Source organism: Erpetoichthys calabaricus, chromosome 11 (assembly GCF_900747795.2).
Source record: "Erpetoichthys calabaricus chromosome 11, fErpCal1.3, whole genome shotgun sequence".
In the NCBI taxonomy this organism is placed as follows: Eukaryota; Metazoa; Chordata; class Cladistia; order Polypteriformes; family Polypteridae; genus Erpetoichthys; species Erpetoichthys calabaricus.
Genome location: NC_041404.2, coordinates 116,083,705 through 116,155,793, shown reverse-complemented (window position 1 = coordinate 116,155,793; position 72,089 = coordinate 116,083,705). Strand labels below are relative to the sequence as shown.

The 72,089-nt window shown below is 40.3% G+C and overlaps 2 protein-coding genes across 4 annotated transcripts in view; one reads left to right on the top strand and one right to left on the bottom strand.

Moving 5' to 3' along the window:
- Positions 1-17,286, top strand: part of pdlim7 (PDZ and LIM domain 7) — a 265,260-nt gene extending 247,974 nt beyond the window's left edge. For all 3 annotated transcript variants that reach the window (XM_051934153.1, XM_051934152.1, XM_051934154.1), the window contains exons 8-11: positions 5,132-5,312; positions 8,768-8,888; positions 9,630-9,745; positions 15,702-17,286. In XM_051934153.1, coding sequence (XP_051790113.1) covers positions 5,132-5,312; positions 8,768-8,888; positions 9,630-9,745; positions 15,702-15,788 — 505 coding nt within the window. In that variant the 3' untranslated portion in view covers positions 15,789-17,286. The remainder of the gene's footprint in view (positions 1-5,131; positions 5,313-8,767; positions 8,889-9,629; positions 9,746-15,701) is intronic.
- A 2,978-nt stretch (positions 17,287-20,264) lies between these two features.
- On the bottom strand, positions 20,265-65,466 carry LOC114642856 (lysophosphatidic acid receptor 6-like). Its single transcript, XM_028791615.2, has 2 exons — positions 65,257-65,466; positions 20,265-21,387 (listed from the first exon to the last, which is right to left on the bottom strand). The coding sequence occupies exon 2, from the start codon at positions 21,375-21,377 to the stop codon at positions 20,337-20,339; it is 1,041 nt and encodes a 346-aa protein (XP_028647448.1). The 5' UTR covers positions 21,378-21,387; positions 65,257-65,466; the 3' UTR covers positions 20,265-20,336.
- Positions 65,467-72,089: the final 6,623 nt, after the last annotated feature.

Sequence of the window (72,089 nt, the reverse complement as noted above, 5' to 3'; positions counted from 1 at the left end):
TTTCTTTTTCTTCCCCATTTGTCTGTGTCCGCCTATTAAACTCTTCAATTTATTTATTTTTACAATTTTTAAGTTTTAGTCCGTTGGCCATGCTCTCTTTCTCAGGAGTGGGGGTTGATTTGTTTTCAATCCTATTTTTTTTTGTAAAAATTGATCTATTTATATGGAATGATTACAATAAAATCAATAAAATTAAAAAAGTGAATAGGGAAAAGATAATGAGATCAAGGGATAGTAGTTACCATTGAATTCTCCCTTCTGTTTGATGTTAATAAGAAGATAAAACCAAATTTAATTTTTTTGTTTTGTTTTGGATGTAAAAATGTTTAGTGAAGTACTAAGCATATATTTTTGCCGACACCACAAGTAGTGATAATACAGAAAGAAGTGAAATGTGGTTTCATGGATTAAATTATTGCTTGTCTCCTCAATTTGGTAGTGAAAATATATAAAATTTGTAGAACTGAGTTAAATTGTTTCATAAAATATTCTCTCTTTTAACTATCTGTTTAACTATTTAATATATTTCAAATGGTTCACCAACAAATGCGCGATAGACAAATGCGCCCCGACAAAACCGCGACCGACAAATGCGCGCCAACAAACCTGCGAACTGATTTTCGACAAATGCACACCGACAAAATCGCGAAAATCAAAATCTGTGTATCAACAAGCTGTGGAAATCCTATTGACTGTGCTGACCCACTAATATGTAGCCAGGTATCATGTAATATATAGCAAAATGTTTTATTTCTCATATCTCATAATATTGACATCTAAATTAAGTTTTACAAACCATATTTAAGTAGAACTTTTTATGCTTTTATACTACTAACTAGTCATTTAGCCCGTTACAATAACGGGCGCTAGAACAGTAGTGCATAAACATTAGTAGGAACAGTCTATATTAAATGGCAAGGGACTTTGACCTCATTCTTTTTGTTGGTCGTATTTTTCTTTCTTTCAGTCTTTCTTTTGTTGATGTTTACTTGCTGAGCTGACCGTTCTTCGTGGGCTGCCGCCTTGTATTGTGTGTCTTTAATTTTCTGTGACAGTAATACTGTCTTGTACAGCTCTATTCAATAAGGGCGTGCACAAAAAGGCGAGCTTCAAAAGAGCGACCTCAATTGAGCGCGGCGAATAAAGGCTTTTGAGGCTCGTCTTTTTGTGCGCGCCCTTATTGAAGGATGCCTGTGAGCGCCCTTATTGAAGGATACCGTCTTGTACGTCCACTGGCTTGTACGTCCGTAATATACCTTTAATTTTCTCTGGCAGTAATACAGGCATGCGCGTCGGTAAAATGCCTTTAATTTCTTCTGACAGTAATACTGGCTTGTAAGTGCTGTAATATGCGTCACTGTATTGTGTACCTTTAATTTCCTCTCGCAGTAATACTGGTTTGTATTTCCATAAAACGCCTCTAACTTTCTCTGACAGTAATATCGCGCATCGCACCGTGCCCCACGCATGCACACTTCACACACGGACACCTGGACGCACACAGGGATTTTATTAAAGAGGATTATTGCGCATTTGTCGGCGCGATTTTGACGTCAAGATTTTGTTGGTGCACATTTGTCCATCGCGCATTTGTCGGGTCAGTATTTCAAACTAAAGAATTTATTTTTGAATCTTTTTTTCCAATGTAGCATACATTGCAGAAACTGTATTTCTCCTTTGTGTTAACAATAGTGATATAAAGTCATCAATGTGTGCTTATTTTTCATGTGGCATTTTCATGCACTGTGAGCTAGATAGGTCATAATCAGTTTTTCACTTTTCACACTATCTAGTGAGTAAGAAGCTGTTGTTCTCTGATAGCTGCCTATGTTTGCTATGTTTATATCAAGACCTTGAATGGACAATAGTATTTTAGTAATTATTTACAAACCATTTAGTATATTAATGCATTGGGAGAAAACAAATATGTCTCCTGTCACCCATCAGGCCTGAAGCACTCCCTGGACATAACATTATACATAGGAGATGAGTTTACAAGTCTATAATAGCTTTCATTTTAGCATCTTTATGGTAAAGAGTAATTGATTGAATTTGTTGTAGTCCTTTGACAGTAATGGAGTTTTTTTCCTAATTATTTCTCACAAAAATAATTGTGGTTAATAATTAATTTAGCTTTTTTCCCTTTTCTACTAGTATTTGATGTAATGCTTAATTGAAGGGGGTAATATCAAGGGAAAGTGCCTAGAAAGCATAGACTAGTTTACTTGCCTGGGAAGTGTGACAGCTGTAGATAGTGATTGCACATCTATGCAAAGCAGGAACTACCTTCCAAGAAAGTACACAAATCGGGAAGTCACAAGTAATTGGTCTTAATACCAACCTCAGAACATGGAACTAGCTAAATGTGTGTCATCAGTGATGTCTAACCCATCTCAACCACATTAAAAAAATAAAGAAGTATTAAAAAGGGACAACTTCAGGGGTGCAGCATATAATCACAGAAAAGAGGCTTAAGATGATGGGACATATCTTAAGTCACTCCAAAAAACCATCACTTTATACAGCCGTGAGATGAATAACAGAAGGAGGAGAAAAAGTGAAGAGCAGACCAAAAAAAAAACCTAAAAGAACTTTCCAAGTTTAATCAAGTAACATTAGGCTAGGGCCTGTTTGTTTGGCAGTTGTAGTAGGACAGGTAGCAAAAGTTGATTGTCACAAGTGAAAAGATGTAATAACTAATACATTTAAAATCGTAGGTTACAATTAATAAAGCAATTAAACTTAGTCTAACAACAACTTAACCAACAATATAAAATATCACAGAGCAAAGTTTTTTCCAATCAATTAGACAGATATTCACAGAATTAAGTTGAAGTGTCTACTTTGTATTTATCAAAAGATTTTAAAAAGTAATAGCAATACGGTACTAGCAAGTTTTTGGTAGAGGATTATGTGAATTGTTCCATAAAAGTTGGAATGCGGTGTAAAATGTGAATAAAAACAGAATGCAATCAATTGCAAATCCCATAAACCCATAATTTATTCACAGTAGAACATAGAAAATATATCAAATGTTGAAAGTGAGACATTTTACTATTTCTTGAAAATTTTTAGCTAATTTTGAATTTGATGGCAACTACATGTCTCAAAAAAGTTGGGATGGGGGAAACAAAAGGCTGGAAAAGTAAGTGGTACTAAAAAGAAACAGCTGGAGGAGCATTTTGCAACTAATTAGGTGAATTGGCAACAGGTCAGTAACATGATTGGATATGAAAAGAGCATCTTACAGAGGCTGGGTCTCTCAGAAGTAAAGATGGGCAGAGGTTCACCAATCTGCAAAAACACTGCATCTACAAATTGTGGAACAATTTCATAATAATGTTCCTCAACATAAAATTGCAAAGACTTTAAATATCTCATCATCTGCAGTACGTAATATCATCAAAAGATTCCAAGAATCTGGAGAAATGTCTATGCGCAAGTAACAAGGACGAAAATCAATATTGTACGCCTGTGATCTTTGGGCCCTCAGGCAGCACTGCATTAAAAACAGGCATGATTCTGTCATGGAAATTACTGAATCGGAGCAGGAACACTTCCAGAAATCATTGTCTGTGAACATAGTTGGGCATGCCATCCAAAAATGCAGGTTAAAGCTTTATCATACAAAGAGGAAGCCATATATGAACATGATCCAGAAATTCTGCCTTCTTCTCTTAGCCAAAGCTCATTTAAAATGGGCAGAGACAAAGTGGAAAATGGTTCTTTGTCTGTGGTCAGACACATTGAAGATGGACGCCGCATCCTCCGGACTAAAGAGGTGAAGGGCCATCTGAATTTGTTATCAGCATCTCAGTTCAAAAGCCTGTATCTGCGGTATTATGTGGGTGCATTAGTGCCCATGGAATTGGCAGCTTGCACATCTGGAAAGGCACCATCAATGCTGAAAGGTACTGCATATAAAGGTTTTAGAGCAACATATGATCCCATCCAGACAGCTCTTTTTTCAGGGAAGACCTTGCATATTTCAGCAAGATGATGCTAAACTGCATACTGCCTCTATTACATTAGCATGGCTTTTTAGTAGATGAGTCTCTGTGCTGAACTGGCTGGCCTGCAGTCCAGACCATTCACCAATCGAATACATTTGGCGCTTCATGAAATGAAAAATACGACAAAAGACTACCCAGAACTGTTGAGCAGCTAGCATGCTATATCATACAAGAGTGGCACAACATTCCTTTCCCAAAAGTCCAGCAAATGGTCTCCTCAATTCCCAAATTTTTATTGACTGTTGGGATGCTACACAGTGTTCAACATGGCCCTGTCCCATATTTTTGAGACGTGTTGCTGCCATAAAATTCAAAATTGCCTTATTCTTTTCATAAAATGGTGCATTTTCTCACTTACAACATTTGATATATTTTCTGTATTCAATTGTGAATAAAGTATAGGTTTATGAGATTTGCAAATCATTGCATTCTGTTTTTATTTACATTTTACTCCGCGTCCCAGCTCTTTTGGAATTGAGGTTGTACATTCCAGTGCTCACATTCCATTGTACAGCATAGTACTTCACACATCTACAAATGTATTACTTAACTCAAACTCTTGCTTTTATTTGAAAATTAAGATGAATATTAAAAAAATAACTATTAAATAATACAATAATAATAATGATCTTGGAATAGAATGACTGCTTTTGATTACATGACTACCTGTGTTACCCCCACTGCTCATTCAATTATATACCTATTAAAACAAGTAATCAGTAGCATTTTAGAACATGATGTTTTTAAAATTAAATATCTGGAAATAATAAATGTAAAGATAAAGTAGTGAAACTGGTTGATTTTGTCATATACCGTTCATTCTGTCTTTAAAAAGAACTGAATTTAAAGAGTAATCTTGGCAAGAAATTGCATATGCTAGTAAAGAAACTCAGGTTCTCTCAATGCTGGATTACACCTGCTGCAAAGTCAAATTTATACACTTTTAGCTTTATTGCCCTCTCAGTAAACAATAAGTATACAACATAAAATGGAATCCTGTCTGCTTGTTGCTACATTCTGAGATTCTCTCCATATTTATGTGTAGTCACAATGGCTATTAGTTTCTTTGTGCTTAGCCCTGAGTCAATTTATATTATTTTCCTCTTACATTTATGTAGGGGTCGTTATCTGGTAGCTTTAGGTCGTTCATGGCATCCAGAAGAGTTCACCTGCTGCCAGTGTAAAGCTGTTTTGGAGGAAGGCGGATTCTTTGAGGAGAGAGGTTCTATCTACTGCACCAAATGTTATGATAGTCGCTATGCACCCAACTGTGCTAAATGCAAGAAGATAATCACAGGAGTAAGTATTTCTGAATATTTCTGCATACGCAGTATGAGATAAAATAATGTAAACAAATTAATAAAAATGTGAAATATGAAGAGACAAAAACATTTTACACTACTCATACACCACAAATACACTTTTGCTTTTTAACCAGCCATTGAAAGCTAGTGTTAATTCATTTGATAAATAAAAATGATAATATACCTTTGTTATCAATGCCAACAAAGGAAAAATTAAAGTGAAAATATTTCTTTGAAAATACAAAGTTAGAGTCAACAAGCTACTTCTGTTTTTTAATAATTGTATTGCTTTTTTTCTGCATTATGTTCTGTTTCCATTATTTGTTAAAGTTATTGTCTTTACCCATTGGTGGCTGAGGGTTATGGGGAGTTTTGTTTGAACAGTTTGATACTTTTTTAGTGAGTTTAATGAGGGTTAGTACTATTTAACCATTTTACCTAACGAAAGACGAAATGTGTATTTTATGTATATTTTTTCTTTTAATAACAAAAAAGGATAAAAAAGGCAAAGAAACTATTAATGGCAGCAACATTTTGTGTCCCCTAAAAACTGAAGACAACTGTGTTATCCAAGTTAGACACATTCAGTGATGTTTAAAAAATTAAAAATACAATGAAAGTTAACACCACACAAAAATAAAACATCCATCAATTTTCCTAACCCAGTTATCCAGGGCAGGGTCATGGGGAATCTGAGGCCTATCTCAGAGATTATTGGGCGCAAGGCAAGATCAACAGCTTTACAGGGCAGCAGTCCATCACAGGGTAAAATAAAAGATTGGAAATTCAAATATTTTGATTGGTTAAAGGCTCATGAAAGCTTTTTTTGTTTGTTTTAAGCATTAGATTAGCAATAGTATATTCCCCCCTCAATCTACTTATGCAGATTGACTAGAAATCACATTTGATTAAATAAAATAGACACCTCACCATGTTATGTATAAACTTCATGCCATGCTCACTTGTACTAATGAGCTGAAAGTCCTCTGTAATGTGCAGTACATCAAAGTTATTTTTGGTATTGTTTGTGCCTGCTATATCAAGCATATTGCTTACTATGTGACATAGAAACAAGAAACACAGTCAGGCCATCATGCTATCCATTCAAGTACAACCCCATACAGGTACAGTGCATCCGGAAAGTATTCACAGTGCATTGCTTTTTCCACATTTTGTTATGTTACAGCCTTATTCCAAAATGGATTAAATTCATTTTTTTCCTCAGAATTCTACACACAACACCCCATAATGGCAACGTGAAAAAAGTTTACTTGAGATTTTTGCAAATTTATTAAAAATAAAAAAAATTGAGAAAGCACATGTACATAACTATTCACAGCCTTTGCCATGAAGCTCAAAATTGAGCTCAGGTGCATCCTGTTTCCCCTGATCATCCTTGAGATGTTTCTGCAGCTTAATTGGAGTCCACCTGTGGTAAATTCAGTTGATTGGACATGATTTGGAAAGGCACACACCTGTCTATATAAGGTCCCACAGTTGACAGTTCATGTCAGAGCACAAACCAAGCATGAAGTCAAAGGAATTGTCTGTAGACCTCCGGGACAGGATTGTCTCGAGGCACAAATCTGGGGAAGGTTACAGAAAAATGTTCTGCTGCTTTGAAGGTCCAAATGAGTACAGTGGCCTCCATCATCCGTAAGTGGAAGAAGTTCGAAACCACCAGGACTCTTCCTAGAGCTGGCCAGCCATCTAAATTGAGCGATCGGGGGAGAAAGGCCTTAGTCAAGGAAGTGACCAAGAACCCGATGGTCACTCTGTCAGAGTTCCAGAGGTCCTCTGTGGAGAGAGGAGAACCTTCCAGAAGGAGAACCATCTCTGCAGCAATCCACCAATCAGGCCTGTATGGTAGAGTGGCCAGACAGAAGCCACTCGTAAGTAAAAGGCATATGACAGCCCGCCTGGAGTTTGGCACAAGGCACCTGAAGGACTCTCAGACCATGAGAAAGAAAATTCTCTGGTCTGATGAGACAAAGATTGAACTCTTTGGTGTGAATGCCAGGCGTCACGTTTGGAGGAAACCAGGCACCGCTCATCACCAGGCCAATACCATCCCTACAGTGAAGCATGGTGGTGGCAGCATCATGCTGTGGGGATGTTTTTCAGCGGCAGGGACTGGGAGACTAGTCAGGATAAAGGGAAAGATGACTGCAGCAATGTACAGAGACATACTGGATGAAAACCTGCTCCAGAGCGCTCTTGACCGCAGACTGGGGCGACAGTTCATCTTTCAGCAGGACAACGACCCTAAGCACACAGCCAAGATATCAAAGGAGTGGCTTCAGGACAACTCTGTGAATGTCCTTGAGTGGCCCAGCCAGAGCCCAGACTTGAATCCGATTGAACATCTCTGGAGAGATCTTAAAATGGCATTAAAATGACACTTCCCATCCAACCTGATTGAGCTTGAGAGGTGCTGCAAAGAGGAATAGGCGAAACTGGCCAAGGATAGGTGTGCCAAGCTTGTGGCATCATATTCAAAAAGACTTGAGGCAGTAATTGCTGCCAAAGGTGCATCGACAAAGTATTGAGCAAAGGCTGTGAATACTTATGTACATGTGATTTCTCAGTTTTTTTATTTTTAATAAATTTGCAAAGACCTCAAGTAAACTTTTTTCACGTTGTCATTATGGGGTGTTGTGTGTAGAATTCTGAGGAAAAAAATGAATTTAATCCATTTTGGAATAAGGCTGTAACATAACAAAACGTGGAAAAAGTGATGCGCTGTGAATACTTTCCGGATGCACTGTATATAGATTTTTACAATTAGTAATGTATAGTTTTCATTCTAATAATGTTTAAATACAGTAAGTTCTTGTACAAAGCCAAAGGTGAGTCTAGGCTTCAGCTAAAAAAGAAAGACTTTATGTGTTTGTTTTAGCTTTAGATCTTCAACAAACCCCTAATTTGCCTTGCATCATCATTTTGCACTGCGGTACAAAATTTGTGTCCCCAGAAGAAACACTACCTAGTGTGTTTCCATTCTGAGCTGCACGTATTCTTTATAAATTCTTGAAGGGTGGGGTGGAGGTAAAATGGTTAGTGCTGTGTTTTCTTTTGTGAGTCCAGATACCTGAGCTTCAAGTCTTGGCTCAGTCAAAAATGTATTTCACACATTATCTTTTTTATGTTTGCATGGGTTTCCTTCTGCCTGCCAAATACATAATTAATGGCCTGAAAAGCCACACTGAATGCGTACGTGAGTGAGTTCTATTATGGTTAACATTTCAACTTTTATTGGTTCCATTTTTATGGTCAGTGCCATATATGCTTTCACTACCCAGAAAATAATGGAATAAGAAAGGATCAGTAAATGATATGTGGATGGATATTTTTTTTTTAATATAATCTATTTTCATCAACATATGTGTTGTTCCTCAACATATGTGGCCATGCTACATTCATGAAGCAAATTCTGTTATTGTTTTCCAGGAAATCATGCATGCTTTGAAGATGACTTGGCATGTTCAATGTTTTGTATGTGCTGCATGCAAAACTCCGATAAGAAATGATGCTTTCTATATGGAGGAAGGAGAACCATATTGTGAGAAAGGTATGCATATGTATGTTAGCACAGTAACATATGTACCGTATATATTAAAACTTTCTGACTTTACAAATGGTTAAATATTTTCTTTTTGATATCTGAGGTCCTTGTGTGTTGATGTGTGCTTCTAAATAGTACAGATATGTTATATTTCTTGTAGTACATATCAGTGGTTTCTTAAGCAGAGTGTCTTGCATATCTGACCCTTCTACACATTAGAAAGTGAAATGTAAAAACTGTGTGTAAAATCTTGACTACTGTTAGCTAATAATAAATCACTTCATAAAAGTTACAATGAAACCAACAGCCTTCTTTCAGATTAAATGTAGAGTGTGTGTTATATAGCTTTAGAGAACCAGTAAAAATGTGTAACGGAATTGAAGTTGGTATTTTTAAAAATGCAAACAAACATAGAAACAAGAACTGAACAATCTCTAAAGTGGCAGAGGAGCAAGTTGAGATTAGAAAAAACACCAAAATATATTTTCAAATAATCCTTCAAGATCTGGACAGTCTTTACCAATTGCAAACATAATTACCCATATACAACTACAAAAGCACAAACCACCAATTAAATATATTTGGTTACTTGGGTCATTTTTTTTTATAAGGTAATGTTTTCCATTACTTAAAACAATCTAAGCCTACACTGTGGTTTACTTTGGGACTTAGTTGAATTTCATCTCTTTCTTTCAAAATGATATTGCACATAAATGTTTAAACTTTGTGGTGTTAATTCTTTTACAGACTATGAGAAGATGTTTGGCACAAAATGTCATGGCTGTGACTTCAAGATAGATGCTGGTGACCGTTTCCTGGAGGCTTTGGACTACAGTTGGCATGACACCTGTTTTGTATGCGCTGTAAGCATGTGAATTTGAGGTTTCCTCAAATTTTACTTAATAGCTTGTGGTTCTTCTATTTTTTTTTCTTTAAACGGCAAACAAATCTTAAACCTTAAATAAATTGCAAATGATTTCTTCAGACTGTTTTTGTGAAATAGACAGGCACAAAAACTATTCGGTTTAATCATTAGTTTACTCATTCTAACAAATGACATATCCAGTTTAACTCTGTTTATCGCAAATGAGTTTTTTCCAGTCATTTTTAATAATGCTTATACCTGCTCCCTTAATTTGATTTGCTACTTGTTTTTGATTTTGTCTTTAAAACAAAAATAGTTATGGATTTCTAATAATTGTAATCTAAGCAAAAATCTCAGTAATGTTTATAATTCATGAGTTTAATAACTGGAAGACGAGCCATAGAGCCCTAAACCCCAGACACAACTGACACGCACAAACACTGTCATGGTTTCAAATAAAGGTTTTTATTCTTCCAATACCTTTCTGACCAAGACAAAACACAATCAAAAGTGATTGTTTTCTTCTCTCTTCTTCTTGGAACTCCTCTTTCTCCCACAAGTGATGCCTTCTTCTTCCCGATTCTGACTTGCTGAATAAGGTCAAGTGGCTCCTTTTATCTTTAACTCAGGAATACTTTTGGTGCCACAGCATAACCCGACAGAAGTACTTCTAGGTCAATTAGAAGTTCCCTAAAGCAGGGAGCACAGCTGTAGCAACCTCTGGTGGTACCCACGGATCCCAACAGGGCTGCCTTACTGCACTATAAGTTCCGTAATACATGGTGGTATCAGAATGGGTCCTGGAACTCAGGGATGCTGCCATCTAGTGTGTTGGGGAGGCATATAGTTTTGAAACAAAGCTTCCCTCCATCGTCACATTGTCCTCCCGGCTGATTAAAGGAAAGGAACCAGTCCCGACTGGGACACCCATCCATGTCTGTGATCTATTACATAAGGAACACTTTTCAATCAGAGTATAGCATCAAGTCACTGAAACTTTTGGGATATTGATCTGGTCAGTTAAGTAGCAGAGTTGTTAATCAGTTTCAGCTGCTTTGGTGTTAATGAAATTAACAACAGTTGCACTAGAGGGGCAACAATGAGACGACCCCCAAAACAGGAATGGTTTAACAGGTGGAGACTACTGACATTTTTCCCTCCTCATCTTTTCTGTTTTTCACTAGTTTTGCACTTGGCTACGGTCATTGTCACCACTGGGAGCATGAGGTGATACCTGAACCATACAGAGGTTGCACAGGTAGTCCAGCTTCTCCAGGATGGCACATCAATACGTGCCATTGCCAGAAGATTTGCTGTCTCCCAGCACAGTCTCAAGGGCATGGAGGAGATTCCAGGAGACAGGCAGTTTCTCTAGGAGAACTGGACAGGGCCATAGAAGGCCCTTAACCCGTCAGCAGGACGGGTATCTGCTCCTTTGGGCAAGGAGGAACAGGATGAGCACTGCCAGAGCCCTACAAAATGACCTCCAGCAGTCCACTGGTGTGAATGTCTCTGACTAAACAATTAGAAACAGACTTCATGAGGGTGGCCTGAGGGTCCAACATCCTCTAGTGGGCCCTGTGCTCACTGCCTGGCACCATTGAGCTCAATTGGAATTTGACATAGAATACCAGAATTGGCAGGTCCACCACTGGCACCTAATGCTTTTCACAGATGAGAGCAGGTTTACCCTGAGCACATGTGACAGACGTGAAAGTGTCTGGAGAAGCCGTGGAGAATGTTATGCTGCCTGTAACATCATTCAGCATGACTAGTTTGGTGGTGGGTCAGTGATGGTCCCGGGAGGCATATCAGTGAAGGAACGCACAGACCTCTACAGGCTAGACAACGGCACCTTGACTGCTATTAGATATCGGGATAAAATCCTTGGACCCATTGTCAGACCCTATGCTGGTGCAGTGAGTCCTGGGTTCCTCGTGGTGCATGATAATGCCCGGCCTCATGTGACGAGAGTATGCAGGCAGTTCCTGGAGGATGAAGGAATTGACGGCATTGACTGGCCCCCACGCTTGCTTGACCAAAATCCAATAGAACACCTCTGGGACCATTATGTTTTGGTCCATCTGACGCCGCCAGGTTGCACCTCAGACTGTCCAGGAGCTCAGTGATTCCCTGGTCCAAATCTGGGAGGAGATCTCCCAGGACACCATCTGTGTCTCATTAGGAACATGCCGTGACTTTGAGGAGGGGGGGGGGGGGGGGATGGCATACAAGCTACTGAGTACTACTTTGAGTTGCTGCAGTGAAATTTCGGCAAAACTGCTGCATCATTTTTTTACTTTGATTTTCGTGGTGTCTTAGAATTTAGCCCTCTGTAGGTTGATAATTTTCATTTCTATCAAACGATGTGGCATTCTTTTGTTCCTAACACATTACCCAGTCCATATTAGTATAGATAGCTTCAGTAAAGATAAAATATTTCATCTTCTCAGGCATTTAATAACAGTATTAAGAAAGAAATGCAAAATTTGAACAAAAGGAATGGCATAATCAGAAAACAAAATGCAAATAAAAAATATATTAAAAAATATCAATATTTTAATGTTTTCACTGTGTAATACATAAACTTTTTTTTATACTTGTAATCTTCTTAAAAAAAAAAAAAGTACTACACAACCTAATTAACGTCAGCTACAGACTATACGAACTCTTCTTGTTCTTCTGACTACTGTAACAAATTTGATAATTGGTTTTTGATTTTAAAGCAACTTGGTTGTGCAGTGATGTGGGTTGCTGTTTCATAGTTCCAAAAACGTGGGTTGATTCTTAGCCCAGTCACTGTCTGTGTGCAGTTCACAGACACTTTTCCCTAGTGCTGCAGTATTCCTCCCTTAACCCAAAGACATGCCGACTGAATAATTGGTGACTGCAAATTTGCTTAGAATGAGGAATTTCGAGGCATGTGTGAGTACAAACTGTGATGGAAGGGTGCAACAAGTAGGGCTGTCTCAATGGCTTAACATCCAGGATAGTTTTCACCTTCCTTTGGCACTAGACTGGGATAACGGGACTCGGGAAATTAATGGATGGGTAAACTTTTCCAAGTCAACCAGCTTTAAAACTAAATCTCTTCAGTTATTTTAATAGAATAATTTGGAAATAGTTTGTTTCATACTCCTCATTGCAGACTTTGGCAAATAGGCCAGTATTTATTTCAATATAATATAAAAATCTTTTAAAACTACCTTTGTTCAGACTCCAACCTGTATTTGTGATTACTAATAGCTGACAAACTTATAAATAAACAAAACTGATGGTATGTGTCTGTGGAAGTGATAAAAATTTTATGAGAGTGTTCAGAAATGCGGTGGACATTACATTTAAGGAGAAAGGGCGAACATCTGAAGTCATCCAGTTTAGTGAACCGAATTGATAGAGGCAGAGTTGCAGTCTTGTTTAAAGTTCATAGTTGTTGGGTAGGACATAGCATGATCAGATAGGTCAGTATCTTTAGAAGTGCCAGTTTTGACTAACAGAAATATTCCTGTTGTGACATAACACTATCAAACTTGCTTAGCCTGATTCAGGGCCACCATAACTTAAGCTTATGTTGGCAACATCTGGTGAAAGTAAGGAATTAGCAAAGGGCAGGAAAACTCACATGACATGACACAAACTCCACAGGGACAACAACTGGTCATGGGATTTTAACCCCAGGACATTAGTTCCATTACATAATTGCACCCACCAATTCACCACTCATATTCCTGTTGCACTTAATGAAAAGTAATAACCATATGCATCTTTATAGTTGTGTTTTTATTTCTTGAAAGTGAATTGTCGGTCTTTATTTGAAAACAAGTATTAACAATATTCTTGAATCTCAAATTGCTTTATTTTCAGATTATTTAATCTTATTACATGGAATCTGTTATAATATGAATTTGTTCTTCAAAACAGAAAACATCATTCTTTATAGAGCTGTTACTTTAAACTGATTTATGCAAAGGTCCTGCTCGACTTGGAAACTGTATTAGATGACAAAAGGACTGCTCACAATCCTACAGCATTTTAATAATTCTTTGAATATGACATATAGTTTTTGTTACATCTTTCATTTTAAAATTAGAGCACATATTTCAGTCCCTCATTGATATGTAACGGCACAAGATTAAACATTAAATTTCAATAATTTATCGTGACTGTTTATAAATGTGAATGTGATAACAACTGGAGGAGACATTTTTCTTTTCCAGTTACTCATTGTGGCATCATAATAGATTTTCATTTCAAGTTTAAAATACTGAAATTCGTATTCAGTGAAGCTCTGCAATGAACATAAACCAAGATCAAGCCAGACATCAAGTAAAGTGAAAGGGTAAAGAGTTGACAGTTGTATATTTTTGCTCCAGAGTGGGAAGTAAAAGTAACTTATAAATTTTAATTTAGAAAATGTATATTTAGGTCATCATTTAATTTGTTACATCTTTATTTATATCCTTCCTCATGGATAAGAGAAAATTTGCATCTTTAAATGCACAAGGGAAAAGCTGGCTATTTCTGATAGCACACAAACTTAATCTCTTAATCTCTATTTTCTGATACTTATGAGTCTTGCAGTCTTTCTGTCACTTTTTTGCCTAATTTCTATGTGTAACTAGTGGAATCCTTCACACTTGATCTTGCTAAACAACCTCTATAGGTTTCACATGGATCCTAAGACGTCACACATTTAAAAGTATCACTGCCAAATACAAGCTGATATATCTATGTACAAATTCCCTATAGAAAGTGTCATTAATGGAACACTTGACAACACAAATAACCTAAGGTTTTATATCTGTTTACAGATTATCTCCATTCTGTATAGTTATGCAGAGTCCTAACACCTTTCTCAACTACAGTCTGTAGAAATGCATTTGAACCATTATAACAAATTGTAATAGGTATCTCTCAGCTACTCTCAGTCTATATTATTTCATTGTGCTTTTCTTTCAGTTTTTCTTTTAATGACGGTTCAAGTATTGGTCTTCCCCCCACCAGTAAGGGAGAAATTGCAGATAGCTAATAAATGAGAAAGAAATAATCCTTATGTAGTTTCATAAATACAGAGTCCAGTTATCACGGACCTTCAGATAGGAGTAACAATTTTGCCAGGGCTGTATTTACCAGCCCATTATCAGCAAACTAAGACATATTCACGTTTTAAAGTTACTGCAAGAAAAGTACTTTATCATAAAATATAACAGTTTCATACTGGAGTATACTGTTAACATCATTTTGAAGTTTTTGATACTTATCTTAAACTTATATTTGTATATATCTGTATGGCAAAAATATACATATCCTCCAGTATAAAAAGCCTTCCATTCACAACGCACCATAATCTTTATCAAATCAACAAAATTTACACTGGTCTACTTATTATTTAAGTCTTTTCTTATGCCAGCTCCATCTATCCACTCTTATTTTGCCCAATCCAGTTATATGGTGGGGGTGATGAGATGGAATTTATCCTGGCAGTCTACGGCACACATGGTCAGATGGTGTGCTAGGACAAGTTTATGTTGTAGGTACTTGTGAAAGGAAGGCTGAATGTTGAGAATCAGCCCCTAGTGAGAGTTTGCTGCAGCATAGTTAGTGATGTAGGTGGAAGAGAGGCAAACTTCGCTGTGGTGTGGTACCTACTGTCAAACTTTACTCTTGGGCTGTAGACTGAATTTACTTTACACACAAGTTTTAGGTACACTTGTTTAGTACGTAGTATTATTATTGTTTCCACCACAATGGTAGTGTTCAGTACAAAAGGTGTAATATCAAATACTATATTGATTGATGTTAAAGCTTCATGATTAGCTCTGATTACTGTTTAAGTAGACAGTAAATCGTTTTGCAATTGTCCTAAGTTCTGCAGTGATTTTTTTTTGCTCAGCACATGAAAAAACCTTTACTCTTATGCTTACATCAGAATTAATGTTTATTCTGTTCTCTAGGTTTGCCAGATCAACTTGGAAGGGAAGACATTTTATTCTAAGAAGGACAAACCTTTATGCAAAACCCATGCTTTTTATCACGTGTGAATCTGCCTTGAGATCTAGTGGATGGATACAGGTACTTGGGAAAAGAATACAAGTATGCCAAAACAAAAACAACATTTTTACAACATTATCATTGCTTTTAACCAGAAATATAAGATTTACTCATAGTTCCAACTACTCTATCCAACCATTTATACTGGTAATAGTTTGTAATCATAACCTGCAAATATTTTTCTGGACACGCACTTTGAGAAACAGGAATTAAAATGAAATTGTGCTCAAGTTCAATAAAATCCTAACCGCCGGCAGTGTTCATTTATTATTGTCACCATTTTCTGTTCTTTTGTGTGCTAAATCCCATTTGTTTCTTGAGAGCCTTTGATGCATGTTCACGCCATTTATGTTTTAACACTGCATCACTTGTTGTTCCGTCTTCAATCGTGTTGGGAGTAGATAGACACAGGTATGTGATGGCTTATAAGCTGCAATAAAGAACATTTCATACAGTGCAACATTCTCTTATTGTTTACATTTAGGAATATAATCAAAGCATTGTATTTGACAGATTTCAGGGCGGTTTGCTTGATGATGCTGTTTTCTTTTCTTTCGCCAAGTGTCTAATGTAAAGATAATTAAATTAAAAATGAAAATTCATTAGAAATGAGTATTTCTTCTAGGCTAACCAGTTTTCCAAAGCTGGTAGAAGTATTATTTCAGTCAAAATAATTACTTATTACTCATTTTAATTGCTTAAGCTTTAAATCACAGGTGTACTATGGTAGCTGTAACTTATCAAATAATAAAATATTTTAACATTTCTGACCTTGAAATATTTTTGGTCAATCTGGAGTCAACCTTTGGCTATACTAAAATGTTCAACTTCATGAATACCCATTGAGAAAGACCTGTTGTGGTATTTAAAGATCCTACGTGATTTAAAGGAAAAATCTACAAAACAACATTCCTGGGCAAAATAGGGAATTAGAGTCTTCAAGTGTATTGTCTGACTTTTAGAGAAGGGCAGAGCTCCAGAGAATTCTTTAAACAAGCAAGGATTTTTCAGAACCTGTATTAAACATGCAAGGGGTGTCAGAGTCATTAGTTAAATTTACTTTCCAGTAATGAAACAATGGATACGTGAACTCATGCATATTTAGTCTAAAGTGTAATGGTCACAGCTTTAAGATTAGTTGAGTGTGCCTTTCTCCAATTCTTGCAATAGTTAAAAATTAGAAGGTGTTTGTTGATATTTGAATGATGCTGTCACTAGTAGCTCTTACAGATGAGCACAGAGAGCCAGGCACATGTTCCTTGATGAAGTTCCCCACAGCACTGTTTTCTTGGTTATTTTGTTGTTTGTTCAGCCTTTTTTTTTTCTTTTTCTCTTTTCAGTATCACATGTACTGTCTTTAAAATATTTCTGTATCTCTTTGTATGTTAAATGCATATAATGTTTCTAAGTGAGGGACTTGTAATAACAAAATCTAATTGTTAGAGATTTTAAACAGGCAAATAAACTTTGTTACATCACTGGATATAAGACATTGTGTGTTTTACTTAATCTTTTGTTTATAGTGGGACATGACATACTGTAAATCTGTATGTTGTTTTAAATGGTCTTGAGTGCATATTATTATATATGGCTCTTGTATAGCTCTCTATTACAGTTAGGTCCATAAATATTTGGACAGAGACAACTTTTTTCTAATTTTGGTTCTGTACATTACCACAATGAATTTTAAATGAAACAACTCTGATGCAGTTGAAGTGCAGACTTTCAGCTTTAATTCAGTGGGGTGAACAAAACGATTGCATAAAAATGTGAGGCAACTAAAGCATTTTTTTTAACACAGTCCCTTCATTTCAGGGGCTCAAAAGTAATTGGACAAATTAAATAACTGGAAATAAAATGTTCATTTCTAATACTTGGTTGAAAACCCTTTGCTGGCAATGACGGCCTGAAGTCTTGAACTCATGGACATCACCAGATGCTGGGTTTCCTCCTTTTTAATGCTCTGCTAGGCCTTTACTGCAGCGGCTTTCAGTTGCTGTTTGTTTGTGGGCCTTTCTGTCTGAAGTTTAGTCTTCAACAAGTGAAATGCATGCTCAATTAGGTTAAGATCAGGTGACTGACTTGGCCATTCAATAATTTTCCACTTCTTTGCTTTAATAAACTCCTGGGTTGCTTTGGCTGTATGTTTTGGGTCATTGTCCATCTGTATCATGAAACAGCGCCCAATCAATTTGACTGCATTTAGCTGGATTTGAGCAGACAGTATGTCTCTGAACACCTCAGAATTCATTCAGCTGCTTCTGTCCTGTGTCACATCATCAATAAACACTAGTGTCCCAGTGCCTCTGGCAGCCATGCACGCCCAAGCCATCACACTGCCTCCACCGTGTTTTACAGATGATGTGGTATGCTTTGGATAATGAGCTGTCCACGCCTTCTCCATACTTTTTTCTTGCCATCATTCTGGTAGAGGTTGATCTTGGTTTCATCTGTCCAAAGAATGTTTTTCCAGAACTGTGCTGGCTTTTTTAGATGTTCTTTAGCAAAGTCCAATCTAGCCTTTCTATTCTTGAGGCTTATGAGTGGCTTGCACCTTGCTGTGTACCCTCTGTATTTACTTTCATGCAGTCTTCTCTTTATGGTAGACTTGGATATCGATACGCCTACCCCCTGGAGAGTGTTGTTCACTTGGTTGGCTGTTGTGAAGGGGTTTCTCTTCACCATGGAAATGATTCTGCGATCATCCACCACTGTTGTCTTCCGTGGACGTCCAGGTCTTTTTGCATTGCTGAGTTCACCAGTGCTTGCTTTCTTTCTCAGGATGTACCAAACTGTAGATCTTTCCACTCGTAATATTGTAGCAGTTTCTCGGATTGTTTTTTTCTGTTTTCGCAGCTTAAGGATGGCTTCTTTCACCTGCATGGAGAGCTCCTTTGACCGCATGTTGTCTGTTCACAGCAAAATCTTCCACATGCAAGCACCACACCTCAAATCAACTCCAGGCCTTTTATCTGCTTAATTGATAATGACATAACGACGGACTTGCCCTCACCTGCCCATGAAATAGCCTTTGAGTCAATTGTCCAATTACTTTTGAGCCCTTGAAATGAAGGGATTGTGTTAATAAAATGCTTTAGTTGTCTCACATTTTTATGCAATCGTTTTGTTCACCCCACTGAATTAAAGTTGAAAGTCTGCACTTCAACTGCATCGGAGTTGTTTCATTTAAAATTCATTGTTGTAATGTACAGAACCAAAATTAGAAAAAAGTTGTCTCTGTCCAAATATTTATGGACCTATCTGTATATAAAAAAATCTTGGGTCGAGACGTGATTTTCTCAAAGACACTTTAATGTCCCGTGAGACAAGCAGGACAGCTGCTGTACAGGCTTTTAAATGTTCGAAGGGCAGCGCGACAAACAGAACATGCAGCACGGCACAAGCAGCAAAAAGCAGATCGAGCATAGAGGAGGTAAAAAAAAAAAAAACCTGTATTTGTTTCCCTCTGTATCGCCGTTTAAGAGGAGGTTACGGAGGAGTGGCTGTGTCTCCATGGGGTGGCATGTAGCACAGGCTGGGGAGGGTTGGGGGGTTTTGGGTTTGTTGGTGAGCGAAGCGAGCAGAGGGCAAAGCCCCCTAGTATAACTATAGAAACAAAATCACAGTTTTAGCAACAGGTTAAGCGTTTGTTTTTAAATTTCCTTTAGATACGCGTTAAAAGCCGTAGATAACTACTAATACAGCCCGATTCCCAACTTTATCTTTTGAAATGGGACCCCTCAGAAGTGTATTTTTCTGAGAATGTCTTGTAAACAGAAATTGCTATAACTCGACATTCTCAAATTGTGAATTTGAGGCCCTGAATACTTAAATAAAATATGGAGTACATTCCTGGTGTGTGTTTATGTACTGCAGAAATTCTGGATTTCAACAAAAGTGGAAATATTTAAATGAAATTACCAGCATTTCAAATGTTTCGAAGCTCCTTTTGATGCCTTTCACAGGTTTGAATTGTAAGGTATCTGAGATCTGGATATTAAGAAAAAATGTATAATAAGGCAGTTTCATGAAATGTTTAAAAGTATTGTAAGACTCTGTTCAAAATAAACATTACTTTTAAAGCTAATTATACACAAATACTATACATGACATATATCATTAAAGAGTTACGAGAGTTATTTTAGAATAAGAGAAATAACGATTATCGCATTTAATTCCCTTCTCCATTTCTTATTTACCTATATATTTATTTCTGCCTTTCTTTTATTTATTGTTGCCTTATTAAAAAGCCCTAAGCAATTCTCCTTTGGCTAAGCTCTCCTTCTCAGGGGTGGGGTTTGATTTGTCTTCAATTTTGTTTGGTTATAAATTGATCTATTTGTATGGAATGATTACAATAAAAATTAATAAATAAAATATAAAAAAAAAAGAGTTACAAGAGTTAAAGATGAAGAAAATAATCCATTTTTTCATAACTTTCTGAAAATAAAAAAGTGAGGGATATTTGCAGATTCAGAGACATTTAAAATGGCAAAGTTGTGGCGTGTACAGCAATTCCCTTCACTTGTTTATGTGCTTCAACTACACGATTCTTTCTGAATAATTCTTTGGGGTCTTCTGGCAAAACATGCTGGAAGGAAGTCAAAATTGTCAATGCTAAAATAATACACAAAAGGATCCAGGCAGCAGTTGAGGCTGGCCATCACAGTTGCAACAGGTTTAGCAACACATGTAAAATTTAACAATCCTGGGTAAGGCAGTACATTGGTGCGTAATAAAATGTGCACAATCTGAACAACATGGAAGGGAAGGAAACAGATCGTCAACACCATCACAACCCCTGCTATGGTACAAAGGGATTTTTTCTTCAAGTACTGACTGCCTTTCTTTTTCTGGGTCATGTCAATAATGCGCCTGGCAATGATGGAGTAGCAGACAAGAATGGTGAGGAATGGTGTGACGAACCCCAGAACTGTTGACATAGTACTAAATGCAGCCAGTCGCTTAGTCCAGAAATCATGTGAAAAGTTTTCCATACAAGCAAGTTTGCCATTTGAAAACTTACGGGTTTTGGAACCCAGTAAAATAAATGTGACTGCAGCCAGAACAATAACCATCCATATGGTAAAAGAAGTGAATGTGCGATAAAAAGAATTTTGAAGTTGCAGGTACTTGATAGGATGCATAACTGCAATGTATCGGTCAATGCAAATACAAAACAAGAATATTGTGCAGCTGTACATATTGCAGAAAAAAAGGCAACCTGCCACCTTGCACAGAAAATCCCCAAACATCCAGTCATTCCCTCTGTGATGATATGAAATCATGAACGGTAGAGAGAAGGCAAAAAGAATGTCAATAATTATGATACTCAGCGTAAAGGCAGTGAAATGGGGGGATCTTTTCCACTGCTTATTTAAAATGTAGAGTGCAGTCATGTTTTCAATTAAACTGAAGACAAAGACAATGCTGTAGACAATGGGGAGAAGGTGGTGCTGAAATTGGGCCATTTCAGTGCACTGAAGACTGGAGTTCATGGATGAGTTGGCCTGCGTATTGGCGTTTGACTCCTGCAAGTCCAATGGGAAAGTGTTAGCCGTCCATGTTGTTAAGTCCATGGGGATTTCACTGAAAGACAAAGGGGAAGGAGTGTATTGTTATTATAAAGAAACTGGTGACTCTGAAGTGGAAAGAAGAAAGTGAGAAACGTTAATGTAAAAATTGCTCTGAATTAAGTGAAAATGGTGTCATTTTAAGTCTATAAAAAAGAATCAGAAAAGAGGATGTCAGTGACCCACAGAGGTATTTATCGCACACTCTTATGCTCAAGTTCTGTCTCCGCATTTTTCTTTAATGTTAATTTCTATCCACTCTCGCATACTGATGAGAAAATGAAAAATATGAATTGTATTCCATATATTACATTAAAGATGTAAGACTTTCTTATTTAATTACTAACTCTTCCCCACGGCTTCGCCTGAGTATTAGTGAAACAGGACAGTGAGGAGGGCCCCGGCCCAGCTCTCTACACCTGACGTCACTTTTCGACCTCCCCTCGGTCCGTAGCCTCTGTCTCAGATTAGCATGAATATATCACTCCTGCAAGCGAACTATGATTCTTAGAGCAGTGAGAGAAGTCGCAAAATCAACCGAAATGTTCAAGCAAATTATAGAAAAAAAACCCGATCTAAATCAGTTAAGTAGTTCTCTCATTTGCTAACTAAGCGGAGTTAAGGTTACGACCCGAGGTAGATGCGTGAGTGAGGGGGGCCGCCCCAAATCCTGATGAGTCACTCTCGGATCTGGGCTAATAAATCGGTACCGCGAGCGAACTATGATACTTAGCACAATGAGAAAGTCGCAAAATCAACGGAATGTTCAAGTAAATTATAGAAAAAACCTGATCTAAATCCGTTAAGTAGTTCTCTCATGAAAAGCAGACAGACATACAAACGGGTCTCAAAAACTATTAAGAAATTTCGCGCTTGGACCACAAAATTTTTAAAACTGTTTCTTATCAAGCACCTATGGGCCAAGGGTAACCTACATTCCAAATTTCAAGTCCTCCTCCTACATCAGTGACCTTCTCCATCACTATGTGCCTGCCCGCCCACTAAGGTCCTCTGATTCTGGTAATCTTGTTGTGCCCCACACTAATCTACACTCCATGGGTGACAAGGCCTTCAGCTCCATAGCGCCCAGACTCTGGAATGACCTACCGAAATTGATTAGATCAGCTGACTCCATGAATTCTTTTAAAAAACAACTCAAAACTCATCTGTTCAGGAAGGCTTTTAGCTCTACTTGACTTTATCACCCTTCTCTCAGTTTACTTCTCTGTCAAGATGCTCATGTAACCTGTATGTGTGTGTGCGAGACCATCAATTATGTTGTCTGTTAGGCTTTTCTCTGAATTTACTATCTTTATTTATCTGGTTTAGTACAATGCTATATACTGTATACCCTGCCATTCTTTCTTAAACTCTGTGAAGTGCCTTGAGCATGGGAAAGGTGCTATATAAATAAAATGTATTATTATTATTTATTATGGATGAGTGAGTCAGTGGTATTTGGCTTTTATTTATATATATATATATATATATATATATATATATATAAAACCACTTTTTCAAGTGTATTCATTTATTCTTTCAGGGGCTCCTGTCTTCTTGTTACAAGTCATGTCTCATGCCAATTTCAAAGGTTTAATTTAATTTATTTATCGATTTTAGAATGTTAAACACTTGCCCAGTGGATGAGTGTGTATGATCGCTGAAATAATGGGAGGGTGCGGCCCATCCTGTCCTCTCACCAGTGAATTCTGATCTTTTGACAAGCGATTGCTCTTTCTTTTCTGTTCTCCTTTCATTTTCAATGTCTTTTTTTTTCTTCTCTTTTATACACTTGCGTCTCTCTGTTCCTCACCCCACATCTGGCACTTGGCAAGTACTGCTCCGCTCCAGCAGATTATATTGCATGTTAATCTCTTAAGATTCATTGTTTTCAAAAAACCTCCTCCAATCAGCGACCGATTTGCTTGTAGGCTTCGCACAATTGAGCAACCCAAGACAGGCAAATGAACCCTAACATGTTACACAAAAAGGCCGGCACCTGTTATAAGAAAGTGATGAGGACATAAAATTGTGGGCCTGGGAACACAGAAAGGACCAAGTCATTAGGATAGCAGGTGGGTCAAAATACAACGAAAATATAACAATTTATGAAAATTCATAGACATATTTAGCAATCAGGAACTCGGGGGTTGTCAGGGTTAAGAATTATTACATTTCCAGTAATGGCGCACTGCATGAATGCACTTGACTTCCCAGTCCTACATTCCTAGTTTTCGTGCTCTTTCTCTGTACATTTAGTATTCGTTTGCTCAGATGTTGATGCAGCTCTTCTTTTCCCCACCCTAGCAGCCCGCTTCTTCTCTTCTTTCGTTGGCATCTTTTTGCGTTAAAATTGATTAAGTCGGTGTTTGTGTTACAATTACTTAATACGTTTTCCTTAATTTTTCACTTAAGCTGGCGCTTATGTCTTCAATCTGCCTCAAGAATGATTTAAGATATGAAGAGGTAGAAGAAGTGATGGCGAAGGTGGTAGGGATGAAAACAGCATTGGTATGCTTGCTGGCCACTGCCGAGAGTTGATTCTACAATAAAATAAAAAGAGGAATAACCTTGGCGGTCAATCATCACCCCAAAAGCGGATAGCGGACGTCACGTAGTATATGTGTACCAAATTTCAGTTCAGTAGCTCAAACAGTTTGTAAGCTACAGGTGATTTAAAATCCTGCACAGACAAACGGACAGCCACGGTAGCATTTTATATAAGAAGATGTAAAGACTTCTAGGATAATGAGCTTAAAGGAAGACATCTTTATAGAAGACAGCAAAATGATGGGTTTGTGGAGGAATTCTTTAGCACGAGGGTGTTGTACCTTGTTAGCCATTATGAATGTAGAGTTAAGTCAAGCAAAATGACACCTTTTATTGGCTAACTAAAAAGATTACAATATGCAAGCTTTCGAGGCAACTCAGGCCCCTTCTTCAGGCAAGATGTAATACAGAGACACACTCTAGGACGAGAAACAACATCGGTAAATCTGTAAGTGAGGAACTCTTGTGACACTCGCCTGACACTTGCCTTACACTCCTTAAATATGTCTTAGTGGAAACATCACTCAGGGTTGGGCAGCTGCAGTATTTATCAATAGGAAACAGTTCAGCACATGATGTCACCATGAGAAGTACATAAAGTGAGAAAGACATCATAGTTTATCTACGTCACAGTCACAGAGCTTATTTGTTTTACTTTGCATTAAGCTATGGATAGATACAAGGTGCCAGTGACGGGTGTGCAAAATCTTATTTTTCTGCAGTGCCACACAACATGGGATCCCTGTTTAATGGAATTTATAGCAACATCTTGTGTGTTCGATACATTTCATAGGGAAGAATTTCTGTTTCATGAAGGACACAAATTTATGGAAAAATCATTTTTCTGTTTAATTGCTGGACACTTTGGTCATTATTTGCACTATCTGCATTCACCTTAAACAAAAGACTTTAAAACTGGGAATAAAAATCCTTCTGTAGAACCACACATACATGATGTGCAACAATGGACCTGCAGTGAAACACGAGACGAGAACAACGTTCACGTCTGTGCTCTGGACATGACATTTAAAGGGACAGAACAACAACTGACGCGAATGTAAGCAACTCGTTAAGAACACGGCGGCGTGTATGTGAGTCGCTGGCCCAGAGTGCAACACTCGCCTTGACACGTCGTCTGCCTTGTTACCCGGGATCCATCAAACCCTGCAAAGTGGACACCATGTAACCTGCTTAGTCACAAAGACCTGGGATAACAGACCCACCGATGATTTGACCACAGAGGGGAAGGAGGACACTCCGTAGTTTAGGCACTGGGTAGGCTTCACCGGCACACTTGACTGCAGTTAAGTGGAGGCTGTGGAGGGACTGGGGTCCACCAGAAAGAAATGCTGGGTAAAGATCTGAAACAAAGCGGGAGAGACATGGGTTAGATGGCCTGGGTGTAGAAATAGCAGTGGCCTAGCGGTTCGTAGCTTTACCTCCGTCCATCCGTGTTCCAACCCTGTTTGAGGAGGGGGTGTGCTGGTACCAGTCCAATATTCTATGTGTTTTATGATCAGCATACAAAAGAACCTGAGGTAATCGGGGGTCTGGCTAGCCCTCTAGTGTGAAAAGTGTATTTTGGTGCAAAGTTTTCACGTGTTATTGTTATGCAACATTGAATCACAGTGGATTTGACTTTTTTGAACACAGATCAACGAAAAAAGAGTTTTTAATATGAAAATGAAAACAGAATTCTAGAAAATTGTTAAAATAAATTGCAAATATATCTCGCCAATTAATGTATAACATACTGTATCCAGCAGGGGGCGCTACCTCCCTTTTTGGAATGAGTTCTTTAGTAATTGTGGCGTGTTACATAACCCGAAACTATAGAGATCTCATTTAAAAAGGCGATACCCCTCCCTTAGTGATACAGCAGTAAGAAATCACATAGGAGAAATAACTTCACTTTCTTTAATGACAGATTACGTGGCACAGCAGACGAAGAAAGCCATGACAAGACCTTCCAGAGTGGGTGCCAGATGTGTAGAAGTCTGCCATTTTCGTCACTGCATTGGAAGGATTTTCCGTTATCTCCCATCCTTCCGTTGGCTTCAAAGGTGGGCCAGGCAATGTGCCAAGGCTTTATAATCTTTCTCCATGTGCAGACCCCTACTAAGGTAAATCATGCAATTCCAAAGAAGGCAAAAGAGAGGATAACGAGTTTGACACACAGAAATAGTATGCAATGGCCATTTTGCAGTTGTCCCTGTCTTGTCTTCTAATGCTTTCCTAGCAGTTCTAAATGATGAGCCCCTGCGCTAAATCTGGCTTTGTATTAGCTGTGCATCTGAGTACAAAGAAAAGTAGATTTATAAAATATTTGTACAGACAACAGTGACATATTAAACATATACACTTATAACACATACATATTCACCCTCTTCGAGACTGTATTTGGCAGAAGTACCTTTGGCAGCCATGACGGCCTTGAGTCTGTGTGCACAGGTCTCTGTAAGCTTTGCGCTCCTGCAAGCTGTGATTTTTTTCCCCATTCTTCTTTATCAAAGTGCTCAAGCTCTTTGCTGTCAGGCTGCTTGAGGATCCCGAGTGAACAGCCTTTGTCGAGTCCAGCAACAAATTGTTAGTTGCACCAAGCAACGGACTCTCAATAGGCCTCAAAAAAGAAGTTCAATATGCGCGTATGCAACTTCCACACAGATATCGAGATTTATGTAAGAAAACGTGACCGGAAAATGCGCACATGTTTACAGCAACTCTGACCCGCGCATACGCAACATTTCAAAAAAGCTGGGAACTGACAACACCCTTAATCAAGTAGGGCAATTCAGACGACCCAGCTAATGTCATTACATGTGCCAGGTATCAGCGGCTACCCGCTCACACACTGGCAACGAACCCCTGAATGCAGAGGAGCCATGCATGATGTCGTGCTCTCAGTTGCGGAGTACAGCCAAAAACTATTGAATTTGGGTAGGGGGGCTCAGTGGGTTACATGAGATGCTTCTCTGTCAGCCCGTGAAGTTCTGCAGTATCAAGGCTGATTAACACACTCCATTTACGGGAGGCGTTTGAGGTGCGCTCATGTGAGGAACATTTTACAGGGTGAGTGGGATTAGTAAACGGTAAATTACATAGAAATGTGTTTACTACGGAAGTGTATTAGGGCCACGGTGAAGAAGAAAAAAAGTATATGTCGAGAATAAGGTCAACATGTTGACTGTCATTAAAGTAGAACATCGTAAGCTAAACTTCATCTTAAAATGAATATTTAATTTACTGGATTTTCTCAAACCACATCATAAGTTACATAGCACATCAAATGTTTTGTGTTGTGTTCCCCGACCCAATTGTTAATCGCTGCGTGCTTCTCAAACTGACTTCCTCTACACTAAGAGGAGGCGTAGGCAGCGATCGCCGCACAGAATCCATTCACTTCATGATATTCCTGCTCTCTGAACATTTAGGAAGCTAAGATAAATACTTGATATCATTTTCATGATGAAGTGCATTAAAGCAGGTATTAATCATGTGGGGGGCATGGTGGCGTGGAGGTCCCGGGTGTTCCCTGCTTTGAATTTACATGTTTTTCTGGTGCGTTTACTCGCCGTGCTTCAGATTCCTTTCAAAGTCATGTAGGCTGAGGGGTTTTGTTCTGATAGATTGACCCTGCTAGTGTATGTTTTGCTAGGGTTGCCAGGCGTCCCTTATATACGGGACATGTCCCATATTTGATAATTGTGTCCCCTGTCCCGTACTGACCTTTCAGGGACACGCAAATGTCCCGTACTTAGTTCAAATTTCGTAATAAAAATAAATTTTTACTACCTTCTTACGGTACTTAGTTGTAAGTTTATAAGTAATTTTCTTTTCTTTTCTCAGATTCTCTTGATGAAAATAACCCAAATGTATCGAGGAAATGAGTGTTTGCTGCCTGTCTGCAACTTGTTCAGTTGTTATGGTTGACTGAGGACACGCAGCGACACTCTTACCGTTTTGCAGTTCTGTGTCAGCATTGCAACATACAGTGACTGTCAACAAAGTGTTGTTACTACTCGCCACGGCCTGTACTAAATAATAATTGCATTTCTGTGTTGTCTGTGTTAAATAAATATTTTCAAATGATTTCACTTTTACAGAATTTTTTTTAGCTTGTACTCAATTATTTTCAAATGATTTTAGTTTTGTTTTCCTCATAACCCATTAAAATCCTTGCTTTATGTTTTTAACTTACGTCTCTACTTTTATATAATACATTGGTCTGGGTGTGTAGGGGGTATGTATAAATTTATATATATATATATAGTAATATAGAGAGAGATTTTAAGAGTGTCCCGTATTTCTAATTTTCTAATCTGTCAACCCTATGTGTTGCTCATAGTCACCCTGCGATGTGCTGGTGCCTCACACACAATGCTTGCTGGGATGGGCGCAACCCTGAATGGTTGGCATAACTAAACATGTATAACAGTTGTGAACACTCCGTGGTCTAAGTTTATAACTAGTTTTAATTTCACAAAGACGTTTATCGTGTGGTGACTGGTTAGGTGGAGAAAGAGGAACTGGAGGTTTGGTACGTCAGACAGAGACAGCACCCATGTAATAAAGAAAGCGCGCTCAGAAGAACATCCATTGAATTCTGTGTTCGTGTCTCTGACCACCAGATCACAAACCCAACATTTACACAATATTTAAGTTAAACCTGTGCGATAGCCATTCATACATCCAGTTTTTTGGAGCCTTGTCACACCTGCCATAAAGTTCTCTACACTGAACGTACACCTGGGGACCCCTTACTGCGAGGGAGCAGCACTACCGCCTCACTACCGTGCATGTTTAATGCCTGCTTTAATGCATTTCATCATGAAAATGATATCAAGTATTTATCTTAGCATTCTAAATGTTCAGAGAGCAGGAATATCATGAAGTGAATGGATTCTTAGTGGCGATCGCTGCCGGCGCCTCCTCAGTGCAGGATGAAGTCAGTTTAAGTAGCGTGTAGCGATTAACAACTCGGTCGGGGAACACTTAATGCAAAGCATTTAATGTGCTACATAATTTATGACGGGGTTTGAGAAAATCTAGTAGTGTTAAACAGTCATTTTAAGATGAAGTTTAGTTTGACATTCTACTTTAATGACAAAATAAACTACAAGAATAAAGTGGAAATGTCGAGAATAAAGTCAACATGTCAACTTTATTCTCGTCATATAGTTTATTTTTTCTTCACTGTGTCTGTATTTTTTTTCTTCTCTGTGGCCCAAATACGCTTCCATAGTTTACATTCGGTTTAATACTTAAGATTTTTTTTGCCGTGCACATATTTTCACCTGTGAATCCAAGGGCTTTATAAATGAGGCCCCAGGACATTCACTTTGTTCTTTTTAAACTATTCCTGCGTATCTTTGCCGTTATGCTTGAGCTCGTTGTCATGCTGAAAAGAAAATCTTCTCCCAAGGTGCGAGTTTCTTCTCTACATTTTACTGCTTTCATTGTCCCCTCTGTCCTCACATGCCAACAAGGGCCTGCTGCACAGAAGCATCCCACAGTACCACACTTTCACCACCATGTTTCCCAGTAGGGATGGTGTGTTTTGGATAAGGTGCAATGTTCAGCTTACACCAAATATGGCGTTTAGTCTGATGGTCAAAAAGTTCATCAGATCATAGAAGGCGACCTCACACTCTTCCATGTGCCTTCTGCTGAGATGTGGCTTTCTCTTTCCCATTTTCCCATAAAGCTGTGACTGGTGAAGCAGCAAGGCAGCAGTTGTTGTCTGCACAGTCTCTCCAGTCTGAATCACTGTAGCTTGTAACTCCTTCAGAATTATCACAGACCTCTCGGTGTCCGCTCTCAGTAGCTGCCTTCTACAGTCCTGGCCAGAAGTTTTGAGAATGACACAAATATTAATTTTCAGTTTTTATGATGGCAGTTTGCATATACTCCAGAATGTTATGAAGAGTGATCAGATGAATTGTAATTAATTTCAAAGTCCCTCTTTGCCATGAAAATGAACTTAATTCCAAAACACTCATTTCCACAGCATTTCAGCCCTGCCACAAAAGGACCTGCTGACATCACTTCAGAGATCCTCTTGTTAACACCGGTGAGAGTGTTGACGAGGACAAGGCTGGAGATCACTCTGCCACGCTGGTTGAGTCAGAATAGAGAGGTTCCATTGTTGTGAAGATGGCTTCAGGGCACCCAAGAAAGTCCAGCAAGTGCCAGGACCATCTCCTAAAGTTGATTCAGCTGTGGGATCGGGGCACCACCAGTGCAGAGCTTGCTCAGGAATGGCAGCAGGTAGTTGTGAGTGCATCTGCACACATAGTGAGGATGGCCTGCCGAGAAGGGCAGCAAAGAAGCCACTTCTCTCCAAAGAAAACATCAGAGACAGACTGATATTCTGCAAAAGGTACAGAGATTGAACTGCTGAGGACTGCTGGAGTAAAGTCATTTTCTCTGATGAATCCCCTTTCCGATAGTTTGAGGCATCCAGAAAAAAGAAAAGGTGAGCGCTACCATCAGTCCTGTGTCTGGCCAACAATAAAGCATCCTGAGACCATTCATGTGTGGGGTTACTTCTAAGCCAAGGGAGTGGGCTCACTCACAATTTTGCCTATGAACACAGCCATGAATGAAGAACGGTAAACATCCTCCGAGAGCAACTTCTCCCAACCATCCAAGAACAGTTTGGTGATGAACAATGCCTTTTCCGGCATGATGGAGCTCCGTGCCATAAGTCATAAGTGATAACTAAGTGGCTCAGAGATCAAAACATTGAAATTTTGGTTCCATGGACAGGAAACTCCCCAGACCTTAATCCCAATGAGAACTTGTGGTCAAACCTGAAGAGGCGGATGGACAAACAAAAACTGACAAACTCCAAGCATTGATTATGCAAGAATAGGCTGCCATCATTCAGGATTTGGCCCAGATGTTGATTGCCAGCATGCCAGGGTGAATTGCAGAGGTCTTGAAAAAGAAGGGCCAACACTGCAGATATTAACTCTTTGCATAAACTTAATGTAATTGTCAATAAAAGCCTTTGAAACTTATGAAATTCTTGTAATTATACTTCAGTATACCATAGAAACACCTGACAAAAAAATCTAAAAACAATGAAGCAACAGACTTTGTGAAAACCAATACTTGTGTCCTTCTCAAAACTGTTGGCCACAACTGTAGTTTATGTGGATGTACTGACGGTCATCCAGGTGTAATAAGCACAAGTTTAATATGTCACTGTACTCTATGCAAATATATCTTATAAATCGGCCTTTTTCTACTCACATGCACAGTGGACACAGAGCCAGATTTAGCACAGGGGTTCACCATATAGAACTGCTAGGCAAGCATTATAAGACAAGACAGGTAGACACAACTGGAAATGGACAGTCTGACAGAGGACTGTTGTATACTATTTTTAGTCTGTCAAAGTCAGCATAAAACTGTAAACCCGTTTGCCTTGTTTGGAATTGCATGATTCACCTAAGTGGGGGCCTACACGTGAAGAAAGAGTATAAAGCCTTGGCACATTGCCCGGCAAACCTTTGAAGCCAACATACGGATGGGAGATAACGTCATCTGATCCTGAAAATCCTTCCAATGCAACGGCAAAAATGGCAGACTACACATCGGGCCCCCACTCCCGAACTGGGTTCTTGCCATTGGCTTCTGTTGTCTGTTATGCTGCGTAAGCCGTCATTAACCAAAGCTAATTATTTCTCCTATGTGATTTCTTACTGCCGTATCACTAAGGGAGGGGTATCGCCTTTTTATATTATATCTATATAGCTTTGGGTTATGTAACACGCCGCAATTACAAAAGAACTCATTCCAAGGGAGTTAGCACCCCCTGCTGGATACATCAGGTCATCAGGTTGTATTATTTTTGTGGGTGTAGGGCAGGGGTGTCGAACTCCAGCCTTGGAGGGCCGCAGTGGCAGCAGGTTTTCATTTAGCCATCTTCTTCATTAATGACCAGTTTTTGCTGCTAATTAACTTCTTTTGCCTTTGTTTTAATTAACTTGACTCAGACCCCGTAGTTCTTTCTTTATCCTTAATGAGGAGCCAAACAATAATGAGACACAAAACAAGCTGCCACATCACCAGCTAACCACATTATCTGAACATAAAGAAAGGTGAGGGTCACAGTAAGGTTAATCTCCGAGGTCATCAAAACATCTCGAAGGTGTTCTTAGAAAAAACAGAAAATCAACAGTTTTGGAAATGTTTGCTATGGTAGAATGAGAGCAGCAACAAGCTGTGGAAATAAATAATGAGTTTAATTAACAGCAAGAATTGGCTTCTCATTAAGAGATTGGTTGGAGTTTGAAGCCCCAGTTTAGTTATATAACCCGCTATATCCTAACTACAGGGTCACAGGGGTCTGCTGGAGCCAATCCCAGTCAATACAGGGCGCAAGGCAGGAAACAAACCCCGGGCAGGGCGCAAGCCCACCGCAGGGCACACACACACACACACACACCAAGCACACACTAGGGGCAATTTAGGGTCGCCAATGCAGCTAACCTGCATGTCTTTGGACTGTGGGAGGAAACCCACGCAGACACGGGGAGAACATGCAAACTCCACGCAGGGAGGACCGGGGAAGCGAACCCAGGATTCCTAACTGCGAGGTAGCAGCGCTACCACTGCGCTACCATGCCGCCGATTCAACAATAAAATATGAAAACTACCAACGTGAATATTTTTTAAAGGCACCGTGGCTATTGAGAATTCTATCACTTAAAGGAAATGCTTATCTTGATAAGCCATGTCATAAATATATGATATATATTTATCATACATACTGTATATTATATACAGTAATATATATGGAAGAGAAGGTCTGTGATACGGTTTGCATATTTGCAGCTGGAGATTCGCAAAGGGAGGAAAAATGAATCACGTATCATAAAGTAGTTTTTATTCCTGAGCTTTCAACCCCTACCAGGGGTTTTCATCAGAGGATAATGCTTAGACTTACAAGAATCAAAGGCAATATATAGCAACACATTACGTGGATGGGGTGGGGGGGGGTGGCTAAGTCAGTGTGATGGGGGGGGTATTGGGTGTACAGTTTATTTATTATGAACATGTTCTTCTTAAGTTTGCATATGCTGGATTTATGTCCAAGTGTCTGGATCTCCAGCTGCAAATATATATATACTGTATATATATATAGTGACGGACCATCAAGGCCCTTACCCGGCCAGGACACCTTTGGCATAGAAGGACCTGGGGGGAGGGCTTATATTGGCTACTAAACCCCCCCACATGGACCAATAGAGGGCAGTCCCCTTGGCTTACAGTGGGGCCACGGGTTTGGAGCATGGAAGCTCAATGCTGTTGGGGCCCATGGCCACCACCAGGGGGCACCTGGACGTTTATTGGGCCCTGTTTGGTAGCACTTTCACCACACTAGGATATAATATATATTTATTGTACAATTATTACATTATATATATTCATTATAATTATTATATATATTATTACATAATACAGGGTGAGTCAAAATTATGTGAACATTTGAATGGAGGAAACAATGTATTCACAAAACATACTTCATATGTGCAAGATGATTTACAGGAATGTCTCAACCTGTTCACCATCATGTATCATATGTGGCACATAAATTGTCCACAAAACATGTAAATAAGTATATACATAGCAGTACCATTGTGTAATTTTGACTCACCCTGTCTATATTTATATATATATTTATGTAAAGAGCTTCTGTAAAAAGCCAAATCTCCCCCGGAGGACAAACACAATTCTATCATCTGTACATAAATGCATGACACCGCTTTTCCTGAGGCAATACACATGTAGACACTGTTTGTGTGCAGCAATAAAATCATGCAGATTAGGGTGAAGTGTGAGCCATAAGCCAGTTGGCCACCCGTCACAGTTCACAGGCCTCGCTGACGCGGTTATAGGAATGCCCGTTCCTCCAAGGCAGGCACAGCGTGCCATCTAGAGCTCCTGTTTAGGGTTTTTCTCTGAAAGTCTCTGCCATCTTTTGCATTCCCTCTTCAGACTTGTAGAGTGTTTTATTTTTTCAACTTTTACTATTTACTTTGCTTATTCATTTTTCTGAGGTTCAAAATAGTTTCTTTAGGGGTTTTCAGCCTCGGTGAATATAAAGGTGTAATTGTTTCTGAGAAATGCTTGTTTTTTTACTTGCGTTATATTTGATATTTTTAAGAAGGTGCTGCCATTTTTGTTACCAGTTGTTATGATGTGATGCAGTACTTTTACATGCCGGACCTCCTGAGGTTGTGCATCGTGTCATCAGTTACATGGCATTGCCTTCTATGCGGCTATTTAAAAAATATAAAACAATAAACTCTTCCCATTTCTTTTCATAGCTCTTTCTCCTTTCAGTGCATTGGGTTTAGACGCTTGGCTCGGCTGGCTATTGGGTTACAGACTTGTGCTTAGTTTGTGCCTGCTTATCATGGCCGTCTGCACGGCTTTTGACGTGCCAGGTTCCTTGTGGGAGAACAGAATGGCAGCCGCCACTCAAGCATCTGTGCCCACCCTGCCTGGGAAGAGCTGTTTGATGGCTGCTACAAGCTCAGTTGAGGGCAGCAAGTGATTTACAGCACAACATGGCCTGACTTTCAAGCTTTCAAGGGGGTCTGAAGGGTTAATTAAGGGCTCTCAGTATTTTTACAAGGTGGTTATAATGGTTGACCATGACATGCACCACAATCCCTTTTATGCATATCCATCCATCCATCCATCCATTCAAATATTTGCCAATCCCAGCAATCACTGGGCACAAGGCAGGAGCGACACCTGGATACGGCGCCAGTCCATCGCAGGACAAACCCACTGTAGACAAAGGGCTGAAGTGTTGCACTGTGATCACAGAGTTTTATTCCACCTTGCGTTATTTTACTTAAAACAGCTAACTGAGGCCATGAATGGACACCGCTGAAGCATTTATGCCACATAAGCAAACCGACAGGGAGAAGGTGAAACAGAAATAAGAAGCAGCAACTCAGGCAGGCGATTAAAGGAGAGTAGGTGTACCCCTTGCCGGGTGACAGTCACCTTATGATGAGGAGTTATTTCAAATTGGACTGCGCTAGCAAAGAGATGTTTGGAAATTGCATGTTCTTATTTTGGAGGCAAAGACTGTGAGAAAAGTATAAAGCTCTGGCAAGTGTGCTGAAAATGGACAGATGGAAGACATCACTCCTGCCCATACCAGGGAACCGTGCCACCTGCACTCTCAAAGTGGTCTGAGCCAACCCATGACTGCATCACGCTTTGCCAAGAGCTTTCTTTGAAATTGTATTATTGTGAGGGTCAGTGGTGCTACGTGATTAATATCATCGTAAATTCATTTAGTGCGGAGTCCTGTCTTTTTCGTAGGGTTGTCCTGTTTACGTGTTTGTGTGTCTATGTAAATATGCTCCCCTGGAAACAATGGAGGGAAGGATAACACTGTGGAACCGTGGCCCCTCACGATAATTGATCCTGTCAATTCCATCATCTGCTTCCAATCATTCACTATTTAAATGGAAGGACAGAAAGGAAAACAAACAAAAAACCATTCCGTTCAACTAGACCGCCATTTCACTACAGAGACAGGAGAGAGCAGCAAATCAAATCATTCACCCCTTTGTCTACCTGCCCCTTTCAACGCCCGACAACAACATCTTTGCACCACATAACCCCGGGGTTCTGGATTACGCTACGTACCGAGGATAAGCACGGTGAGACTGTTTCTTGTTGTTTAGGGAGAGGAGGAAGAGGAGCAAGCCATCATTTTCAACCGTGTAATTTCCAGCTGAACCAGGTTCACAAACATGACCCATTTTCCTTTAAATCTTCTGGACTTTTATGTGCGTTTTGTGCTTTCTGTGTGTCTTATTGAGTTCGTGTTCAGTGTGGGGTCAATGGGGGGTTTTGACACTGGCTCCGTGCCGCTCACTTTTAAAATTGCTTCTGTAACCCCAATGTTAAAAAGTCTGGCCTTGATGCTGACAATCTTAACAATTTCTGGCCTATTTCCCACTTACCTTTCCTGTCAAAAGTTCTTGAGCGTGTTGTAGCTTCCCAACTCACCAATTACCTAACCTCTAATAATTTGATGGAACCCTTTCAGTCTGGATTCAGACTGTGAAACTGCTCTGCTACGGGTAACCAATGATTTGCTTATGGCAGCAGACTCTGGACAAACCAACATATTAATTCTGTTAGACCTCAGTGCAGCATTTGACACTGTCAGACATGACATCCTACTGATCAGAATGGAGAACATGATGGGTATCTCTGGCACTGCCCTCCAGTGGTTCAAGTCCTATCTGACTGATAGGCAAGAGTTTGTTAGTCTTGGCAACAGTAGATCCAGCTCAGTGTCAGTCACACAAGGAGTCACTCAAAGCTCTGTCCTCGGTCCTCTTCTCTTCTGTATTTACATGCTTCCCCTTGGTCATATTATCCGTAGTTATGGACTGGGTTATCATTTTTATGCAGATGATACCCAGCTCTACTTCAATGTTAAAAGTGGAGCTTCATCAGAGCTTTCTCAGCTCACAACCTGCCTTAGTGAAATTAAAACCTGGATGGAGCAGAACTATTTAAAATTAAATTGCAATAAAACTGAACTCCTGCAAATTGGGACTAAAATGCAACTTAATAAAATGAGCTCCTTCCCAGTCCATCTTGGCAGTGATCTCATCAGACCTGCCTCTACTGTAAAAAATCTTGGTGTCATTTTTGATTCCTCCTTCTCTTATTCCACCCACATAAATCACATTAAGAAACTTTCTTACTTTCACCTCCGTAACATATCCCGTGTTCGCTCCTTCCTCTCCTTCTCTAATGCTGAGAAACTTGTCCCTGCTTTTATCACATCCCGCATCGATTATTGTAATTCCCTACTGGCAGGTGCCCCTTCTAATCTTATATCACAGCTCCAGCTTATTCAAAACTCAGCTGCAAGAGTCCTTACTGGAACCAGCAGCAGCGAGCACATCACACCCATCCTGCTCCGTCTCCACTGGCTCCCTGTGTCCTACAGAATCGAATATAAAATCCTACTAATAACCTACAAAGCTTTAAATAACCTCGCGCCAAACTACATCAGTGACCTTCTCCATCACTATGTGCCTGCCCACCCACTAAGGTCCTCTGATTCTGGTAATCTTGTTGTGCCCCTCACTAATCTACACTCCATGGGTGACTGGGCCTTCAGCTGTATAGCGCCCAGACTCTGGAATGACCTACCAAAATTAATCAGGTCAGCTGACTCCATGAATTCTTTTAAAAAACAACTCAAAACTCATCTGTTCAGGAAGGCTTTTAGCTCTACTTGACTTTATTACCCTTCTCTCAGTTTACTTCTCTATCAAGATGATCATGTAACCTGCATGTGTGTGCTAGACCAGCAATTATGTTGTCTGTTTTTTTCAGTATTTACTGTCTTAATCTTCTTTATTTATCTGGTTTGTACAATGCTATATACTGTATATTCTGCCGTTCTTTATTATATTCTGTAAATGCCTTGAGCATGGGAAAGGCGCTATATAAATAAAATGTATTATTATATTAACTTTGTGCTGCATCTTTTCTTTTTATTATTACTTTCCACTGGACACTTTTGGGGTTGAATGTTATGTCGGGGTTGATTGGGGTATGATGTATACTGTATATTGTGTGATACGCTGCCCGGACACAGACAGACGGACACCATATTAAAGTCCACCACACGTTTATTGTGCATAATTACAGTCCAATAAAGTGCACAACCCAGTGTCTCAAGCACCAAACTCCCCCAAAGTCCAGGCCTCTCTCAGTCTCTGCCTGCTCTTCAGGCCGCCGCCACTCTCCTGCACACAAACCTTGTCCACTCCTCACCTGACTCCAGTCCTCCTCTGCAGGGAGGCGGCCCCTTTTATAATTCCCCGGATGGGCTCCAGGTGATCCCCGACACTCCCTAGACACTCCCTTGTGTGGCGGAAGTGCCGGCTGTATTCCCGGAAGCCCTCCGGGTGTTTCCAGTCTTCTTCCCCCCAGCACTTCCTGGTGTGGCGGAATAGTGTTGGGGTTCCGGGTCCTTCAGGCATGGGGGCGCCCCCTGACGGAGACCACGGGCCCCTACAGGGTTGGGCTTCCAAGCCCTGCACCCGTGGCCCCTAAAGGAACCAGGGTGGTCTGGAGGAGGCAAGAGCCCTCCTCCTGTCTTCCTGGGCGTCCCGGCTGGATGCCACCCCCAGCCGTCTGCCACAATTGTTTGGAGTTTGTTCATTTCTTTCTTTATTAATATATACTCATTTTATTATTTTACATACTGTTTGTTTTTTGGCTTATTTTTCATCATCGATTGGGGGGAGTTTATTTTGAAGAAGTACGGCTTATCGGGTCTAATGTCCACAACTCGCCAGGCCACGGGTCTTGGTGGTGTAGCTGCCGGTTAGGGAGACTGAGTCAGCCATTACAAAGCTAAGCGTATCCATTATAGATTTTTTCTTTCTTCATATTAGAATTACCGCCATACCACTAGCGACGAAGGTAATATTTTATTTTATAATACTAGGGGGCTGTGCTCCCTGCTCGCCAACCCCCCGGGCGGGTGCTATGCACCAGCCACTTCGCATCTCTGTCACTCGAGTATGTGGATTTCACTTTCACCAAACAACAAATCTTTTAATTCTCGTGGATACGCCTCTTCATTGGAAAGAAACACTACTTTTCCCTGATGGCAACACGAATTAGACGATCTACAAGTCTCCGACTTAAAGTTTAAAGCCGAACAATATCTATATACTTCTGTCATATCTCCTATGTCCATATATTCTCTTTCCGCTGTTCTGTTTTTTCACAGAGTAATAATTTCCATTTGTTAGCGCTAATGCGATTTTTACTATCAGTTTTTTGAGACTTTCAAATTTTAGTACATTCCTAATCTCTAACCTGCTCTACATGTGTATCACACCAATGTTTTTGAACCTCTTTACGACGTTCTACTTTGTCTTCTACTCTTTGTCTTTTATTTCCGACCCTGCTTGGAGCTGAGAGCGCAGGAACTGTGCCTGACAACAGCATTCACACGAATGAGAAGTGAGTGGACGGTGGGTGTGGTTGTAAATGTTTGAGAGGAGGGCGGGACTTGTCAAAATCTCTTGGCAAAAAGTCTCATCTTGCGGGACCTGAAATTATCTCTCGCGGGAGTTGAAATGATCTCAGAGAAAGTCTTGTCTTAGGATTTCCATTTATAATAGAGAGATATAGACTTTTGGTTGCACTGTCTAATGAACATATTGCCAGGGGGTTTATCCCCCTGCTGGATTACCACACACATGCGGAACTGTTCAGCAACACCAAACCACCTAACCTGCATGTCTTTGGAGTGTGGGAGGGAACTAAAGAAGGCCACACAAACACAGGGAGAACATGCAGGGAGCACCAGGGACGAGGACCCCGGTCTCATTGTTGTGAGGCAGCACTGTTAAGCTGAGCTTAAACGTTGTTATTTAATACGTTTGAGAAAAAACAAAAGGCAATCGATCTTGTGTATGTTTGTTTAAATAAAGATTGAGTGTGAAGAGGGCTAGAGACTGTTTCCGGAAGTCACGGTCAGCGTACTGCTGCACAGAAGAGACGCTTAGTTGTTAAAAGAAGGCACGGAGAAGGCAATAGTGAACGAAAAATTAGAAAGCTTAATGTGTTAGTTGATTTTGGAGACGTCACTGGTATGTTAAAAAATTCCCTTTTTTAATGTGATCATTTCTGACTAGTGATGGCTCTTATTTATGTAAAAGAATAAATAAGTTCAGTTAATGCGCGATATCGTCAAGCGTGTTTATTTTTAGTAAATAGCACATATTTGAAATGAAGGAGTGTATGTACAGTATATACAAAATTGTTATAGCATGAATGAAAATATGACTTTTCTTGTATTTTCTTTGTTTTTTTAAGGTTATTGAACTACTCTTAATTCAATCCTGTTCCTGTTGTTACTATTGCTCTTGCAACCTGTTTATTATTAAACAACATCAAATAACGAAAAGGAAGAGTTGTTCTATGCGTCCTCTTTAATCAGCTAAAGGCTTTCTTCAAGTTTGGGCAGACATTAATGCAGTAAACCTAAATAACTTGACAGTTGATAACCACAGACGTAACAGTGGAGATAGAAGATTAAAGGCGTCAGAAGGTCCAAAGAAACGTGAAGATGTTATAGATGCAGAAGTAGCACACATATACACAAAAAATAATAATAAGGAAAAAATAATAGTAATAAAGAAGAAAGAGAAGATACATTTGCAAACATTTTTGAGAGCAAGATGGCTCTTGATGCTGTAGGAAAGACAGTGGACCAGCTTAAAAGAGAAAGGAGCACAATGAAAAGTAGCTTCACAAAGCAGGCCAATTATCTGAGCCGATGGGCAAGCAGCATGACTGAAGCAGAGCTAAGAGAGGAGTTCAAAAAACTTTCTACTGATGTGAGGAGAGTCATGGAAGCAAATGATGACTACAAGGCTGGGCTATTGGCTGAGGATGAAGTGATGAAAGATTCTGATGATTCTACACTGACTGAAAAGTACCAAGAGGCTGACAAAGTAATCAGGGACTGTGAGTCACGATTCGATGAAGTGAAGAACATTGTTCAAGACCACTTATGGACCAGATATGGAAAAGACAGACTATTAATTACTGTAAAAGAAGCTGAGAAAGCATGTGAAGAGGCAAAAGCAATATCTGTATGCAGTGTTAATTGTGAGAGCTATGAAGTGCAACTGATTTTTCTGGTAAAGCTTATTAAAGAAGCAGCTGGAGTTTTATCAGACTGGGAGCAATGGATTCCAACGAGAGAGAAAGATGACTTTAAGGCTGAACTGAGAAACCTAAAACCAGTAAGCAACAAACTTCAGTCGAGAAAAGCAGAGTTTGTCAGAGCAAGGAGTATTGCTGAGGAAGAGCAGGCTGCAGTTACAAGTATAGGTCCAGGACCAGCTACAAGTACCATCTCAGCCATGCCACTTCTGAGACTGAAACCAACCAGCTTGCCAAAGTTCAGTGGATACAAAAGAGAGTTCCATTGCTGGAAAAAAGATTGGGAAAATCTGCAGAAACATTGAGAGCCAACTGGGTCAGCTGAAGTTAAGAACATCCAGCTCCTAGACAGTACTGTATATGTGATGATATTGTCATGATATGAGACCTCAGGCTATCAGGTTATAACACAGCTGAGGACGTTTTTAGAGTGCTAGAGAACCGTTATGGCAATAAGACTATGATTGCCATAGAAATTGTTGAAGAACTAGAAAAGATTCCTGGTGTAAGAGGAAATCAGCCAAGAAAAGTAATTGATCTAATCCAAGCTGTGAAGAAGGCTCTAGCAGAACCCACAGAACTTGGAAATGTTGGTGCAATCAAGAACCCTATTGTGATCAAATCCATAGAAAGCAAATTACCTGAATTTGTGAAGAAAGACCAGCTCATGTTTATGATTGACCCTGTAAATGGTGTCACCCCAGAGAACCACTTTGACACTCTGCTTAAGTTCCTGAAAAAGCAGGAAGACATATTTGAGAAACTTGAGCAGCTTAAAGTAGCAGATACATTTGGGAAACCAGATAAAGCAGGAAAGAAATTTGAAAGAAAGTATGTTACAACTAGAACAACAAGGAGCGATCATTCTCAAGATGGGTGTATTGTATGTGGAGATGAGAAACACAAAGATAAACTGTTCTTCTGTAAGAAGTTTAAAGGATTCAAGCTGACTGAGAAAAGAAGCTGGGAGCATGTACAAAGTGTTTGGGATGGCATGAGGAGGATGGCAACTGCAGAGACTTCACTTCTTTCTTTCCCCAAGAAAAAGAAATTAAAAAAGGAAATGAAATGACTGGGGCAGATAAAACAAAAATAAACAGGCTAACAGAGGAGCAAGAGGAGTTCTTAGCTACACTCTCACCGGAAATGGCAGAAAGATGCAAAAAGGCTTTCACTAATGAGACTGCAGTGACCAAAGGTACCCATAGCAACCAAATGAGTCTCTTTCAGAAGAATGAACTTCACTGGATGTCACTGCCAATGCAGGGGAAAAAATTGGAACCTTGGTGGATCTTGCATCAGACACCAACTACATCACTCATGAAGCTGTTAACAGGCTGAAATTGAGAAATGAAAAGATAACTCTTATTGTGCATGGGGTTGGTGGAATGAGTATCAAAGTGAACACCAAAAGATACCTCCTCAAAGTCAGAGTGAGAACACCAAGAGGAACAGAGAGGGCTCATGAACTGGTCTCCTATGGTTTAGACAGGATTGCCAAAGTACATCGAATCATTAGACCTGAGCAGCTAAAGATGTTCTTTCCAGAGGTTGACATTGAAGAGTTTAAACGGCCAGAATGTATTGAACTTCTTATCAGCCACCGGGAGGGGAGACTTGCGCCACAAAGAGTGAGAGTAATTGGAGATCTAGTCCTATGGGAGAGTCGATTGGGGAGAACTGTGGGCGGAGCTCACTCAGACTTGTTTGAACACATCGATATAACTACACACATTTTGTTCGCTCAATGAGAACAGCTGTGGTCAAATATAAAGAGGTAATTCAAAACCGTGAGATCCAGATATAGGCTGTAAAGATCCAGTTACACCACAAAGATACATTTGAAGTTAAGTACACAGCTACTAGTAATCGGGAGTTCCTGGAATTGTGGAAGTGGGACAGTATTGGAGCAGCATGTGAGTCCAAATGTGGAGGGTGTCGCTGTGGAATTTGCCAACCAGGAGGAAAGGAGATGACTTTGACAGAGGAAAGAGAACTTGAAGTCATAAAAGAATGTCTCCGCTACAAAGAAGAGGATGCCCGTAGTGCATCTCCACACTGGGATGCAATGTATCCATGGATTGAGGACCCAGTCTCCCTACCAAATAAGAGAAGTGGAGTAGAGGCTACATTTCTGAGGACAGAAAAGCAGCTTGAGAAAGAACCAATCTGGAAAATTGCCTATACAGCTCAGATCCATGAGATGGTGGGGCGGCAAGCAGCCATAAAACTCACTAAGAAGATGATCAATGACTGGAAGGGGCCTGTGTGGTATGTAAACCACCTGGTAGGACCAAATCCCCACTCAGTAACGACTCCAGTGCACCTTGTATGGAACAGTAGTCAAAAGTTCAAGGGAGTGAGTATGAACGATCTCCTGCTAAAGGGACCAGATGTTCTTAACCCTATCAGGGCTGTTCTGCTTAGATTTAGGAGGGGAGTGTATGCTGCTCTAGGAGACATCAAAAAAATGTACAACTCGGTGTGGCTAGAAGAACGTGAAGTTCACCTCCACAGATTTCTCTGGAGAGATACTCCGCAAGATGAAATAAGTCAATTTGCCATCACCAGAGTCAACATGGGAGATAGACCTGCAGGATGCATTGCACAGCTAGCTATGTGAGAAACAGCAAGACTGATGAAGTTTATTCACCTACAAGAGGAACGCAGAGTCCTTGAAGAGGACAGTTATGTGGATGATATTCTTACTTCCCACTGTGACAAACAGAGGCTGGATGAATTCACTGAAAAGGTTAAAGAAATTTTGAGGGCTGGAGGATTTTACCTCAAACCATGGATTTGGTGGGAGGTCAAGGTGGGAGGCAAGGAAATGAAACTGCAATCTGTGAAAAGGATTCAGGTGATAAAAGCAAAGTACTGGTACTACCAAACCAAATGAAAGAAGAAAATAATAAAGCTCTAGGCGTTGGGTACTTTGAGGAGAGTGATCAGTTATATGTAATAAATTCAATCAATTTCTCTAAAAGGAAAAAGAAAATGAGGATAGGAAAAAATCTCTCTGAAGAGGAGGTAAGAGACGAAACTCCAAACCTCTAACTAGAAGGGAATTACTAAGCCAAGTTGCTGGGCTTCATGATCCTATTGGCTTAGTCACTCCTGCTAAGCAAAAGGGAGCAATTCTAGTCAGAAAAGCCTTTCAAGAGACATGGGACGCACCACTTTCTAATGGGCTCAGAGAAGAAGGCATCAAGCTATTTGAAGAGTATGTGAAACTAGCCCAGGTGAAGTTTCACAGGAGCCTCACACCAGCTGACAGGAGAGGAAAGCCATGGGGAATCACATTCTCAGATGGAAGTGACATGGCCTATGGAGCTGTTATGTACCTTAGATGAAGTACAGACCATGGAACTGTGGTGAGGTTGGTTGAATTCAAAGCCAAGTTAACACCATTGGACCAGAAGGGTGACACAGTCAAGGCTGAGATCTGTGGTGCTGTGTTTGCAGCACAGCTGAGAAAATATGTTGAAATGCATTGTCCAATGGATATTGAATGTTGGTTCCACTTAGTAGATAGTCACACAGTTCTTGGAGCTATTCAACGTGAGAGTTATGGCTGCCAGACTTTCTTTGCCAACAGAGTTGGTGAAATACAGAGAACTGGGTCAACTGATGATTGGTGGTGGATTCCAGGAGTCTGCAACATTGCTGACATCATCACAAGAGGAGCCAGCCCTGAACATCTTAATGAAGGTTCTGCATGGTAAGAGGGGCCAGAGTTTCTTACATCGCCTGTTGAGAATTGGCCAAAGAAATGCTGCAGAGGTTGCTGCTGATGCCAGAGACACTATCAATAAATTTCAGAGAAAAGCATTTTCAGCGATCTTAACAAGAGCTCAAGCCAAACGAAGTATGAAGACTACGTCACAGGAAACCCCTAATGTGAAAGGAAATAACAGAAAATTCACAATTGAGCAAACTCGTTCCACTCTTGATTCAGAAAATGTGGAAGATGAGGAAACAACAAGGATCAAAGAGTGTGAGGGAAGAAAGCCTGCAGGCTCAACAATTACAAACCTTGCGGATGTAACAAGGTTCAGGAGTTTATCCAAAGTGAGCAGGGTTATTGCATGGATGTGGAGAGCAGCTAAGACGTGGTTAGCAATGAAAGGCCAGACCACAAGACAGTCAAAGTGGGAGGCAACACAATTAGTGAAGAGTGTCAAAAACGCTGTGCTGACAGCTAGAGAACAGGAAGAAGCTCTCAGAGACCTCTTTTTAGCTGCACAAGAGAATGTTAACTTTCCCGTTACAACTCTTAACAGGTTGGTAGTATATAGAGACAAGATCTCTGGACTTTTAGTTTGTGGTGGTAGAATTCAAACCTTTAATAAAGACAAAACCGCAGTGCCAGTCCTACCATACGAAGCTTGGATATCAATGTTATTAGCACGAGAAGCTCATGGAGTTAATCATGAGGGTATTGCTGGAACACTTAAGGATGAGGAAAAAAGCTTGGGTTATAAAAGGCAGAAGGCTAGCGAAGAAAGTAGTAGACAGCTATGTTATCTGTAGGAAAACAAAGGCAAAACAATGCCAGCAGATCATGAGTAACCTTCCACCTGAACGGACAGAACCAGCTGCACCGTTTGAGTTCACAACCATAGATCTGTTTGGACCTAATGAGGTGAGAGATGAGGCAAAGAAGAGGGTAAAACTTAAAGTCTGGGGATCATCTTCTGCTGCATGGCTTTGAGAGCTATACATGCAGATGTTATCAATGACCAGTCAGCTGACGGATTCCTGTTGGCATACCAGCGATTTACAGCACTGAGAGGACACCCAAGAAAACTATGGTCAGATCCTGGGTCAAGCCAGCTCTTGAAGAGCTCTATACCTTTCTGAATTGCCTAGAAAAATTGGATCTAATTGAGGAAGCTCCCAGAAGCATGGAACAGAGTGGTCCTGGAAGATCCATCCAGCAGATTCTCCTCACAGGAATGGAGCAGCAGCTGTTCATATTGTAAAGAGGGTCCTGCATAATCTGGGGAGCGATGGTGTTTTCACATGGGGCGATTTCCAAACTTTTCTCTATATGGCTGCCAACTTAGCTAATGAAAGACCCATAAATGCTAGAATGCAGAGTAGAGAGGACTGCATTGAGTATGTCACTCCTAATTCTCTTTTATTAGGTTGAACTGGAAAAAAGGGGGAACCAGGAAATTCTGAGTTTGAGGGCTATCTCTATAAAAGATTGAGAGTTATCCAAGGGGAAGTGAATAGGTTCTGGGAGAAATGGAGCCAGTTGGCAGGCCCAGACCTCTTTGTAAGAAACAAGTGGCATACAAGAGAGAGAAATGATGCTGTGGGGGGGTGGCCTGGTTGGCCGATCAGAATGCCTTGAGAGGTCAGTACAAATTAGCCAGAGTGATTAAAGTAAATGCTGATGAGAAAGGCATTGTGGGAGATGTCAGTGTCAAAGTATTCCCAAGTTATTCAGTCGCAATTTCAAACCCAACAGTAAACAGTATTACTAACATCAGCGAAGCTAACAAGAAAGCTGTGAACGAGATCCCTGCTGCGGTTTTACTTAGGGATGTTAGACGACTAGTTGTTTTGGTCCCCATAGCAGAACAGAAATGTAACGAGTAAGCAGTGTGACCTCCTTCGGTTTACAACCAGGAGCTCAAGTGGGGGGTGTTAAGCTGAGCTTAAATGTTGTTATTTAATACGTTTTGGGAAAAAAAAGACAATCGATCTTGTTAATGTTTATTTAAATAAAGACTGAGTGTGAAGAGGGAGAGACTGTTTCCAGAAGTCAGGGTCAGCGTACTGCTGCACGGAAGAGACGCTTAGTTGTTAAAAGAAGGCACGGAGAAGGAAATTGTGAAAGAAAAAATTAGAAAGCTTAATGTGTTAGTTGATTTTGGAGACGTCACTGGTATGTTAAAAAATTCCCTTTTTTTAATGTGAAACGTTTCTGACTTACGTAGTGACGGCTGATGTTTAGGTAAAAGAATAAGTAAGTTCAGCTAATGCGTGATATCGCGCAAGCGTGTTTATTTTTAGTAAATAGCACATGTTTGAAATAATGAAGGAGTGTATGTATATACAAAATTGTTATAGCATGAATGAAAATGGGTGGCACGGTGGAGCAGTGGGTAGCGCTGCTGCCTCACAGTTGGGAGACCTGGGGACCTGGGTTCGCTTCCCGGGTCCTCCCTGCGTGGAGTTTGCATGTTCTCCCCGTGTCTGCGTGGGTTTCCTCCGGGCGCTCCGGTTTCCTCCCACAGTCCAAAGACATGCAGGTTAGGTGGAATGGCGATTCTAAATTGGCCCTAGTGTGTGGGTGTGTTTGTGTGTGTGTCCTGCGGTGGGTTGGCACCCTGCCCAGGATTGATTCCTGCTTTGTGCCCTGTGTTGGCTGGGACTGGCTCCAGCAGACCCCCGTGACCCTGTGTTCGGATTCAGCGGGTTGGAAAATGGATGGATGAATGAAAATATGAGTTTATTTAAGGTTATCGACCTACTCCTAATTCAGTCCTGTTCCTGTTGTTACTATTGCTCTTGCAACCTGTTTGTTACTAAACAACATCAAATAACGAAAGAGTTGTTCTATGCTAAAGGCCTTTTTCAAGTTTGGGCAGACATTAATGCAGTAAACTTAAATAACTTGACAAGCAGTGCCACCACTGCACCAGTGTAGAATTAAAATGGTGACGCACTCAGGACGTTCCACAAAGTGGTGGCCTTCTGTGAGAGGGCAGTCCACTCAGGAGGACAAACAAGTTGCAAGTTGTGCGCCTCATTGTGACATTGCAATCTACAAACCCACAGAACCAGATATGTGGTTTCATTTTCTGTGCTAAAATGTCTGTGGTGTAGTCATTACACACCAGAAGTTATGGCGCAGTTCTTCCGGGGGTCTGTTTATAACTGATAAATTTGCTATCTTCATGTCCGGTCTCCTGTTTTCTTCCCATATAACACAGTTGTACTTATTTGGTTAATTCTGCCAGTCTCACAGTATGAACATTTCTTTGCAAAAGAAATAAAAATACTTTTTCATGCATCTTGTGGTCTTAAAGATTCAAGGAGAGTGTAGAGTATAGACTCTTCAATTCCACCCGGGGTGGTAAACGTTAACATTTAACATTATACAAAGTTATTGTCTGTTTTTCACCTGCATTATTATCTTTCTTTAATTTAATATTATTTATTGTATCAGTATGCTGCTGCTGGAGAATGTGAATTTCCCTTTGGGATTAATAAAGTATCTATCTATCTATCTATCTATCTATCAGCGCTATATAAATGTAATGAATTATTATTATTATCTATCTATCTATCTATCTATCTATCTATCTATCTATCTATCTATCTATCTATCTATCTATCTATCTATCTATCTAGAGCTCAGCACACACCGCTTTCAACAAAGCAAAATTAGCTTGCTGAATCAGTGACACCGCAACCCGTGATCCCCCCCCCCAAGATGGTGGCCTAGGCCCAGCATGAGCGTTTCTGTGTACATCACTGGGCTCTGCGATGGGCTGCCCACATAATCTGAGTGAATGAAGCGAGTGACAGACACTGTGTTATTTTACAATGTCAAATCTGGACAAATTGGCAGTTTTGTAGCAAAACATGAATAACGTGAAAAAAAGGATCATCTCCTTCTAGAGATGAAATGAGCACAGTGCTGTGCCGCTCCTCAGGTGGCACCTTGGCCCCCATTTACATGTGACGAGTGACACTGGCGCTGGTGCTCGGCCAAAGAGAGACCTGTGAGCAGGAAGTGCGATGTGTGAAGCGCTCGGCCCTAACACAGGCCCACTTCAGTCAAGGTCTGCGCTCTCTTGACAAGAACTTTGTTATGTGAATGGAAAGTCAAGACTGAAAATGTCACGTCTAGCTGCCCTAGCTACGGGCGTGCTGCCTTTATGGATCGCAGATGGTTGTAAATGTTATGTAGAAGGGTACCAAAGCCATTGAAAACCCAATTACTCAATGAGTGTTTCTGCTTTATGGATTTCTGTCATTATCGTTAATTGATCTTTTTTTTTTTGTTATGCCAGCTTGTGGTGACCAGCTTTTGTAACCTGCCCTGCTATTCTTGTACAAAACAGTTCCTAGACTGTTGTTACTTGATTATGTTGACCTCCTTTGAAAGTTGCTTTGGATAAAAGCATCAGCTAAGCAAAAAAAATGTAAATGTAAAGCCAATTTGGGTGTCCTAAGGTACCAGTCAAGGAGCAACCCTGGATGGGACAGGCCATTATGGGGAATGCCCTCTCCTGTGTTCACAACAGGCCAGTTCACAGTCCACAACCAAATCTGCGAGGCTTTAAGATGTGGTATAAAAAGAGAGAAATAACTTCAACTTGAAAAGGACCGCACGTACCCTTTAAGAACAACATCCTGGAGCTCTTCACCTCTGCTTAGGCCTCACCCCTTGGTGTTAATTCACAGAACAAAATGGGTCATAGCAGTTCTGGGGAGACTAGGGGTTTGAATGCCAAAGCCCACCATGACACATACTCCATGCCTTTGTGTCACTAGGGGGGAACAGTCAGAGCCAGTCGAAGTCCATGTGCAGCCCTCGGCAAAGTTCAGCCCTGGCACCCTCCCTCCAAAACAACACCACCCTGCTAAAATAAATGAACAAACAATGGATGTAAAAACACAGACACCTTCATCATCTACAGCAGACCAAAGTAATGGCAAACTAACCGTGCAAAGTGCATGCAAGGTAACGATAGAGAAATAATAATAACAAATAATCAAAATGTGTCTGAGTGTCCATCTATTTACCTTGTCAATGTTATTTCTAAAAGATGGCATATCACAAACATTTGTAGTAATAAAATGCAGTGCATGTCATTTCAAAAAATAGCGCAACACAAACATTAAAACTACTTTTACGAATCCCATACCAAATGACAAATAACAGAGACATATGCATTACATTTATCATTTCAACTGATGGTTTATTGCAAACATTAGCACTGCTTTTATGAATCCCATAAGAGAGACATACAGATTTTCAATTCCAACAGATGGCTCATCACAAACATTTATAGTAATACAATGCATCACATTTGTCATTCCAACAGATGATGCATCACACACATTGAAACTGCTTTAATGAATCCCATATGAAGTGGCAAATAACAGAGACATATGCATTGCATTTCTCATTCCAACTGATTGCATTTCACAAATATTTGTAGTAATAAAATGAAGTGCATTTGTCATTCCAACAGATGGCACATCACAAACAATAACACTGCTTTTACAAATACCATGCTAAATGGCATACAACAGAGCCATATGCATTGCATTTGTCATTTCAACTGATGGTTTATTGCAAACATTAGCACTGCTTTTATGAATCCCATAAAATAGACATACTGATTTGCCATTCCAACAGATGGCGTATCACAAACATTTACAGTAATAAAATGCATCACAGTTGTTATTCCAACAGATGACATATCACACACATTAAAACTGCTTTAACAAAGCCAATACCAAATGACATACAGCAGAGACATACGCATTGCATTTTCATTCCCTTAGACTTTATTACTACAAATGTTTGTGATGTGCCGCCTGCTGAAAAGATAAATGCAATGCATTTTACTACCACAAGCATTACAAAATACATTCTAATAGATGATGCGATGCAAATGCTAAGACTGAGGTCTACGTTGATTTCTTAGATGGATACCATAGCTAGTCATAACACCCATCAAATGATGGAAGGTTTATTAAACAATTCCTTCACAAAGTCGCACCAGCACTAACACACACGTTTCCTCTCTCCACAATACCTCTCCTTTTATTACGGACCCAGGAGTACTTCCGGTGCCAGGGTGATTACCCAATGAAAGTAATTCCTGGTCACACAGGAGTCCCTTAAATTGGGGAACACATCTCCATACAACACCCCCTCACGGCACCCATGGTCTCCAGCAGGGTTGCATTTCTGGACTACATCTCCCAGCATTCCCTGCTGGTACCCGAATGGGCGCCTTCATGGTGTGCTACTGCCATCTAGTGTCTGGAGAGAATAGAAAGCCCCCAGCGACCTCTTGCACTTCCGGTGGGCTGTCCGTCCCTCTGTTCTGGCCATCCCTTCTGGGTCTCGTTCCTCTCTATTCCCTGGTCGGGATGCCTGTCTGCCTTCTAGGAGCCTCCTGTAAGGAACCATCTCCTCTTCTGCCTGCATTGCCAGTCCAGCCCATGTGGCATCTACACCTATAATGCCATCACTATTAGAGCACAACAAATTGCTTCTTTTTTTTTTGTTCATTCTTTGTCAGCCCACCTTGAGATCTCCTGCTGCCACAAATGCTGCCCACCAGCCACCTTCTATCTCCTCTTGCAGTAAGCACAAGGATGATGGTGTGTGTGTGTGCGCAACTAGCAGTGGACAACAGGGATGACAGGAAAGTGTTAAAGAGAACTGGATCTGCCAGTCTAGCAGTACAAACATGTGCATGTTCTTAAACACACAAGGAGCATGTAGAGCGCAGCACATGCCACCCGAGACACAGACAAATTGACCTGCTAAATCAGCACCCCCTGGAGATGGCACATGTCGCCTAAGGGGTGACCCACACTGGGAGCAGTGGTATTTTGTACATTAGATCTGCAATCTGAATGCTGGCAAAGACAGCGGTCATCACTCCCAAATCCAAAGGCTTGTTTCATTTTGAAGTAATGCCGTCCATACAGTAATACTTAATGGCGCAAGAGGTGAGGGGCTTAACAAGGAAAACCCGCTCTTTCTAAACAGACAACATCATCGTCAGCTCTCCATCCATTACCACAACACCTCCAGGACCTGAAAAACAACTTTGCCCAACTAAGACAAGGCCACTTGATGCTCAACCCCAATAAATGCCATCTCTGACTGAGCCAGCGAGGGTGGATCTGGAGGAAATCGCTGCCATTGATGTCTACCCGCCGTTCACTGAGGTTAAGGCTTTGCAATGTCTCCTGAGGCTGGTGGATTGGCTCCATAACTTTATACCTCAGCTAGCAGACACTGCTTCTTCGCTCAACCATCTTCTGAGAAAGGAACACAAGGAGATCGTGCAAGATCTACACGGACAGAGCAATGCCAAGAACTGAACCTGGAGCTGGAAACCCTGAGAATGCGGTGTTACCAAACACACCACCACGCTGCCCGACTGTGTTTGCGTGATTTGGACTGAGTGGCACAATGTACAGTAAGGTGGAGGAGTCACCTGGCACAAGATTCAGCTTTCCAAGTGGGCAGTCAATAAATTGGATGTGGCACAGTGGTTAATGCCACCTCCTGGCATCATGTATGACTCTCAGAAGGTCTACCTGAACTTTATGGAAGGTTTCTTTGACTTTCCTCTCACACGTCTACATGTGCTTGTTAGATTAACTTGGGACTTTATATTGTTGTTGCTCAGGTATGCGTGAGTGTGCCCAGTGATGGACTGGCATCCAGGCCTGAGTTGGTCATGACCTGTACCTAATGTTCCTGAGATAAGCTGTGGCTCTGTCACACATACAGTTTGACCCATGACAGCTACTTCATCTTGACTTTGTGGAATTTCTATGAGTCACCATTATACAAAAAAATGTATAAAGTTAAAATACGCTGTAAATGGTTATCTCTTACACTTCCTCCTTACACCTTCCTCCATTCCTTCCCATTATTATGAGCTTCTATGAAAAGAACAAACCACCAAGATGTCATATAGTTCAACAAATGCAGAAGTGAAACTTTCCAAGAATTCTAATAATAGATACAGTCTTGTCTACTTTCTTGATGTATTTTTTTTTCTTTTCTGCATTCTAAGAAGAAGCGGACATTGCAGGTGCGATTTTAGTAACAGTAATCTGCAAAGTATGTAGTTGGCAGCTTTTAAAATCTCTTGTGTGACCGTTACACAAGGTTGGAAGAAAAAGAGGAGAAAATAAATATCATATGATGCGTCTGTGAAATTCTTTATATAGAATTGTTAGAATCCCGATGATATATAAACAATAAAATACAGGCCACAAACTCTGCAGACTTTGCTATAACAGGCATTGTAAAAACGGACGAGGGCCACATTGAGGTGAGCCATGAAGTCCTGGCACCTTCAAGTATTCACTGATTTATCAGCCTTTATTTTATTTAATGCCTTTCACAGAGGTCTTAACTAAAATGGTCAACTCAAAGCAAACCAGAATGCAATTGAGTTGCTCGTCTGACGGCGGGCAGTGAAGAAGCATCTGAAAAAAATGGCAGAGCAATAAATTACATCTGAAAGTCACAGCCTGTGTTACATAACTGATCAGAAGAGAAATCCTGAAAAAATGAAATTGCAAGATGGAAAACAATTGTAGATGAGTGGGTGTTGTCCAGGCAGGGCCATTTCTGAGCATAAGCGGTCTAGTCAAGCGCCTAGGGCGCCCTCTAGTGGTCAGCCCCATGTAGCGAGACCTACTGTATCTTCATTCTCTTTAGAAACCAGCAAGCCCGCGATTCTTGAAAGAATTGCAAATCCAAGAATGGCAATCACTTTCTGTTCCCTCCGATAATTGGAGAGATGAAATATCATGAAGGGTGGGTGCGTCCTGGGAAAGTTCATTTAATTAAATAAACATTTTTGTACTAAAGCGGTTTCTTTCTGTATTTGTGACTCATCTGGTTCTGGTGTTTCAGAAGCGTGTTGTAGGCGCCTTCGTGTATTGTTTTTATCCATGCAGTCTCTTTTTTGTTTTTCTATGGCTGTGTCGTCAGCGAGAAGTTGTTTGCTGACAGCGGCGGATTCGCGTGCTGAAGTGACCATGGCGGCGGATCCGGTGCGGTGGTGTGGGCGGTCGAGTTCGGGTGGCTGTACAACCTGGCATGCACGCTTTACCTCAGGTTTAGTTCACAGGTCGTAACCATGGTAAAGTTTTCATTTAATGAAATAAACATATTTGTACTAAAGGAGTTTCTTTGTGTGGGCGCCTTCGTTCATTGTTTTTATCCATACGGGATCGTTTACTGGTCGTAGCCATACGGGTTCGTGTTTGTATTACTAATCACTGAGCTCCTTCCATTTGGAGCCGTGACTCTGTTGCCTCTGCTGTGTCAGAAGCGTGTTGTGGGCGCGCTCGTTCATTGTGTTTATCCTTACGGGCTCGTTTTATATTTCCGTTAGTTGAGCTCTTTCATTGTGGAGCCGTGACGTCTTTGCTTCTGGCGTGTCTGAAGCGCGTCGTAGGAGCCTCCGTGTATTGTTTTTATCCATGCGGTCTCGTCTTTGTATTTCTGTGGCCGTGTCGTTAGGTAGAAGTCGTTTACTGTTAGGAAGCATACTCCAACTTACACACACTGACTGCTGGCACAGTGGATTAGAGCAGGTGTAGTTGACAGGTCGTGGTGTTTGGGCGCCACCTACTGACTCTGGGAACTACTGGCTCGGTTTTGTATTACAAATCGTTGAGCTCTTTCCATTTGGAGCCGTGACTCCTTTGCCTCTGCTGACATCGACTGCTGGCGCAGTGAATTAGAGCAAGTTTAGTTTACAGCTTGTGTTGTTTGGGTGGCACCTACTGACTCTGGGAAGCTGCTGGGTTTGACTCTGGGGCTCTGCGGCGCAGTGCGCATACACTTCGGTGCGTCCGCCGTGCATAAATTAAACTGTCGTTTAGTAATATAGATGACAGGACCAGACCGGAACACAAAGAAATGTTAATATCGTGCGCCGCAGCAGCGCCTGCACTATGGACAGCACATTCTGTTGCCCAGAAACAGCCCTGGGCAACGCGACATTTTTAAAACAATACAGACCTAACGAACGCTCGGACTCAAAGCAAATGTCTGATTATATCGTTTTGTATTACTTTCATATACTTCGGTGTTAACGTCTGATGATCCACACAGTCCAGCAATAACAGGAACAACAACGATGATGATGCCAGTAATAATCATTATCAAACTGTAGCCAAGAAGAGACAGACATGGCGAAATAAAATTACGGCACCTGGACTGTAGCTCGTGAGGGAATTGCTAAAAGCTGATTTAACCCACACTATGATCATCTCCCAAATGGCCATATATTAAAACTTGTGTTAAAACTTAGCAGATATCATCCTCTGGTGCTCACCCCCATTTGTGAGATTCGCCCTGGGCTCGCTACTACAGCAGCTGTGTGCTTGTTTATTTGTTGTTTTTGTTTGGATAGGTAGGTAGACTGCATCATTTGCATATATAAATATTTACACCTATACGAGGGACGTTCAAAAAGTTTCAGCACATTTTTTTAACTCTATTTATTATGGGTTTCAAAAACAAATGACATTGCTTTTCTACATAGTCACCTTCGTTTGCGATGCAATTTTCCCAGCGTCGTACCAACTTTTTAATGCCCAATTACTACTCCTCCTGGCCTTCACCATTTCCAACAAAAATACAAAAGTGCAGAAACTTTTTGAATGTCCCACGTACATATATATATATATATATATATATATATATATATACATATACATATTTGCATACATACAGTAAATAAGAATTGAGGGTAAAGATTCCTATTTAAAGATAGTCATTTCACTGAATGTTGTCATTATACTAAGCTTTCAATTTATTTTATTAATTTAAACAACATGTATATGTTACAGTCTTAGTTAAAAGAAAGAAAGAAAAAGAAAGAAAGAAAGTCACCTATCAAAAGGCACACTTTTACCTGGGGGTTAAATATCTCTCTATTATAATAAAAAAAATCTTGAGATGAGAGATGACTTTCTCAGAGAGACACTTTCACGTCCCGCGAGACGAGACTTTGTGCCAAGAGATTTAACCACGCCCGGGGCCAGAAATAAAAGACAAACAGTAGATGACAAAGTAGAACGTTGTAAAGAATTCAAAAATGTTGGCACCATACACATGCAGAGCAAGTTGGAGATAATGGAAGTATGAAAGTTCAAAAGTCTCAAAAAAATGATAGTAAAGATCGCATTAGCGCAAACAACCGGACATTATTATTCGGTGAAATAACCAAACAGCGAAAAGAGAACGAATATATTGTTTGTATTTAAACTTTAAGTCGGAGACTTGTAGATCGTCTAATTCGCATTGCCATCTGGGAAAAGAATTAAAAGATTTGTTGATTGATGAAAGTGAAATCCACATATGCTGTTGAGCTTGGGTCACAGAGTTGCACAGATACACAGGACATTTTAGAGACAGAAACTTTATTCAAACACTTCAGACAAACATCAGGAGTGAATCGAGCTCCATATGTAGTTGGAGGGGACAGTTCCAACTCTCAATTAAAAGAACAGAAAATCTTCCTCTTCATAGGGGCACGCCTCGGGAGCGGGACCCCCAACAGGAGCAGAGGATGTCTGGGGGAGAAGGGAGGCAAGGCAGTGAGACAAAAGGACAGCTGCAGTACAGGCTTTTAAATACTCGAAGCGCCGCACGAGATGGAGATCACACGGCACAGCAGCAGCAGCAAGCCAGGAGCTGATCGAGCAAAGAGGAGGTAAAAAAAAAAAAAACTGTATTTGTTTCCCATTGCATCACCATTTAAGAGGGGGATCTGGAGGAGTGACAGCGTCTCCTTGGGGTGCGCGTTCAGCCCCCCTCTTCACAAGGAGAGCGGCAGAGACCTGAAGTGGCTGGCACTGCATATAACTATAGAAACAAAACCACAGTTTTAGCAACAGGTAAACAGGTTAAGCCTTTGTTTTTAAATTTCCTTTAGATACGTGTTAAAAGCCGTAGATAACTATTAACTACGAATACAGCCTGATTCCTCCTTATGTTCTGAAATGGGACCCCCTCAAAAGCGTATTTTTTGGAGACAGTCTTGTAAACAGACATTGTTATAACTCGACATTCTCAAATTGTGAGTCCTAAATATTTCACTGTCCCCAGTCCTGTCTCCAGATCTCAATGTGCAGGTCTGGCAAAGAGGGTGACAGGGTGCCATTTACGGTTCTATTCAATAAGGGCGCGCACAAAAAGGCGACCTTCAAAAGGTCGACCTCAATTGGGCGCGGAGAATAAAAGCGCACATAAATAAAAGCGATCTTCAAAAGGGCGACCTCAATTGAGCGCCGAATAAATGCGCGCGCAAATAAAGGAGCACTTCAAAAGGATGACCTTCGGAGCGAATTAAATTAATTGTCCTTGATTATGCTAATAGACCGCATCTCGAATATCTACATGGCATTGCACATAATCTACAGCTTCAAGTGTAACTTGCTTTCACCTTTTTATACATTCAGTCATTGCCTTAATCTAATTTTCTATAATTTTGAAAACAACGAAATATGTTCAGTCATTGCCTTAATCGAATTTTCTGTAATTTTGAAAACAACGAAATATAGAGAGATTTAGAAATCGTTCGTTAGAAGTAGTTCGTTAGAAGTTCATGCTTTAATTAATTGGATGTTTTAATATTCTTGCTTTCACCTTTTTATACGTTCAATCATTGCCTTTATCTAATAAATTTTCTGTAATTTTGTTGCGTTTGCCTTTATTCGCTGCGCCCAATTGACGTCACCCTTTTGAATCCCTCCTTTATTTGCACGCGCAGTTATTCGCCGCTCAATTGAGGTCGCCCTTTTGAAGCTCGCCTTTATTTGCGCGCGACTTTATTCGCCACTCAATTGAGGTCGCCCTTTTGAAGGTCGCCTTTATGTGCGCGCCCTTATTGACGGATACCGCCATTTACAACATCGCCTAGTGCAGCAAAAATCTTTGAACTGGCTCTGCTTACAGGGAACTTGTGTCCTCTGGTGTATGGATGCCTCTAGGGTGGTCCAGTGTGAGTGTTTGTGTGCCCTCGTCCTGCCCAGGAGATGCCTGTCTTGCACCTGTTAGTGCCATGACTTCATTGCATATGTGAATACTGAAAAAGAAAAATGAATGGATTCTGTAAGTTTATCCTGGCCAAGTCCCGTTACTGTGTATACCGAAATAACACATTTTTCAAAATAACCAATGCTTTTTGTTGGCCCGGACAAACGTTGATGCAACATCATTCTAAATGGATTTCGTTTGAACGAAATGTAAATTTCAGTATAACAAACATCTGTTTCAACAAAAAATGGACACGGAAGATAATAATGCGATGCAAAAAATACTTAATACCACACCTACAGTACATTTTCGCCGCGGCTCCGGGAACCTGCAACATGCTGTCACCTTCTTGATGGTCTAAAAGAAAGTTACAGACTCTTGTGAAATTTCTGGTGTCAGGCAATCTCGGTGAGAGTGTAGGCGTGATATCATCCAATGTATCCAAATTCGGAATCAGTGCGCCCCCAGTAGGTAGGTGGGTAGCTCGTGTGCGGAAAACGTATTGTTCGACTTTTATTGTGCTTCTCAAAATTTTCTTTGCGATAAACAAAAAAGATGAGAAACAGTGACAGTTGACGCTGAAAGAAAAATGAACAATCCTGGAAAAAAAAGCTGATACTGCAATGAAGAAAAATGACATGGCGAAAGCATTGGAATCGCGCCTTCAATACGGTCAACAATTTTGAAGGATCGAAAAAAACAGAAGATTGGGCTTTGGGACCTGAACGAAAATAAATTAGAAACGTGTTTGAATTTACATCTAATGTCTCATTTTTGTTCTGTATTCATACATGTATTGCTATAAAGAAAAGTTACATCTAACGTCTTATTTTCAGATGAAATGTTTTTAGTAGTTTAAGAAGCGCTGTTTTTACTTTTTCATATTCGAAGTATAGGGACAGTATTGTAATCGTCCAAAGTTTCGATGTCGAGATTTTGATTAATCTATTTCCGTTAATCAGAAGTGGTACTTTGCCTTTTATTCATGCAGCTTTAGAATTCGATTTTTTCAACTTTACTTTTATAATAATTATTCAATATATTATTAGTATTCTGTCCCCGAACGCCGTATTAGCAAGGCTTCTCTCCCAAGACCCAATCTGTACGCAGTGTGCGTCGCCCCACTGATTGTAGTGAACTTGGACAGATAGTTTACTCACCAAGAAGTTAAGGCTGAGAATCTATATACTTTAATGTAGATTTCTTGTCAGAAGTAATACAAGTATTAGGACGTAAAACCATTGATAACTTGAAGGTAAAAGGACGATAATTTCCTTAACCTAAATACAATATGGTGGGAACTAAAGTAAAGACAAAAGCAGCGCCAATAGCAAAAGGGGAGGTAGGGACATACCAAATGTATTACTTAAATGGGGGTGGAGGTAGGAATGTACCAAACAGTTGAATAACAATATTAACACGGGCTGCTGTAGCAGCACAATTAGTTTGATTTGATTTGTTGTTAAATGTTCTTTAAAGCAGTGTTTTCCAACCTCGGTCCTGGGGCCCCACTGTGGCTGCAGGTTTTTGTTCCAACCGGATTCCTAATCAGTGACAACACCTGATAACACTGATCTCATTTAATTAGCTGGTATTATTTTTCTTTTATTCTACATTCAGAAAAGCACAGCAGCGTGATTTTTACATTTATAAGACATTTAGAAATATTACTGCTTTTGCTACAGATTTAAATGCTTAACTCACTTTTGTTGATTTCTTTCTACTTTGCCCTTTGCAGTTTTTCCGCTTCGTTGTATCTTATTAATGACAATAAAAAATGAGCAGAGCAGACACCCAGGCAAACAACAGGGAATAATCAAACTACTTTAGCATCAGACCCACTAATTAGTAAATAATGGATTAATTAAACAATTAGAACACCTAGAAAAGTAGAATGAAAAGCAAGATGAAAATATTGTTAAAAAGAAAAAAATGCATTATTCCCATATAACTGCTTGGTACATTTATATATATATATATATATATATATATATATATATATATATATATATATATATATATATATATGGTTGAAATGGTTTTACTGTCAAATAATGCAAAGCGTATGCGACATATATATTTTATTACACACACACATATATATATATATATATATATATATATATATATATATATATATATATATATGTGTGTGTGTGTGTGTGTATTTTTTAACCAAATTTAGTTTTCTAATTACTATATTGTTCCCAAAACACAGAACTTGGGAAATAACACATCACTTAATTATCCCAGGAGTCCAATTAAAAACAGAAGCTGATTGGAACAAAAACCTGCAGCCACAGGACCGAGGTTGGGAAACACTGCTTTAATGTACATCTTCTTCTTCTTCTTTCGGCTGCTCCCGTTAGGGGTTGCCACAGCGGATCATCTTCTTCCTTATCTTTCTGTCCTCTCCATCTTGTTCTGTCACACTCATCACCTGCATGTCCTCTCTCACCACATCCATAAACCTCCTCTTAGGCCTTCCTCTTTTCCTCTTCCCTGGCAGCTCTATTGATAACATCCTTTTCCCAATATACACATGATATAAAAATATAATCATTGTCTTGCGGTTTACTCCTCAAATAACCATCCCCATATCTGAGTATACGAGAAAGTCTAGGGGAGACCACTCCCGATTTTTTAGTATTGTCAAGCTTAGATCACGGACTTAGTTGCACGAGAGACAGAAAGGTGAGCCCAGGTTGAATGCTAAATGTTCTAAACATCGTACGACAAGCACAATGCGCAGTAAGCCTGGTCCTGCGGAGGACAACCAATTACTTTGCCGTTGGTTTACCGTTTACCAGACACAGTAAAGCAGCTACGGAGCTGGCATTGCGTGTCCACTACTAGGCTGCTCTGCTCCTTAACCGGCTGGCTACTCATTCACCTCTCATTATTCAGTTCCAGCCAGCCAACTCTGATACTTCTGTACAAACTTTGTCAAGCTTCAGTTGAGCTTTAGTAGTTAAAATATTTATTGAGTCATGCAGATATCTACTGCTGAATGTTCAACGTTTTAATGCAAGAAAATCCATGACTACTGCGCTTTACAAATACGTGACAGTTGGGGTGCTCCAACGCTTACGCTTTTTAACTTTTTACAGCCCTTTAAACATCACATTTACACCTTTATAAAAGCAACTTACAACATCTGAGATACAACTGGTTATATTTTACATTTCTTGTTCCAATTGGAGCACAGGAAGGTGAAGTGACTTACTAAGGGTCACAGACTGTCAGTGGTGGGATTTGAACCCCCAACCTCCAGGTTTGAGGTCCAAAGTTTTAACCACTGCACCACACTGCCTACATCCCAGTGCATCCCATTCATTAGATATAGGAGTGTGCCAGTTTTGCCAGTCTTTTTGACCCAAGTACCCACATTAGGCCGAGCAAAACTCGACTGACACTTAACAAAGACTCCTGTCGTTTTACAAAAGTGTGACAATTGGGGTGGGCCAACACTTTTTAACCCTTTACAGTGCCCTTTAAACCTCACAGGTAATCCCATTCATTAGATATAGGAGTGTGCCAACTTTGCTAGTTCTTTTGACCCAGGTAACCGCGTTATGTCAGGCAAAACTGAACTGAAGCTTGACAAAGTTAACACAAAAGTGTCAGAATTAGCTGGCTGGAATTGAATAAGGAACGGCGAATGAGTAGCCAAGTAGTTGCACTGCTGCCACTAGAGATGGTAAATTGCCAGCGACCCTGGTCAACAACAGTATATGTATTTTCCTCATATTCATTATAATGAAATATTTCTATGGTGCCATGAATTTCTTTACAATGGGATTCCTTCTGTATATTGCAACAACCATGGGGGTTAAGAGGTGGACAAATGCACTCTGACGTTGACAGCAGGTAGGTAGGTCTTAAAATGGTCATTGATTATTCTGCATATGAAGCCGCCATCTCCTTTGCTGGCTGCCCTCCAGTGTGTCTGCCACTGCTCTGATCATCCACGGCTCCCTCCATGTCTCTAATCTGCCTGGATCACCACCTGCACATTCACACACAGCTCACTGGGGGTCAGAGGCAACACCATCTGTGACAGAGAAGCCGCAATCCTTCCCAAGAATCACTAGCAGCCACACACCCAGGCCAACAGATTTCGGGAATGGAGAAGTGTCTCCTGCGAAGTGCTTGTGGCTATGTGCCCTCACCATCCATGTTCTTCATGGTCTCCTTTTATGAGAAGTTTTTCCTAACACTTTACAGGCAGTGGACTTGTTTAAGTTCGATTTTGGAATGGATAGTTGCTTCACTTTACTAAAGCAATCTGAATACTTTCATTTGAAAAGTAAAAATGCCTTTACAGGGTATTTTTTCAAGACATCGTCATTATTGTATTACTATTGTAACGTCCCTGGTCCAGACCTGAGAGGGACACATTCCCAGGATGGAGTTACACTCTTAAAATTAAAAGTTCTTCAATGACATTTTCTGTATTTTTTACTGGGTTCTGTGGTTCCTTGTAGAACTATTACTTGATAAAGCATCTTTTCATTTTGGGAAGGGTTCTTTGCATGTGAAGTTGGTTCTTTGTGCTTTGAAAAAACTCCCTAATATGTAGGGAGAAAATGAAATCTCATGTTTGGTAGGCTACCTAGAAGGACACTAACAGATGGAGAAAACCTGGATTTAGCCTGTGTTATTATATGCACCAACACTCCTTTTAAAATCAGGACCCATTGGTATTTCACAAATCTGTTAACATCCATTTGTGGTTATTTACTGTATCGAGCCTGTTACACATTTAAATAAATTAATGTTCTTTCTGGACCCTCCATGTGGATGAGTCTTGGGAACCAAAATTGGTTCCACACTGGCACCTTTATTTTTAAAAATGTCCCCCACAAAAGCAGCTCCTGAGAGTGTGAAGGGGATGGAGGGAGAAGATACAGTACGTCAAGAAGCACTTCAGACATATCTCCCTGCTGCAAGACTCCATTGGCCTGGGTACAGTGCTGCCAGCAAGCCTTGGGTTTGGACCCTGCCCTTGGGTTGGCTCATGGAGCTGGAGCAAAGTGTGGCAAAGTGGCTGCCTCTGAATCCAGACAAGCAGGGCATACATCTGGGCACAGAGAGAAAGCCACTACAAGTGTGTGGTGCCACAGGAGACCTGAATGGTGATGAGAAGCAGCCAAGAAAGGAGGTAGCAGGTCCAGCCCAGAAGACACAAATGGTCCTTTGAAAGGGCAGTTAACACCAACGTTGCACTGAGTGCGAAGTCCACGAGTCCTTCTCTTGCACCCTGGAGTGTAACATTACAGGTATTACTATAATTTTTATAATAGGACATGTGAACTTAAGAAATTTGACAAATGAGAGAAGACCATTCAGCCCACCATTATCAATTAGTATTATTGTGGTCCTGTTTAGGAAGAACTTAAAATGGTGCTTGGCATTTTTATATGGTCTTACAAAGCTTTTCTGTCCCTCCTCTTTTGGGAGATGCCGCACAGTTTCAGATTATTAAATTCAAAAGCCTCTCCTGCTTCAGCCATTCTCAGTGTGGTGTGGCATGGAAAATAGTTACATGTATCCATGTTTTAGCAAGTGTGGGCCAGAAGCCCAGCCTGCAAACTCTGGAATCTCTGCAGCCCGGACCCTCCACCCTGGAATTCCAAGTAGGTGGAGTTAACTTACTCAACAGTACGTGGGATTGTTTTAGTCCAACAGTGGGCGAACCTCCAGATGTCTGCAGCTAGCTAGACTCTATTGGTGCCCTTTGAAGTCAACCCCACCTACTCGGACTGCCCACTGGAGTCAATTCCACCTATCTGGAGATCCAGGGTGGAGACTCTGGGCTGCAGAGATACGTTTTTGAGCATGGAAAGGGCGCATATCCGTCACAAATGCTGACCTTGCCAAGTTGTGAGTGGTCTGTTGTCCAATAGCATACCGTCCTTTCTTAAAGGACATTCACATTATCTTCGTTGTACCTTGATGATGCCCTGCCTCTCCCCCAATATCAGAGAAACAACGCGCAGCCTCTCTCGCTTATCCGATCGGTATTATATAAAAAGTGATAAAAAACACGCCTAAATCAAAGGGAGGGTGGTGCTCTTGTATAGCCATCTGTCAATGTTACAACCGGTCTTTTATTCTTGGAAGCCCCTCTCCTCTGTTCTCCTGTCGACACTCTTTAGATGCGTCACCCATCGACAAAGCAGAAAACCACAGGGAGGTGTCGGGAACCGCCGAAACAAGGAGCTTTACTTCCCCCTCTAAATAACCTACAATCATGTTGTTTGGCATTAATCTTAAACTGTTGTAATGACAGACTGAGACGACAACTACGTAATGGGGGAAAACTCAGCGAAGGGATCAGGGGGTGCAACAGCACTATCAGCGCATGCTCCTGTATGTGCGTGCGCATTGTAATCGTTATACTGTACACTCATTTGTTCTTCGTGCAAATTTAATAAAACCGAGAAACATTCTGTGCGATTTTCGTGAGATTACCTTTTCCAGTTTACCTGGAGATCGGTAACTTCTGCAAGTACATTTTTGGATTTTTTTTTAAAATCATACATCAGCTGCAGCTGACGGCGAAGTGAACGAAAAGCAGTGAAAGTCCCGTAAACGCCCGGCACACCAACTGACTCGTCCGGCTGCTGGAGGCAAATAAACCGTGAAAGCAAAGTAAAACAAGTTAGTAAATGGAAGTAGCGCGTACTTCAGGTGCGTTTTGGAACCTGATGAGCTGATTTCATGGGTGGAGCATTTAAAAAATTTGCAGTTACTTAATTACAGAGTCAATTTTTGTTTACTAAATATTTTTTGGAATAGTGTGTCATTTTAAACAATAAAAGCGAAAACAGAATGCAATTACATGTGTTAGTACTAAATACCTGTTTTTTTTAAAGCCAGTTTACAACATCACGTAGTTGTACCCCAAATGTGTTCGTGGTGGCTCAGTAGACTTCACAGACGGCGGATTACAATTCAAGTGATGTTAAAATGACATCAAGTGCTGTGCTTGACGTTTGTTAGTCCTTGGTTGTCTGTGGGTCATTGAAGCTCAAATTCTTAAACCTTGCATTTTTTAAAGAAATACCCGAAGATTTAAAATTTTCGTTTGAGCCGCAAGGTAAAAATGGTGGCTGCTTCCGACTATGGTTTACAGATCTGGAGATCTGCTGATCAAGAGAAGTACAGAATCATTGTGATCTGCTGATTATGTAGCCGTGAGGTTGTCTCCTTGTCACTTACTATAAATACTCAATACAGATTGGTTACTCCAGATAGTGAATACATATTTGTAACTAAATTCGGAATATATGTTTATTCACTCTAACTACTGAATACATAATCAGTTCACTCTAACATCTGAATACATATATTTTTTCTTTAAATTCTCAGTACGTTTGTTCACTCTACAGTAAATATGGAATACATATCACCCATCCATCCATTTTCCAACCCGCTGAATCCGAACACATCAATTCACTTTAAATTCTAAAACATATCAGCTCACTCTAAATTCTCAGTATGTTTGTTTAATCCCGAGTTATCCAGAGAGTGATGCTTGGATAATTCCTTTCCCCTTTCATTCAGTACCTACGTTTCTAATTTATTCCTGAATGCAAAGACAGAACTGTGCCATTACTTCAGCAAAGCAGCCAGGGATTTCAGGACTGTCCAGTAGCTTGACACAACTTTCAGCACCTATAAATGTCACTAATTGTGACTTAAACTTCACAGCTATGCTTTACAGCATTCCAGTAAGAGCTGAAGGTTCTCTGGCATTCCCAGGTTACTCACCTAATCGCGTTCCTTTTCCTTTGCAGACCAAGCACTGGGGCCTCTTCGTCTGGATGCCTTGTCAGAAGCTGTTATAGTTTACAAGGATGGTGAGTTGCTTTTATCACATGAAGCAGGAAGAGAAACTGGTGATGTGCTGGTGACTCGATTGTGATGGATATTTTAGTTGCCTTGGTTTTTATCACATGTGTTGAAATAATTTATTAATGACAGTGTAAAAAGGCACTGCTTTTGAAGAGTGATGTCATCTGTGATGCACTACTTGTACTTCCCTTTCTATTTCTTACTCATATTTATATTCCGTGTTTAAAAGGATACATATTTTTTATCAAACCTTGCATATAAAAAATAATTAAATTAGTAAAATATTTTTAATATAAAACACAGACCTTTAAGAACTTTAAGGTGAGTCTTGGTTAAATGATAGGTTTCAGAGTTTAAAGGAAAAGGCAGCCCTATCCTGTAAACCCAATTTAAGAAGCTCTCATAGAGAATATTCATAGACGCGTTGTGAGTGCAGCATGCCTGAATTCACTTTTATTATTTAGGATGTGTGGTGAGAGTCAAAAGAATTAAGACTGTGAAGCAGATATTTGGAATGTCAAAGAAAACAACGGACACCTCATACAGACATGAGAAGAACATGCAGACCTCCCAGAATGTGACCACATCAGGAATCTGACTTGTGCCCATGGATCTACGAAGCAGCAGCCCTAACCAATTCACTTGTGTGCTGACAATGCGGTGCTAGTGCCGTTTTTGCCCCTTGCTGGCCATGGACTTCTGTTTGTATTGTCTCAGATTTAACAGCAAGGAAGACTTGATGTGAGGAGTAACAAACACAAACAGGAATTCTGTCCTCAAGGTAAAAGACTTTATGAACCTTAACACATTGGTCAGTAGCATATTCAGAGTGCTCACCTGCCATGTTACCCTAAACAAGTCACGTAACTTCCCTTTGCTTCAGTTGTAGAATTTATCAAATATATGGATCTGCACTTGATTTACATCTATACTGAACATAGGTGGGTGGCACTGTGGTGCAGTGGTAGTCGCAGTAAGGAGACTGGGGTTTGTGTCCCAGGTTCTCCCCATGTCTGTGTGGGTGCTTTGTTTTCCCCCCTACAGTCTAAAGACATGCAGGTTAGGTGGTTTGGCGATCCAAAATTGGTTATAGTGTGTGTGTGTGTGTGTGTGATGAACTGTCCAGTATTTATTCCTAACTTGCGCCCTATGCTAGCTGAGATTGACTCCATCTCCTCTGGTGACCCTATTCAGGAATAAGTGAGTTAGAAAATGACGGATGATTGAGAGAACAAAGGTTGCTTGATAGACTTAAAACTGATGTAAATTGGGCAATGTGTGATTTTAATGAAGTGGAGAGCTAAAGAAGGACAGAAAAACTCCAGATGATAAAGTCGTAGCATACATATAAGTGAGGAAGGGCTGCAAACACTGATGGAGCCAATGGTCTAAGCATGAAGTACAATACAAAAATGACAAAAGTGTAATGTGGAGGTCATGGGTTGGGGGGCTAGTCATAGAGAGGCTAGGAAAGTTAATAGAGGACATGAGCAGAACATCACAATAGACCGAAAGAGCTGAGACAGCTAACAGTCAAATTCTCTCTACATCAAATCAGACATTTGAAATCAAATACAAGGTGTCTGCTTCAGATATAATGCCCAGTAAGATCTGTCTCAAATACACTTCCTTCAAGTATTTGATTTACTGCTTAAATAAAAGAATTCCACTGGATTCAGCCTTTGATATTTCTGAACACCTACAGTACATCAGGTCCTGAGACTCCTCAGTCCTTTCAAGCCTAAAGAGTTTTATTTGCCTTAGCCTCTCAGTGTAGCTCATGTCGATTATCTCAGCAGCACACAGCTTCTGGTGCCACAGTTTTTTTTAAGTGGAGACAAGGATTGGCTCCAGCAGACCCCCGTGACCCTGTGTTCGGATTCAGCGGGTTGGAAAATGGATGGATGGATGGGACTAGAACTGCACACATTACCTCAGGTGCAGTGTTACTGATTTATGTTTTCTACTAAATAAAATGAAATTGTGTATGTTAATGTTTCTTGTTTATCATGGCGCTGGAAAGTGGCAATGTCTTGCATGTTACTCTCTATATTGCAATACTACTATGGAGGTTAACATAGCATTTTGTGGGAATCTGTCATGAACAAGAAGAAGTACTTAACACATGAAATGGACTGAAGCATTTCAGTGTTGACTAATGTTGACAGACATGCATTTCTCCAAACAAAAGTGCAAAATGGAAAATGTAGCCTGATAGAATAACATAGCGCAAGTCAGAAATGAAAGCTAGAACTGTGGTTTTCAGGTCAGCCTGCCTATTGAAGCACTTAGACTAAAACACTGGAGGGCTTTATTCCATGGGGTTATTAAGAGTATGGTGAGACATGAGAAGAATAAACGCTTGTAGGAGAGTCAATGGCTCACTCAGATGACGGAACACTCCAGCCCTGACAGAGTTTGATAATACCAAACAACATAAAAAGATACTTCCTACTCAAGGTACTTTTTAAAAGTCTAGTAATGAAATTGTATATAGTCTTCAGTAGACTTTGATAGATAATCAGTGATTGATTTTTTAAGAACTCAATTGTTGGCAAAGACAAACTTCATTGTGAAACATTTTGACATAACATTAGACTAAAGTTCTATTAGTACCTTATCCTTTCAGTATAATATAAGTGTTATTTGTTTACTGTAGATATTGAAAATAGGCTTTTATTACTCTTTAAATAAAAAACACATAGCCGACCCATTGTTGTGTGAAACAATAGCCCAAATGTCTGAAATTTGCAGATTACTTGAATGAATAGTCACAAGTTGACTGTCTTATGATTTAGAAAATTTTTCTGGCTTCTTTAACCAACTCTCTTAAATTCTTCTGCAGAACATACTACTTAATTCATATCAGTCATACTTCAAGACGGCCATTCCACCGAGACAGCTCTACTTAACATTGTCCACATGTTATGGCTGGCTACAGCTACCCACATGTCATCTGTCCTCATCCTGCTAGATCTCTCCTGTACCTTCATCACTGTCAACCACGAGATCCTCTTTGCCACCATCTCTGACCCTGACATCACTGGAACTGTTCTTGGGGGCCTTGAGTCCTACATTTGGGCAGGTCCTCTACTTTTCAGGTCACTACATTGTCTTGTGATTCAGCCTTGGCACTGCCCACTTCCCAGAGCATTGAAAGATTTACTTGTCAAAAGTAATAACAGTTTATTTAAAACATGGAGAAATCAAAAAGCACTACAAACAGATGTGTAAAACAGTGCAATTAAAAAGTCATTCAATAAATAAAGAAAAAAAATCCATAAAATAGTGCCATTACAAAAACAACAAAATGTTCCAGGGTGTGTAATAAATAAATATTCCAAATAAGTTAAAATTCAAAAGGCGAGGGGTAAAATCCATGTATGTTCCTTCTACCTCTTTTTACATCTTCATTAGGAACCATGGGAGTACTCAGCTGGCACTGGGGGATCTGGACCTGCCATCTCTTTCAGTAACCACAGCTCCTGAGGCACCATTCCCACTCCTGAATGCCTCTGTGTCGGGACCCCATCCTTCCACTTACTCCCATGGCCTCTGTCACCCTTTTGTCAGCTCCACCTTTCAGTCTGTCAGTCAATGAGAGCACAACAACCACCTTTCGGAGCTCCTCCAGCACTCCGATCTGCTCTCTAGAAACTCATCAGCAATATGGATACTGCCCGATTCATCCTTCGTGTTTAACTATCCAAAATTGGTGATTGCTTTCTGTTTTGTTTCTTTCCTTTTTTCTGTACCGTTTCCTTTCTCTATTGCACAAACCCTACGCCCTTTCATTCTCCAAAATCACCACCAGCTGGTGCCCTCTGATTGCTGTGCTGCTGTTAGGTCGCAATCATTAATAGGTAATGGCCATGCTGACACAATCGCTTTCCTACCAGCCACAGATATAACAACCAACAAGAATGTGCCACAACCACTAAAAAGGATTAAACAACTAAAACTATATCAATTCACTCCACACTACTCTCACAACATGGCTTCATACAGTGGCATGTATTAAGTTAAAATCTAGTATGCTTGCCTACAGTGTAGTTAGTGAGTCAGCACCTATATATATATATATATATATATATATATATATATATATATATATATACACATGGAGACACTTGTGAGACCTCTTATGCTCTTCTCCACTACTCAGGTCTGCAGCATATTGTGATACCACTTCCGCATGGTAACATATCTCAAGTACTGTAGCTCCCAGCTAATGGAACAAGCTACCCACTTCCATATGAAATGCCTATTCCCTCAATGTGTTTAAGAAGCGTTTGAAGACTCTGTTATGTGGCGAATTTCTGTGTACCTGATATAACTGTTAGCTGTGTTATTAGCTGTGGTGATCAATTTTGTACCTTCTCCTGTAACACTTGTTCCTAAACTCCCCCAGACTGATGTTAACATGTTTCATAAGTTGCTTTGGATAAAAGCATCTGCTAAGCAGATATTGTAAATGTACTTTTCTTCAATGTTGATTACAGAGACACATTGTTCTACTTTTCATAATAGAATACATTTGGACAAACACAATAAGAAGTCCTTATCTGCTTTTTTCTTTTTTAGCTCATTGCTCTTCTGCATGCCCCAGTATACCCCATCTTTAGATGTCTGTATATCCTCCCTTTGGTATGATTTAATCCAGTCCTATGAATCTCATTCTCTTTTTCCTTCCCCAACCCACCAACTACTATGGCTTCTGTAATATTTTTAAAAAGAGGATCTCTACACAGAATGCATCTGATCCAGTTTTCTGCCTCGTTCCAACTGTATTGACAAGGAATCATTCCTCTTGCAAATCACCTGTTCTTTACTGTTTGCAGTATTTCATTCATCTGATGTTTTCCTTTCATTCAATCTCATGCCCACACTTGAAATGCCATTTAATAGTTCCCTTCCTTGATATCCAAGGCTCTGACTCATAAAACTTTATATGCCACACCACTGCCTTGATCTTATGCTGTCACTTGAACCACCTCTCAACAATTCATTTTATGAAATCCTCTTATTCCTATCCTTGTGTTTCTTTTTATCAGTTACTGGCATTTGAAATTTCCACTGAATAGGCTACCACTATAATAGTTGTGCTTCAATGGCTATGTATTTCCCACTGTTTACGTCTACTGTTTTGCTCAGTGCCACATTTTGTATACCTTGATATCAATTTGTAAGTCCGGCTTATATCCGTACAAGTCAGTCCATTGCACTTAAAGTCATTATTTTCTATCTGCAATTGAACTGTTTCTTTGATTTCTTTGTTTAATTTCTCTATTGCTTCCCTAAGCAGCTGTTCTATACACAAAGAATTGGCATCTTTGCCTTACATTCTGGATAACACTGAATTTGTGAGTTTTGTAATCACCCAGCAGAGTGTAGATTCTTCTCAAAGTACCCACCGCTAGTGATGGGCCGCTCGATACTCAGGTTTCGACACTGTGTCGAGCTTTCGAAGCACTGGAGATCGAAGCGCCGCTTCGAGGCTTGCTTCAAATGCGCCCGTCACGTGATTTTGAGTCACGCTTGCGTAATGACGTCATTGATATCTGCGCAGTCAGCAGTCGATTTGGTCATTCACTAGTCTGTTAAAGCGCTTTGGCTCAAAGCGTAAAAGCAGTTGTTCTTGCTACAACGATAAGGTTCGCTAACCCGAGATCAAATCCTAATTTAGGCTCGCATATGTTGAAATAAGGATTTTGTATAAAACAGTTAAGTAGTACTTGTCTGAAAGTTAACAAATATATTTTGGAGACATTATGAACGATTTACATGGGGCACCTTTTTCCTTGGTGTGGAATCGTGTCCACCTAGAATCTGTAACAAATTAATGAGCATATTTTGCGTAAGGTAGCACGTATTATAACAATCCAGAATCTACTCTACGCCATGTCGATCATATCAGAGAGGCTAAGAAACGCTTCACTAAAGCCGACGTGGTCATTACACCAGTATATGCGCAAGACACTCTCATTAAACGTTTTTACTATTCAGTGATTCCCAGATCTGTAGCTGATTTGTATTACTGATTTCCAAAAAGCAATGTGTGTAAAAGCGTGTGCTGCATAACTAATCACAACTGTCTTCTGCAATTTTAGGAAAGTTTCGGGAGTTCTGCGTTAATGAGACAAAAACGTTGTAAAGAAACTTTGCGAATTCATCCAGAGGTGAACATAAAGATCACTCAAGTACTGACAAGAAGGAGCAGCTGGATAAGCACATCTGGAGCCAAACTTTCAAAAAAGCACCTGACTTTGTCAGTAACATCCTTTCCTTCTGAATGCATCTTATCAAAGGCTGCGCCGGGGGGTAAATAAGTAATCTTCCGAACTGCAGCACAACGGAGTAAGTCATTGATGTAAATAAAAATATTGAAAGACTAAGCTTTTGTCGTTTCTGTATTCTTAAACCATCTTCCAGTCCCACAATCCCCCGCAGTCACTGTCACATTTAACGTTCCCTGCTCCTCACCTGTCGTGTCACCCAAAGCATCAACACTCAGTTTCATTCAAGGCTTTACCGTCCTTCCTTTCATAGACATAAAATAAGACACACATTCCCTCTACATACGTGTCCAATAATAATAGTAAACTGGCAGGAACGAGAAAAAGCACAAGATGGGAATATTCATGACAAGAGCCTCGGCATCAGGGTGAGGATGTGCCTTGTCACCCATTACGTAAGCTCGTCTGCCACCCTTCAGTTGCACTGGCACACCTTACACTCTGGGGCAATTG

Coding starts and splice junctions, on each gene's coding strand:
- LOC114642856 (XM_028791615.2), bottom strand. CDS start 21,377: ATGGACTTAACAACATGGACGGCTAACACTTTCCCATTGGACTTGCAG.